This window comes from Musa acuminata, chromosome BXJ1-1 (genome assembly GCF_036884655.1).
Source record: "Musa acuminata AAA Group cultivar baxijiao chromosome BXJ1-1, Cavendish_Baxijiao_AAA, whole genome shotgun sequence".
In the NCBI taxonomy this organism is placed as follows: Eukaryota; Viridiplantae; Streptophyta; class Magnoliopsida; order Zingiberales; family Musaceae; genus Musa; species Musa acuminata.
The window spans coordinates 23066985-23139073 of record NC_088327.1 but is presented as its reverse complement, the minus strand read 5'-3'; the positions used below and the strand labels follow the sequence as shown (position 1 = coordinate 23139073).

The window sequence follows — 72089 nt, the reverse complement described above, 5'->3', positions numbered from 1 at the left end:
TTATCAGTTTAAAATATTTCTTTAAAATGATAATATTTTTTAGAGACAAATAAGAAATCCAAAGGAAATTATAACATAACAGAAATTTGACGGTGATTAGGTGTATATAACGATGTGATTTCAATGCCATTATATATTGGTAAGACAACGATATAATTTCAATGCTATTATACATTCATATTAGAGGAGATGAAGGGGACATTGGGGATTACTAGAGTTTAATGGTTTGGAAGAGATAAGACATGTTAAAATGTTATTTGTTTTAGGGTTTAGGCTGCCATTGGAGAGGAAAAACCCCAAGCAAAAATCCAAAAACTCAAACTAAAACACTATAGGTGGAGCCACTCCAGATAGGAGAAATGCTTGTCGGGTTTTCTCAATCGAGAGTAAACGAGACTGGAGCGGGTTCAATAGAAGTATTGAATCTCGGATTTTGATGATGAAATCAATTGATAATGTTTATAATTTGATCTACGTTTTGAGTGACGCAGGATGCTTCGATCAGGGAGAGACAAGTAAAGTAGGAAGATTCATATTGGGCCGGAGAAAAATATGTCAGAAGATTGGACATCGAGCTGAAGGATCGATCGACATATCGGCAGAAGGCTTCGGGCCATGAGTTCGGGCATCGAACTAAGAAGAGCGGAAATTGTGCCAAGTAAATCAGAGTTGCCGAGGTCAACTGGCCGATTGGGCAATATGCCGCAAGAGAGGATGATGCGCCGAAGATTTGAACGAAGTGCCGATAAACCAATGATATGCCGGACAACATTTGATTTGCTTTGTAATAATTTTCTAGATCGAAGTATGTTTTATGTGTATAGGATTAACTACGATAGCAAGGCATAAAGCCAAATGAAGTCCTAGAGTCGAGAATGCGATTTCGTTAGGAGTTCGAGAGTTTGTCGGAAGTTCCACCGGAATTGACCGAGAAGTCTAGGAGCTTGCCAAAGAAGCTCGTCAGAACTCACCAAGAAGATCATCGTGAAGTCCAGGAGCTTGCCGGGAGTCCATTGGAACATTGCCAAGAGATCGTCGGAAGTTCGCCGGAAGAAACCTAGACTTACAGACTTGTTTAGCTTAGTAAATATCTTAAATTTTGTAGTTAGCACATAATTAGGATTGAAATTGGGCCAAACCAATTAGGGGTGTTAGGATCGAGAGCACTAAGAGGGGGGGGGGGGTGAATTAGTGCAACGGAAATCTTTTAGCGATAAAAAACAAAAGCTGCGTTCGTTCGATAAAAATCAGTTTTGAAGCAAAAGCCGATTCTAAGATAACTTAAGATTAAGTGCAGTTTATGTCTAAACGTAGTTTACGTCTAAACACAATTTACGTTTAAATGCAGTTTGCGTCTAAACGCAGTTTTACGTCTAAACGCAGATTTATGTTTAAACGCAGATTTACGTCTAAACGCAGATTTACGTCCAAACTCAGTTTACGTCTAAAACGTAGTTTTACGTCTAAACGCAGATTTACGTCTAAGCGCAGATTTACGTCTAAACGCAGATTTACGTCTAAACTCAGATTACGTCTAAAACGTCTAAACACAGTTTGGACAGTTTTACGTCTAAACGCAATTTTACGTCTAGACGCAGTTTCAAAGGGATCTGAACTTAGAAACTCGTTCGTAAAAGCGCAGAAAACAGTTTTGCAGAATCAAGGCGTAAACGTAAACTGCAATGTAAATATCGCACGAAAACACTGGTTTACGTCTGAAACCAGATTTGGAAAGATCAGCACTTAGAAACTTGTTCGAGAAGACGCAGAAGACAGTTTTGCAGAATCAAAACGTAAACGTAAACTGTAATGTACGAAAACACCGATTTACGTCTGAATGCAGATTCTGAAAGAACAGCACTTAGAACTTGTTCGTAGAAGCGCAGAAAGCAGTAGTTATGAAGGAGGTTTGCAGTAATGATAAAGTGCTCAAAATAAACGCAAACCAGAGATTTAGAGTGGTTCGGTCAGTCTTGACCTACTCCACTTTTGGCTTCCTCCACCGACGAGGTCACCGACGTCAACTAGAGGCCTTCCTTCAATAGGCGAAGGCCAACTGCCCTTTTATAGTTTCTCTCCTTTTGACAGGCTCAGGAGACAACCTTTACAGACCTTTCTCTCCTCACTTTACAGCTCAAGAACTTGAAGAACAGAAGGAGGAGACATAAAGGCTTTACAACACTTTTGAGCTCTTAGAATCACAGAAAAGATCAAGATTTCGGTGTAGGTCTGTATCTTTTCAATGCTAAATGGGTGGGGTATTTATAGGCCTCAACCCAATTCAAATTTCGAGCTCAAAACGATCAAATCCCGGAATTCCGGGATCAGGCGGTTGCACCTCTTGACTGGAGAGGTTGCACCGCCTGGCAGAGCTCGAAGACCGAGCTCAGGCGGTGCCACCTCTTTGCCAGGGAGGTTGCACCGCCCAGTCTTGCTCGAAGACTGAGCTCAGGCGGTGCCACCTCTCTGTCTGGGAGGTTGCACCGCCCAGTCTAGCTCGAAGACTGAGCTCAGGCGGTGCCACCTCCCGGCTGGGGAGGTTGCACCGCCCAGTCTCGCTGGGAGGCTTAGCCCAGGCGGTGCCACCTCCTGGCCTAGGCGGTTGCACCTCCTGGTGCAATCAGGGTCCGAATGGTTAGCTCCATTCGGCCCAATTTCAGTCTTTCAGGGGTCCAATTGCCCCATGATTAAGCCAATGGGATCACCTCCCATTTTCCAACTTAATCAACGTGCTAACTACGATTAAATCTAAGACAATTTCTGCAGCTTTGCTTCGGTGCGTCAATCGCTTCTTCCGGCGAGTTTCCGGCGAACTTCCGTCGATCATCCGATGAACCCTCGGTGATGCTCCTGCGGACTTCCGGCAAACTCCTGGACTTTGCGACGATCCACTTGGCAAGTTCTGACGAGCTTCGGTTGGCAAGTCTTCTGGACTTCTCGGATCTGTTCTCGCAGAACCTCCGACGACCGTCCGAACTTCCGTCGAACTCTCGAACTTTCAATGTGATCATGAACTTGACTCCGGCGCAACTCCTGCTGCTTGTCTAACTTTCATCGTAGATAATCCTGCACACTTATCTCAACACATAGATTAGACAACAAATGACAATTGACTTCATCATCAAAATCCGAGATTCAACAATCTCCCCCTTTTTGATGATGACAATCAATTGATAATTGAGTTATCCTTAACTCCCCCTGTCTATATGCCATAGTTGAGATAAGTCAAACTTGAATTCAAGACCTAAGAATTCAAGTGACGTATTGATAAGTTAGATCAGTTAAACTTATCAATACTCCCATCATGATACTCATCATGATGTATCTCTTCAAAGATGATGTCAAGGCTTGACATACATCAACAAGTTTGTATGATTGTGTTTATAACTATTCATCATGTAGTTTAAACATTATCATATAAAGCTGTGAAACACTATTACATGATGCACACATTTGAAGTATTCTAGCAAGTTTTGCATTTTCTTCACATGATCAATTTAGGGCATAATGCAAACTTCAGCACATGTTCATATGTTCATATATTTTTTGATGATGCAAGGATGGCATAATCATAGCAGTGTTTATCAATTCATATATTTCTCCCCCTTTGTCATCAACAAAAAGCATAGTAATTATGATACCAGGAAATAAATATTAGCAAGCTTATAGAGGAGTTTTTCGTAGATTGTTTTAAAAACTTCTTCCCCCTTTATAAAGATTGCTTTAAAAGCTTATAGAGGAATTTTGGAGTACATACATATCACTTCATCAAATTTATTCATGAAAGTGTACGAGAAAATCTGTTTTATAGCATTCGAATAAATAAGATGCATTCGGACAAGATTTTGTTGCAGATTTTCACATAGAAACATGGCAATCAAGTGATGCAATATAGTCCGAAAAATAATGTTAGCAAGTTTATCTATTCGGACATATCAACATTCCTAATTCTCTTCTTATGAAATCAAATTGTTCTTCACGTAGAGGTTTTGTAAAAATGTCAGCTAGTTGATGTTTAGTGTCAATGAATTCTATGGTTACGTCATGATTAGTGACATGATCTCGTATAAAGTGATGTCTAATATCAATATGTTTTGTTCTTGAATGTTGTATTGGATTCTTGGTTAAGCAAATTGCACTCGTGTTATCACATTTAATGGGAATATCTTTAAGATTAACTTTGTAATCTTCTAAAGTGTTTTTCATCCATACAACTTGTGCACAGCATGCACTTGCTGCAATATATTCAGCTTCGGTTGTTGATAGTGCAACCGAGTTTTGTTTCTTTGATGACCATGAAACAAGGGCATGTCCTAAGAATTGACATGATCCTGATGTGCTTTTTCTATCTAATCTACAACCAGCAAAGTCTGCATCAGCATAAGCAATTAACTCAAAATTCTCTGATTTTGGGTACCATAATCCTAGATTTGTGGTACCATTAAGATATCTAAATATTCTTTTAACTTCTTTGAGATGAGATATCTTAGGGTTTGATTGAAATCTAACACAAAGTCCTACACTGAACATGATGTCTGGTCTAGTTGCAGTGAGGTAAAGTAAACTTCCTATCATACCCCTATAAGTTTTTTGATCAAAGCTTTCTCCACTTTCATCAATTTCTAACTTAGTGGAGGTGCTCATAGGAGTGTTACTAGCCTTTGAGTTGTTCATATTGAACCTTTTTAATACACTCATGGCATATTTAGTTTGACTAATAAAGATGTCATTGCTTAGTTGTTTGATTTGTAAACCTAAGAAGAATGTTAATTCTCCCATTAAGCTCATTTCGAATTCAAGACTCATAGTTTTGGCAAAAGATTCACAAAGAGATTCATTTGTAGAGCCAAAGATAATATCATCAACATAAATCTGAACAATAAGAAAATTATTTTCAAAATTCTTAATAAATAATGTAGTATCAACCTTGCCTTTTGTGAAGTTATTTTTGATAAGAAAAGAACTAAGTCTCTCATACCAAGCCCTTGGCGCTTGTTTTAAACCACAGAGAGCTTTAGTTAATTTGAACACATGATTAGGGAGGCTATTATTTTCAAATCCAGGAGGTTGTTCAACATAAACTTCTTCGGAAATAAAGCCATTTAAAAAAGCACTTTTAACATCCATTTGAAATAACTTAAAATTATTACTACTAGCGTAGGCAAGGAGCATCCTTATGGCTTCCAATCGAGCCACAGGTGCGAAGGTTTCTTCGTAATCGATACCTTCTTCTTGGTTGAAACCTTTGGCCACTAATCTAGCCTTGTTTCTAACCACGATACCATTTTCATCTTGCTTGTTTCTAAAAACCCATTTAGTACCAATTACTAAATGGTCATTTGGCTTTGGAACAAGCGTCCACACCTCATTTCTCTCAAACTGATTCAATTCATCTTGCATTGCGATAATCCATGAATCATCTTTCATGGCTTCATCAACGCATTTGGGTTCAATTTGGGAGAGAAAGGCGGCGTTGGCACAAAAATTTTTAAAAGAAGATCGTGTTTGAACCCCCTTTGATGTGTCTCCTAATATTAGCTCCTTAGGATGAGCATCTACATACTTCCAATCCTTGGGTACGGATGTTTCGGAAGTGGATGCATTCAAGTTGCTAGTTGGAGAAGGGGTTTCATTTAAGTTTAAGGAATCAAAATTAACATCATCATCAAGATCATTTTTCTTAATTTCGGAAATCTCATTAAAAACAACATGAATGGATTCTTCAATAATTAAGGTTCTTTTATTGAAGATACGAAAAGCTTTAGAAACCGAAGAATAACCAAGAAAGATTCCTTCATCGGATTTAGCATCAAATTTTCCTAAGTTATCCTTTTCATTTAAGATAAAACACTTACACCCAAAGACTTTAAAATATGAAACATTGGGTTTTTTGTTATTCCATAACTCATAAGGAGTTTTGGTGAGTAAGGGTCTTACTAGTACTCTATTCAAAATATAGCATGCAGTGTTTATGGCTTCGGCCCAAAAGTATTTGGGTAGGCTGTGTTCATTCAACATGGTTCTTGCCATTTCTTGTAGATTTCGATTTTTTCTTTCTACTACCCTATTTTGTTGAGGATTTCTTGGAGTAGAGAAATTATGGTTATATCCATTGAGTTCACAGAATTCTTGGAAATCGTGGTTTTGAAATTCTCCACCATGATCGCTTCTTATTGACGAAATCATAGAACCTTTCTCATTTTGAACAAGTTTACAGAACTTGGTAAAATATCTAAGGCATTCATTTTTTTGTTTTAAGAAGTAGGTCCATGTATATCTGCTATAGTCATCAACAATGACAAAGGCATATTTGCTACCTCCTAGACTTGATGAAGAGATTGGTCCAAACAAGTCCATATGGATCAATTGTAAGGGCCTAGAGGTGCTTATTTGATTTTTAGTCTTGAAACTACCCTTAATCTGTTTACCTAATTGGCAAGCATCACATACATTATCTTTGATGAACTTGATATGAGGAATTCCTCTTACAAGTTCTTTAGATGATATTTGAGTGATTAGTTTCATGCTAGCATGACCTAATCTTCTATGCCATAGCCAAGCATCTTCATTTAAAATTGAAAAACACATTTCATTACACAAGTCATTGATGTCAATAGTGTATACGTTATTTTGTTTTAATGCAATTATAGACATGTTTTTATGGGATTTTTCAATAATACAAGCATTGGATTCGAATTTGACAATGTATCATTTATCACATAATTGACTAATGCTCAAGAGGTTATGTTTTAAACCATCAACTAACAAGACATCTTCAATAAAAAAGTTGGATTTGTTACCTATGGTTCCTTTGTCAATGATTTTACCCTTGTTGTTGTCTCCGAAGGTAACATAGCCTTCATCTATGCTAGAGAGCTTAGAGAATTGAGATGGATCTCCGGTCATATGCCTTGAGCATCCACTATCAAGATACCATCTCTTGCTCCTAGCTTGGGATGGTGTGGGTTTCTACAAGAAAGGATAATTTTTAGGTACCCATTTGCTTTTGGGTGCCTCACAAATAGATCTATATTTTCTATCATGTTGCATAGAGTTTATCATGGTTCCTTTAGGAACCCAAATCAATTTGTTTGGACTTATTTTCTTGAATGGACAACAATGTGTCTTGTGTCCAAATTTGCAACAAAAGTTGCATTTGTTTTGATGTTGAACATGTAAGATGGAGCCTTTTATGAAGGTGGTTGGATTTTGGTGAGAACTTCTCACAAATCCAATTCCACTTCTTTTAGGAAAGTGACCCTTATTTGTAAGGATCATGTTCAATGACTTGCTACCAACCTCGAATTTCTTCAAGGTATCCTTGAGTAGCAGGTTTTCTTTTTGGAAAGTTTCTAAATCATGACATTTGGTACATGAATTTAAACTATCATGACTTTCAACTTTTAACTTGTCAAACTCACAAGTAAGACTATCATGCACCTTTTTCAGCAATTTATATTTTCTACTGATACTCTTGCATTCGTCAAATAAGTCATTGAAAGCATTTAATAATTCATCAAAAGATAAATCAGCATTTAATGAATTCGTTACCTCCTCTCCAATAGCCATTAAGGCGTAATGAGCAACTTGCTCGGTGTTGGACTCCTCTTCCTCAGATGCGCTCGAATCATCCCATGTTGCTTTGAGTGCTTTCTTCTTTGTTGTTCTCTTTTTGGCTTGGGGACAATCACTCTTGTAGTGTCCCGGCTTTTTGCACTCATAGCAAATAACTTGATCCTTCTTGGGTTCAAGTTTATTTTTAGTATCATTCTTAAACTTGTTTCTTTTAATGAATTTTTTAAATTTTCTAGTTAGAAGTGCCAAGTCGTCGTCACAGTCCTCATCACTTGAGTTTTCTCTCAAGTGATCTTCAGAAGTTTTGAGTGCCATATCCTTCCTGTTCTTTGGAAGGATGTCTTCTTGCTCTTCATGAGCTTTACAAGTCATTTCGTAGGTCATTAATGACCCGATTAATTCTTCAAGAGGGAAATTTTGCAGATCTTTTGCCTCTTGAATAGCCGTGACTTTAGGATCCCAACTCTTAGGAAGGGATCTTAGTATCTTATTAACAAGCTCAAAATCCGAAAAGCTCTTTCCGAGTCCTTTTAGACCGTTAACGACATCCGTGAAACGGGTAAACATGTCGCCAATGGTTTCACTCGGTTTCATCCGAAAAAGTTCGAAAGAATGTAACAGCAAATTGATTTTTGACTCCTTTACTCTACTTGTGCCCTCATGGGTCACTTCGAGTGTGTGCCAAATATCAAATGCAGTTTCACAAGTTGAAACACGGTTGAACTCGTTTTTGTCAAGTGCACAAAATAAGGCATTCATAGCCTTTGCATTAAGAGCGAAAGCCTTCTTCTCCAATTCATTCCAATCGATCATTGGAAGAGAAGACTTTGAAAAACCGTTTTCGACAAGGTTCCATAGTTCAAAATCCATAGAAATAAGAAAGATCCTCATTCGGGTCTTCCAGTAGGTGTAGTCCGTCCCACTGAACATGGGTGGACGAGTAATAGAATGCCCCTCTTGGTTTCCGGCATATGCCATTTCTCTTTGGGTTTTAATCCGTTAGAGAGTTAACCTCGCTCTGATACCAATTGTTAGGATCGAGAGCACTAAGAGGGGGGGGGGGTGAATTAGTGCAACGGAAATCTTTTAGTGATAAAAAACAAAAGCTGCGTTCGTTCGATAAAAATCAGTTTTGAAGCAAAGCCGATTCTAAGATAACTTAAGATTAAGTGCAGTTTACGTCTAAACGTAGTTTACGTCTAAACGTAGTTTACGTCTAAACACAATTTATGTTTAAATGCAGTTTGCGTCTAAACGCAGTTTTACGTCTAAACGCAGATTTACGTTTTAACGCAGATTTACGTCTAAACGCAGATTTACGTCCAAACTCAGTTTACGTCTAAAACGTAGTTTTACGTCTAAACGCGATTTACGTCTAAGCGCAGATTTATGTCTAAACGCATATTTACGTCTAAACTCATATTTACGTCTAAACTCAGATTACGTCTAAAACGTCTAAACACAGTTTGGACAGTTTTACGTCTAAACGCAATTTTACGTCTAGACGCAGTTTCAAAGGGATCTGAACTTAGAAACTCGTTCGTAAAAGCGCAGAAGACAGTTTTGCAGAATCAAGGCGTAAACGTAAACTGCAATGTAAATATCGTACGAAAACACTGGTTTACGTCTGAAACCAGATTTGGAAAGATCAGCACTTAGAAACTTGTTCGAGAAGACGCAGAAGACAGTTTTGCAGAATCAAAACGTAAACGTAAACTGTAATGTACGAAAACACCGATTTACGTCTGAATGCAGATTTTGAAAGAACAGCACTTAGAACTTGTTCGTAGAAGCGCAGAAAGCAGTAGTTATGAAGGAGGTTTGCAGTAATGATAAAGTGCTCAAAATAAACGCAAACCAGAGATTTAGAGTGGTTCGGTCAGTCTTGACCTACTCCACTTTTGGCTTCCTCCACCGACGAGGTCACCGACGTCAACTAGAGGCCTTCCTTCAATAGGCGAAGGCCAACTGCCCTTTTACAATTTCTCTCCTTTTGACAGGCTCAGGAGACAACCTTTACAGACCTTTCTCTCCTCACTTTACAACTCAAGAACTTGAAGAACAGAAGGAGGAGACTTAAAGGCTTTACAACACTTTTGAGCTCTTAGAAGCACAGAAAATATCAAGATTTCGGTGTAGGTCTGTATCTTTTCAGTGCTGAATGGGTGGGGTATTTATAGGCCTCAACCCAATTCAAATTTCGAGCTCAAAACGATCAAATCCCGGAATTCCGGGATCAGGCGGTTGCACCTCTTGACTGGAGAGGTTGCACCGCCTGGCAGAGCTCGAAGACCGAGCTCAGGCGGTGCCACCTCTCTGCCAGGGAGGTTGCACCGCCCAGTCTTGCTCGAAGACTGAGCTCAGGCGGTGCCACCTCTCTGTCAGGGAGGTTGCACCGCCCAGTCTAGCTCGAAGACTGAGCTCAAGCGGTGCCACCTCCCGGCTGGGGAGGTTGCACCGCCCAGTCTCGCTGGGAGGCTTAGCCCAGGCGGTGCCACCTCCTGGCCTAGGCGGTTGCATCTCCTGGTGCAATCAGGGTCCGAATGGTTAGTTCCATTCGGCCCAATTTCAGTCTTTCAGGGGCCCAATTGCCCCATGATTAAGCCAATGGGATCACCTCCCATTTTCCAACTTAATCAACGTGCTAACTACGATTAAATCTAAGACAATTTCTGCAGCTTTGCTTCGGTGCGTCAATCGCTTCTTCCGGCGAACTTCTGTCGATCATCCGATGAACCCTCGGTGATGCTCCTGCGGACTTCCGGCAAACTCCTGGACTTTGCGACGATCCACTTGGCAAGTTCCGACGAGCTTCGCTTGGCAAGTCTTCTGGACTTCTCGGATCTGTTCTCGCAGAACCTCCGACGACCGTCCGAACTTCCGTCGAACTCTCGAACTTCCAATGTGATCATGAACTTGACTCCGGCGCAACTCCTGCTGCTTGTCTAACTTTCATCGTAGATAATCCTGCACACTTATCTCAACACATAGATTAGACAACAAATGACAATTGACTTCATCATCAAAATTCGAGATTCAACAAGGGGCTAGTGGGCCCCATGTATGGACCGTTTGGGCCCAATGAAAGGCCCAAACAGTGACCCAATAAGTGGCACTATCGTAGCACAATCTCCGAGACTATGTCAAGCGGTGGTACCGCCTAGTGGCAGTGTCAAGCGGTGGTACTACCCAGACACAGTCTTTCAGGTGGTGGTACTGTTAGACTGGGCGATGGTACCGCCCAGTGTTAGTGCTGCAAGCAGTGCTACCGCCCAGCACAAGTAGTGGTACCGCTAGGACCCGAAAAACTGGGGATGAGACATTTTTAGGCTCCAAGTTTGAATCAAATTGAGGCCTATAAATATCCCTCTCTTGGTTAACCTACACAAGAATTGAGAGTTAAAAAAAAAGAAATGTTGCTGTAATCTTGTGTGAACTCTAAAAAATCTAAGTGTTAGAATAGTTTGAGAGAGGAGTAAGTGGGGGTGGAAGGGTTATCTCCAAAACCCGGTAAAAGGAGATAGAGCTGTAAAAGGTAGTTGGTTTTCGCCTATTGAAGGAAGACCGATAGTGGATGCTGGTGGCCTTAACGGAAGAGGAATCGGTGGAATGGATGTAGGTCATGACGACCGAACCGCTATAAACTTGATTTGCATTTCTATTTGTACTATTTACCTTTACTACAAACTTACTTGCTTTACATCCACTACGCTCTTCGTACGCTTTCAATTTTAAGTATCTTTTCGAAATCAACTTTAATTGAATGAGAGATTTCGAACCGACGTAATTTTTACCGCTGTAGTAATTTACCCCCCCTCTTAGTGTCGACTCATTTCTAACAAGAAGTTGTAGCATTGGAATAAGGGTTACGATAACACTTGTCCTAGAGGATGTTGGAGAGCAAATAGTGGAGTTCTAATACAAAGCAAAATAGCAGAGGAAGTAGAAAAGTTAACAAAGGGGTTTAATTTATGGCTGAGGTGAGTATTGGAGAACTAAGAGACCGAAAGAGCATGAGAGAAAGAAGAGTCAATTGGATTCAATTTCAATGAAGAGAAGTCTATTTGATAGCTATTCTAATAGTAATCAATGGGGTGTCTTCGACCGATCCAACATAATAGCGAGAGAGAGAGGGGTGATAATATTTTAAGAGATTGTTTTGTATACCACCTTTTAAAGTGGGGTGACTAATCAGAAAAAACCTATAACGTAGTTATTTTGCCAAGCAATCACCCTTCTTAATATACTATCCAATTGTTGTAAATAATTTTGTTAATATAAGTTATTACCATTCTTGTTATTTTTTAGCATAATATATTTTCAATATTATCATTACCTTTTAATACTAATTTTAATTATATTTAAAAATAAAAATATGAGGAATTTCCATAAATGCCATCTAACCTATCAAAAAGAAAAATATAGTGTATTTTCACATCTCATTAAGTTGTAGCACTCCTTGTATTTCATTACATATTAATAGATCAGATATTTTGCATTGGTTGGCAGTAAAATCATTTTCAAATTAAATATGAAAATATATATTTTAACTTCAGAATGCTTATGCCAAAATTTTAAAGTCAATCATTTTAACTTCAGAATACTTAGAATACTTATTGATTGGACCTCAAACTTTCACCAAAAATGGACAAACAACTCAATAATAAATACATAGGATTTAATATTGTTTAAGATTTATCAATTTTTAAATCCAATTTGACATGTTTTTGGATTAATTTAATGAACAAATTTAACCACATACATTAATCAATTTAACCATTGGAATATATTCATTTTATCTCAGACTTTCACCAAAAATGGGTGATAGTATCTTAATAATGAATCAATATATTTTTTTCTAATTTTTGGTAATATTAGAGATTTTTGTAGTATAATTCAAGATATTTTGATATTGTTAACGAAAATAAATGCAACCAGCTTTATTTATTAACGTATCAACAAAAATGAAGTCCATTATACTCTAGACATTTACCAAATATGAGATACAACATTTCAAAGGTGAGTCAATATTTTTTTCGAAGTTTGCTAATTTTAAGATTTTTTAAGTTTAATCTAGCATATTTTTTAGGTGAAGCGACATGGGTGAGTATGGAAGGCATAGAGGGCGATGAGGGGTAGTACTGAAAGAAAGGGAGAGATCTGAGTATGGCTAAAGACGGAGAGAATAATAAAATAGTATATAAAAAAAAGCGAATATATCTAAAAATTAAGAAGATATTAACAACGAGGAAAAAGAGATAAGAGCGTGATGGGAGGTGAAAAGACTAGTGATATCAATATAGGAGAGAAAGTAGCGGAGGAAAGAGGAGATTACATGTGAGGCATATTTGGTTCGGATAAACTAGTTTGGTTCATTTCACAATTAAATCATCTAAACTATGTAATAAAAGTCAAGGACAAGAGGATACTTATTCTATTACCATATCGATCACACAATATTTGATGGTATTTATCTTTTTTTACAATAATTATTTTTGAAACATATCAACGGAAGTTATTTTTATCGGAGCAAGGTAAATGATATTGTCTTACCATGATATTGAGTTTTGATCTCGTCTATTGATGATAACAAAAATTTGTATAGTATCTTAAGATGGCACGAACTCATGATACCGTCAGATGTATAATGTGTTGGAATCAAAATTATTTTTATGTCGAAAAAAATTACTAAGTTTAACATTATTGTTAGAATCTTATTTGTCATATATGAATTATCATATTGTGAGTTGATGATCATAACATATAATACTAATGATAATTTTATTGGTTTATAAGTATTACTTAAAAATGATAATATCAACAACTACAAAATTAGGATTTTCTTTACATAGACAAGTAAATCTTATTTCTCATATATGATCTGATCTGCTTTCATCTCTACTTCCGTCTGAGTCTGTTCTCTAACGTATTTTATCGTTGAAGTGAAACGGTCAATTACAAGCAATTGTTGCTACCTCTTCGACGGCAGAATTCCAGAGGAAATTGTAACGCAACAGAAATTTGACGGTGATTAGGTGTATATAACGGTGCGATTTCAATGCCGTTACCTTATTAGTTAAACATAGCGGGACGTTTCAACGTCAGTACACATTGGTCGGTTGAATATAACGGCACGATTTCACGATATAACACAAGGCTGGGTCGGTGGCGTCTATATAAGCCGAGACCACCCTGTTTCGCACCTCATAACCTCTGTCTTCTCTCTCGCGCGCTCTCCTCTCGGCTCTCCTTTTGCTCTCTTGGCGATCTCGTCTTTCTGCGAAGGTCGGAGCTGCTCTCCGACGAAAGGACAAAGCTTCGAGCGATCGTCGGCTGGGAGTGAGCGTCCTCTCCTCTGATTTAGGGGAGAATTTAGATTCTTGTCGTGGTGATCTCATTCCTTTACCTTTGCTTGAGGTTTCGTTTCGCTTCGCTCTCGAAATTTTTTAGGGTTCAAGATATTGTTGAATTTTGATGATTTGGCTTCGTTTTGATTGATATAATTGACAATTTCGGTGACCAAAAATCAGAAAATTTGTTGTTCTCGGGGTTCTCTTTGATCAATTCTTCGTTAGGGGAGTGAGCGTCCTCTCCTCCGATTTAGGGGAGAATTTAGATTCTTGTCGTGGTGATCTCATTCCTTTACCTTTGCTTGAGGTTTCGTTTCGCTTCGCTCTCGAAATTTTTTAGGGTTCAAGATATTGTTGAATTTTGATGATTTGGCTTCGTTTTGATTTATATAATTGACAATTTCGGTGACCAAAAATCAGAAAATTTGTTGTTCTCGGGGTTCTCTTTGATCAATTCTTCGTTATCGATCGTCTGGGTTTTCAAGTTTCTTTTGGGAAGTTCGATCTTTCTGGTTTTCTTGTTCGTCTCTCGTCACCTCGGCGTTTCTCGTTCTGGTTTCGATTCGCAAGATGGCTTCTTGTCGTTCCAGGCGTGTGGAGTACGACCGCTTCATCCCGTTCCGATCGGCGATGGACATGGACTTCGCGCGCTGTGCTCTAACCATGCCTTCCAGACCTCAGCGTGATGGTTCGATAGAATCCCCATCGAGTGTGGCGTACCAAAAACTTCTTGTTCAATGTATTTTGAAGAACAGATCTCGCATCTTCGCATTCAAGAGTGCACCCGAATCACCGGCCCACAAGGTGTCCCAATTTGACGAGGACAATCGACCGCACAAGAAGCAACAGAGGCGAATCCCAAAAGATGCAGATAGGGTTTTGGCTGCTTATGATATCTTAGATGATGATAGGTTGAATCTACTCGACTGGGGAAGCAATAACATGTTGGCGATTGGCCTCAATGACAAAGTGTGCCTATGGAATGCTGCGAATAAGTCTAGTACGGAGTTTTCACGAGCCCTAGAAGACAACAGCCCTGTCACTAGCATCAGCTGGTCCCCAGACGGCAAAGTTCTAGCTGTGGCATTAGGCAATTCAGATTTAGATCTGGTTGATGCAGCAACAAGACGTGTGTTGGTTGGGATCCAAGGTGACAGCCACTCCTTTGTTTGTTCACTTGCGTGGAGAAGTAATGCAATCTTGACGGTTGGGAGATCCGATGGTAGTATTGTTGATTATGACATTAGAAAAGATGACCGGGCCATCTGTGACTATAGAGGGCATCGACTAGAAGTTTGTAGTCTTAAATGGACCGAGTTGTTTGGGCGGTATCTGGCAAGCGGAGGGAAGGACAAACTTGTGCACATATGGGACACCCGCATGGCTGTTGCAAATCACCATCCGCGCCAACATCAATTGCTTCACAAGATCAGCAACCACACTTCCACTGTGAGGGCCCTTGATTGGTGCCCTACCAGGAGCAATCTGCTGGCTTCTGGTGGAGGACGCAATGATCATTGCATTAAGTTTTGGAATGCTGTTAATGGTGTTTGCTTGAACTCGATTGATACCGGTTCTGAAGTTTGTGCGTTGTTGTGGGACAAGAACAAATCTGAATTGCTGACCTCCCATGGGTTTCCAAACAATCAACTCACCCTGTGGAATTACATATCCATGACGAGAAAAGCTGAGCTTTTTGGTCATTCATCACGTGTTCTTTACTTGGCTGGGAGCCCATTGGGAGGTGTAGTAGCTTCTGCAGCAGAAGATGAGACACTCAAGTTCTGGAATGTCTTTGAGACTCCCAAACCACCAAAACCTGAAGCAAACACTGTGCCCTTTGCCCAATTTAGTGTCATAAGATGAAAATGCTGATGGTTGGAAAAGACTATGAGAGTAATACGGAAAACTTCTTTAGTGCTTGACAAGAAGATCCATTGTTGATAGCGTTGCATAGAGTAGTTTATGGCATCAAAGAGGCAACATATTTTCATACAAGCATCATACATTTAAGATCTTCGGATACGAGTGCAAGCGCATAAGTTAAGTAAGAAATTTACAACCATGTTTTAATTTTTACAGCATTTTAATAGGTTTATTATACAACAAACCAATGTGGTTGCAGCTGCAAGTTTGATTTTTGTATCCAATTTTTCTTTCAGCTTTGCATATATCTTGGGTATAACCTTTACCATATTGCTGACACATGCAATCTATAAGCATTACATTATTGTTGCTATATTTTATGTGTTCTAGTTTTAATATTTTTATCCATGTTGCATTCTTGTTGTATGTTTTTAGGTGATTTGTTAATTCTTCCTTCTTTAAATTTGAGAATCTTCATGTTGACTTCTCAAGTACTAGATGAAAATGCTGATGGTTGGAAAAGATTATGAGAATAATACAGAAGACTTCTCTAGTGCTTGAGAAGAAAATCCATTGTTGGTAGCATTGCATAGAGAAGTTTGTGGCATCAAAGAGGCAACATATTTTCATACACGCATTATATATTTGTGATCTTTAGATATGAGTGCAAGTGCCTAAGATGGAAAATTTAGAACCATGCTTTAATTTTTACAGCATTTTAGGTCTATTTACAACGAGTCTATGTAGATGCAGCTACAAGTCTGATTTTTGTATCCAATTTTTCTTTCAGCTTTGCACATATATTTGCTATAACCTTTGCCATATCGACATGCAATCTATAACCACTACATCATTGTTGCTATATTTTATGTGTCCTAGTTTTAATATTTTTAACCATGTTACATTCTACTATTATAGTTCTGTCTTTTTATGTAAATTATTTTTTTTCCTTCTTTAAATTTGAGAATCTTCATGTTGATATTATTCTTTGTTTGTTTATGCTAATTATGCATAATTAGACCAACGAGGTAGCTGTTTATATATATTTTTTTGTTTCTGCTGAGTTGAGGTTTCTTATGATTTTAATGTAGCCTCCAGAATTTCAGACTTTTCTTGCTGTTGAAAAAACTGGTTATAAAGTGTATAATTTTGAATCTTAAATGGTTTCAATATATTACTATATAGTGAATAACCTCCAAGTAAGATATAAGTTCAAGAGTGAAATCCAAGCTTAAAATATTTTAATTTTAATAGGTTGTGTCATAATTTCTGTAGAATGCAGTCATCAGACCTATAAGAACTGCAAACCAAATTGAATATTTAATAGTAAAGAGATATCAAACAAATAATTTTATGAGTTTGTTAAAGATGAGGCATTATGATTCTGTTTGTTACGTTTTTTTTCTGTGATATAAACAGAGGCTCATGACTTCCATTAATAGACTGTCTTCTGCTGGTCTCAAGATTAAGCTTGACAAATGAAGTCAAATAGGATATTACGCAAGTTCTAAATTGTGGAAATTAGCTTATTATACTAACAGTTAACAAATGCTTGATTATAGTGATAGTGTCGTTCTGGTCCTTCTGGATTATAGTAATAAAATGATCTTTGTTGAGTCTGAAGGTTCTAATTTGTGATTATTTCGGTCTGCAGGATTTTTCTTGCTGATTAGCTGTTGCATTGTAGCAGACTAGTAGCAATCTTCATGAGATTGTTAGAGAAGCTTGCTAAGTTTCATACAAATGCTCACCAACTAATGACATGGCTACTGTTTCAGTATTTTGAATTATGTTGTTGCAGTCATCTTTCACGAGTTTCAGCATCCACGTGCTGTAGTTTGAATCTGCTACTTGTGAGTATAAAACTGACATCTGAATTGGTATTTCTTCATGCCACCTTCCCTGTTTATTTAAGGAGAATAAGCTTTCAGCAGCTGTTGTGATTATTGATTTTAATTCCTAATATCATATATGTAAAAGGTTTAAATTGACATGATAATTCCAGTTGAAACATTTAAGTGATTGTTTTTTTGAGTCATTTAATTAACATGCTTATTTTGGCCCAATTGTGTGGCTTTTACCATTCTAGTTAGTTTGGCTTGGAAGATTTTCAACCTAACAAAGCTAATCTCAGATCTGAAATCAAAAGTGGCATCAGGTCAGGTATTTCCTGTTTGATTGAGCTCAAATTGGAGCATTAGTAAACTCCATAGTTCTTCCTATCTGTCATGTCCATCCTTGTCTAGCTTTATTGATTAGGAATTTTGCTACATAGTTTACTTAATGCTAACCAGATTCAGTTTTTCTTTCATATCAAATTTTGTGTTGTTCATGAGTTGATATGCAACATGATGTGTACTTCTTTTTGTCAACTTGGTAATCATATCAGTGCAGACCCCATTTGTTTTCAGTTTTGTACGATAGATTTGCCTAACATCTTTTGATTACAATCACCGTGATGATTAAGTATCACAAATCAAGCATTTGTTAACTGTTTTAGATTTGTGATGCTTTAGATTTTCTTAACATCGCAGATAATTTCACCTGCAACAACTTTCTTATAGACTGCCATTTGTGATGCTTTAGTCATATGTTGAGGCTTATCTTTCTTTTATTTTATGATCAAGGCACATTCTTTATTTGTTCATTCAGGGACAAAGAGACCCGGAGCATTGATGCTTCACTTATTAGAATTTGAGAATCAGGTTTGAGTATCATTTTTTGTTGAAGCTATTATATTAGCCCTTTACTAGAGAATATCTCTACTGGTTTCTCAAATTTGATTATTGAAAAGTCTAGTTTATTACTTTCTCTTCTGGCTTGCCTCTTAACATTCTGTAACCTTGCTTGTGAATTATTGACAATTACTATACATTTCAATATATAATTCATTTTCTGTTGATGAATCACTTAAAGAATTTGCACAATTAGCTCATGCTGTTACACTTATCGAGAGTATGTTTCTATTTCCCCCATTGAACATGATGCAGCGAATAGTTCTATGGTTGCTCTAAGTGTGCATTTCTAGAGGTCTAGAATCTAGGGGTCTAGAATATATTATTGCTTTGGCTGTCATTGAATGATGAAATTCAGAAAATATATCTTTCTATCATTAGTAAACTCTATAGTTCTTCCTATTTATCATGTCCATCCTTGTCTAGCTTTATTGAATAGGAATTTTGCTACATAGTTTTATTTGATGCTAACCAGATTTAGTTTTTCTTTCATATCAAATTTGTGTTGTTCATGAGTTGATATGCAATGTGATGTACATCTTTATGTCAACTTAGTAATCATATCAGTGCAGGCCTCATTTGTTTTCAGTTTTGTACAATAGATTTGCCTAACATCTTTTGATTATAATCACCATGATGATTAAGTTAGCAAATTGCTTCATGGTTCATGCTACACAGAGAATTTCACCTGCAGCAACTTTCTTATAAACTGCCATTTGTGATGCTTTACTCATATGTTGAGGTTTATCTTTCTTTTATTTTATGATCAAGGCACATTCTTTATTTGTTCATTCAGGGACAAAAATACCCAGAGCAAAGATGCTTCACTTATAGAATTTGAGAATCAGGTTTGAGTATCTTTTTTGTTGAAGCTATTATATTACCTTGACTAGAGAATATCTCTAGTGGTTTCTCAAATTTGATTATTGAAAAGTCATTAGTATTTTACTTGCTCTTCTGGCTTGCCTCTTAACATTATGTAATCTTTCTTGCGAATTATTGACAATTACTATACAGGAATTGTGACTTTTGTTAGTCTTTTTGTTAAGAAAGAAAAAAGAGACATTATCTCACTCTTGAATTGCATCCTAGATATTCTTTTGTCATAGATCATTCATGAATAATATTTTTAGACAAATTTCAATTCCTTTAGCCTTTGTTTTTTCTCTTTTATTTGCGTCTTTTTCAATTTGCACTTTTCTGGCAAAATATATTACAAACTGATATATAGCTCATTTATTCATCATTTTAAAAATAAAGAATTATCATATTAAGAATATAGGTTTGTCAAGAGGAAGCCTACCTTGTTGGAGTTGAATGTAAAGGCACTGAATTATCAACATCATCGTTTGCTGTTGATGAATCACTTGAAGAATTTGCACAATTAGCTCATGCTGTTACACTTGCCAAAAGTATGTTTCTATTTCCCCATTGATCATGATGAAGCAAATAGTTCTATGGTTGCTTTAAGTGTGCATTTCTAAAGGTCTAGAATCTAGGAGTATATTATTGCTTTGGCTGTGTCATTGAATGATGAAATTCAGAAAATATATCTTTCTGAGGCATCTTTCTGACTTGAACTCCATTCTTTAATCTTACATAGGAAATATTTGATTGATGTCGCTTATCTAGTCCTATATGACATGTCATATTTAGTAATTTGTGCATCTCTTTATATATGTCTCCTTCAAGATTCATAAAAGTCATCCAGTGTTGTCAACAATACTAACGGGTGAAGACATCATGGATAGCTATTGTCATCCATTGAGATGTTGTATGATAGGTTATATTTATTGGGGTTGTATAATCTTGAGGTTTTCAATGGTTGTGATTTAAATTCAAATAGTCACAATCGTAGTTGCTTTCTATCTGGCTGAATAAGCTTTGGTGTTGGCGGGTTCTTTGGTTACGTTAATGTCTCTTGAAGCTAGGGAATTGGGTTAGAGAAATTAAAAAAAAAAATCAGAGAATCTCAAAAAGTCTGAAATTATGAAAGCAAATGTAATTTTCAAATTTTTTTGTGGCCTTAAATAGAAATATTAAATGCAAAGCTACCTTTTTTGTGATCTTGGAGTTCTCTATTGGTGGTTGTTATTCGTCATATTCTTGAGAAGGATTAGTGACCATATGACACTCCTATAATATGGGCTATTTGCTTTCTCCTTTTCAAAATTTCTATGGAATAGTACAACCAAAATTTAATGATATATAAATTCTTCTCAATCTTAGATTTTTTCTAATTGAGTGTGTTTGTTCTGGCGAAATTAGGGAGTAACTTATTGACCAGATGACACTCTTATAATTTGGGTCGTTCCATTCTCCTTTCCAAAATTGCTGTGGAATAGTATAACCAAAATTTAATGATCTATAAACTCTCCTTGACCTTGGGTTTTTCCCAATTGAGTGTGTTGTTCTGATGAAATTAGAGAGTAACTTATTAATGGTTTTTTTCTCTTCATTTCTTGGGTAACCACAATTGCGATATGTAGAATGAATTTTTTTCGTTGTCAGGTCTTATGCTGTCTAGTTTGAACTTACAGTAGCTTTCTAGAGTGCTTGTAATCAAGATTCTAGTTATGCTAACTGATCCAAAGTTTTGTTTAGGCTTGCTTATTGAAATCAAAGGCTTCATATTGGCTCTAGAAAGGGTGATGAAGCCAAGTGTGGAATCCAAGCCCTTGATATTGAATGTGTAATTTTATCAGGAAGAAGTTCTTATGCATTTATGATATAATTATTATGTAGTCATTAAAGCTCTCTAATGTTGTATTTTATATTGCTTACTATGCTTTAACTAAGATGACTTTACTCGCAACAATATGAACTAAAATGACATTATTAGGGGTGAGGAAGGGAGAAGGAGGAAAGAGGAAGAAAAATAGAGGTAGAAGGAGGCTATGGTGGAAGAGGAGGAAAAGAAGATGAGAATACTTGGCGGTGGTTGCAAAAAGAGCAAAACAGGCTTGTGAGGAGACACGAACCTTAGAAGGAGAACCAGTTCAAGTAATTTTAAAAGAAAAAATGGTTTGATTCGGGTCTTCGAAAAGGGAAAACGGGCCTAGCATTTTTTTTACAAAAAAGGTAAAAAACCATACCATACAGCCTAAAATGAGGTAGTCCACATCTTAAATCGTGCCCGGACAATCATTATCAATCAAACTGACTAAAATTGAAATCAATGAAAATTGTGTTGTGTCTCAGTTTCTGATGTAATTCATTGCTTTCTGAGTTATTTTCTGCCATTTGGTAAAAAGTGGGAAAGATAAGTTAATTTCTGCCATTTAAATGTATTTTATAAATGTAATGAAATCTTCTAGCTCACCATTTTAGAGAAAGAGTAATGCATAGTTGGTAGAAATTTTCTGTCAAGATTTCTTTCAAGTCGAGTATATCTCAATTAAGACATATTTTTATGATGTTTGATGATATCTATCATTTGTTGTCTATATCTAATTATCTTACACTTTCATTCAGATTTGTTGATGATATTTCTTTAATGTCGAAAACGATAGAAAACTTCACAAGCATGGATAGTTTTAGTATCTGAATAGTGTAAGTTATAAAAACTCCAATGCATTATATTCAAATAGTATCCTTGTCTTTTAATTGTCTTTTGCATGGATTTAAATAGTGTGCTTCTGCTGCAGTACCTTCGACTATGGATTGGTTTCAGACCAAACGGTCTGACGCTAGTTTGTTTTGTTTTTTCTATTATCTTTTCAGGTGATATCAGGTATGACCCAATATATTAGTATCATGCTGGTCTCATAGAATATTGAAACTGATATTAGAGAGAGATTGTAGACCTTGTTGTGTATATTTATTTTATTTCAGGAGTAATTCTGATGCATCTTTGATTTGAATTAACCTTATTTTTGGTAACGTATTGACACGGACTTAGCTGGTTTTGCCTAAGTCGTGCGGCACCCTCGCGCGTCCGTCCGCAAAGGTCAGCCTCCCCGAAGCCTCCCATTGTCCCTTAGGACTAACAAAAGAGAGAACGGGTAAAAGAGAACGCCTCAATCGGGATCCACAAGCAAACATGTCCGAAAAACACTTCATAGACAAAGCAAATTACAAACAGACTTTACAAGCTCTGAACAGTGGCACAACAAAGGGTAAAATGGTCCATTACAGACCGAAAAGCTCTCGAACGTGTTCACATGACACAACCTTTATTTACAAGCCTAAAGAGGCCACCAACCCAACTAACATGGGACTATTAAGCCTTAGGCCGCCCCTCTACCTGCTGTACAAGGCATGAGCATGCCAAAAGACACGGACAGATATAAGCATTACATCAAACACCTTGTTTAGAAGTTTGTCCGTGACATTCTCCCCCACTTATCCCTTCGACGTCCTCGTCGAAGCCTTTGTGAACACTGCAACTCTTCGCCTTTGCTGAGTCTTCAATCTTCTGCTCCAGCTGCAATGCGCCTCCTGGCTCCCAGCTTCTCTCCGCTGCTGTTTCTGAGTAGTTGAACCTTTGATCCGCCTTGCTGCTGCAACTCACCAATGACTCTGACTCTGGTGTGGGGTTGGCTGAGTTGTGTTGATCCTCGTTGATTCCTGCGGATCCACCAAATGAAGGAAATGACCATTCTTACTGCGCCAGTTTCTCAAAATTTCCACATGCTGCTTGAACTGGGTGGATGCTTGTTGGAGCTTTAACGAGCATCGCCTCGCAAACTTCTGAAGTTTTGGGTCCTTCCTCCACAAAATCTGTTCATTGACTCTTCTTTCAGTTAGTTGTCACATCCAAGTAGGTTCGCATCACTTCCGCTTTCGATTGGCATTTCGTTGGGAAATGAAGCGGACAATCTACTCTCAGTAGTACTGATCACCGTTGGTGAGGATTTGACAACTATTGTCTTCCATTGTCCTCGAAGGGTCTTTGAACTTGTGCAGAGCTCCTCTGCTGGATAAATAAGAGAACTGGGGTACTCGGTTTCGCCCATTCTCTTAAGAGTTGAGAAGGCAAAGGTTACTTGACTTCGCCCGCCTCCTCGAGATTGTACTTCATGCGTCGAGCTGGTTACTGGCCTTCGCCTGCTCTTTGCTCACACTTCTGAAGTACTTGAAGTGTTTGCACTCCTTGCGTTGAGTTAGCTACTGTGATTCACCTTCTCAATGCCATTGAACTTCTGGAATGCAGGAATTTTTCACCCCAACTTGGAGTAATTCTCTGATAGATGAGGTCGCCTCTGGGATTGTACCGTCTTCTCCATCAACCCTGCCGCCTACTCCACTGAGTAGCAAAGGTACAGCACCGCGTACTGCTTGCTTCGTTCCTTGGTCGTGTACTCTTGCATGACCCGAAGTCCTTCACTTACGGCTATTTTGATGAGAAACTTGTTGACACCGGTCTTACGAAGTTCCTCGGCCTCTGCCCTTCAGCCTTGTCTCGGTACTTGGAGATTGCCTCTGCATGCTCCACCTCCTCGGCCCCTTTCACGACCAAGCGCTCTCCCCTCCATGAGAGCAAGGGATCAATGACTTTCACGGAAGTCCCGCCTCTGCGGTACCATGGCGCTGCCATACCCATGACCCTACTATCCGTTGCCTCGCATCTGCATCCCTTTTCTTCACGATCAGTAGATATGTCTCCGTGGCACTCCTCTGAGTCCACCTCCATTCTAACTGATGCTTGATTTTGGGTAGCTAAGTCCCTCTGGACTCGTCGTCGCTTCCTCGCCCCTTTCGACCCCCTGCTTCAACACCTCTGTGTTCTCTAAGCAGTCTGTTTGATCGATGGAGAGACAGACTGCAACTCCCATGCATGGCCTCTGCCATCACGTTGTAGGGTTTGCACCAATTCTGTTCTCCTTAGCTTCCTTGGTAGCAACGTTCGCTTACTCGGCCTTGTCCTCTGACTTGCCGGGCTCCCTTAAGCGAATATGAGCTCTGGAGCAGTCCAACTCTCCAGCTGCTTCGATCATACCTCTGCATGATCAAGTCCCTCCCATGGAACTCACTGGTACTTGCATTCGAACTTTTCCCTTGGTGGAACCCAACCCCCATATGCTGATGACCAAGGTTTTCATCCGATGCAAAATTCGATGCACGCACGGAAGACCCGCCTCTGCGGTACCATGGCCTTCACTCCTTGAATCCATAGCCCTTCTTGCCGTCGTGTTGTTCACCGAAGTGGAGCTCCCAGTAGCTCCCGATCATACCTCCATATGATCCAGTCCCTCCCGGGACTATGTCGTGTGTGTCGCATTGCCACGAACTGTTCCACCACGATCCGCTGCACCATGTCGCCTCCTGGTGACATCTCCATTGCATTCTGATCCTTGTGGAATAAACTCGAATTGTGAACCCTCCATGTGTGGCCTCTGCCAATACATCGCAGGGTCTCCTCCACCTTCGATTTTGTTCGCTCCTTTGGCAATCGACCTTCATCCACCCACTCTTGGGTCACACCTAGATGAAGCACCGCTCTAGGACAGTCCGTCGCCTAGTAGCTCCCGAAGTCCACCGACTTCGCTGTAATTTGTGCACCATTGTCTGGATCCTGGGCCTTTGCCCCTACCAGCACAATCTTCGCTGCGCACTGCTTCCTTCATGGCAACTTGAATGGCAACACTGTGGCATATTCTTCAAGAGTACCCGCCTCTGCGTCCTCTTGCCCCGTGCTAAGGCCTTCTGAACCCAACTTCTCCTCCGCAAATTGAGTCGCCTTAGTTCCTCCATCAAATGCTCCTCCGAGATAAGGTGCATGTGCCCAGAAGCTCCCTTCGTCTTTGGCACCATGCAAGATGAGTCCACTCCGTCTGAATGAAGGACCCATGGAACAACATGATCCTGCTCTTGCCTCTACAAGAGTTCATGTCCTTGACCTCTGTCTAAGGAAAGCACTGTGCCTCTGCTCCATGTTCCAACTTCTCTGCTGGCTCCCTTCATGCGACTTGGGTACTTCGCCAAGTTACACCCAAGTTGCTCCGCTCCTCGTTTTTGCATTGAGTCGATGGTGGCCCTCGTGCCCACCATTCCACGGGTCAGCCCTCCCTTAAGTCCGATCTCCACATCGACTCCAAGTGTGCCTTCATTTAAGTTGCTTTGGGTCGCTCCCCCACTTGATCTCGCAATGCATCCACCAATGCATTCTCTCAAGCGAGATCATGCGACGACTCCTCGCCGCTTGCTCAGTCCATCGAGCTTCGTGGAGTTGTTGTTTTGTTGAGGTACTCCTCTTCAACATGTGCAGTCCGTCGCACATGATTCTCCCTCTGGAGAGCCGGGACTTATCCCTCCTGGATAACTATCCCATTTAAGCAACATCTCTCTTCGTTTCGGAGACCACCATCCCCTTGGACTACTCCGATTTGCTGAACAAACTGTGCATTGTTCTGCCTCTTGCAAACGCACTTGCTAGATTGCGCCTCCACGTCAATACAGCCACCGCTGCACCCCTCAAGGCCTAGCAACATGCTGAACTCGTTGCACACTTCAGCCTCCTCCGGACGTATCCTTCGCATGCCGAAGAGAAAGTTTCAATGCTCCATGGCGCCGAGTCTCGACCGCCTTGGGATGGCCACGAACAATCCATCGTCCGCATACAAGCCCATGCATGAGTACCGAATTCTTCGAGTTAGCAATTCCCCTCACCTCTGTGAGCTTTGCACAACTCTTTCGGTCGCTGAGCAACTCATTCCACTTTGCATGGTCTCGTCCTTTGCCAAGCGCCTCGCTTGCCTTGAGCACCATCAAGTAAAGTTGTCAACGTTGAGCCGTAGCTCAAACTCAGCCATCCCAACCTTTGTGCGCTCCACATTCTTCCAAGCTTGCCTGTTCTCGTGGTGCCTCTTGCGCGAAGGGTTGGCCATTCCTCTGAATGCCAATGTCAGATGCCCGCTCCTCTGAGCGACTCTTTTCCCTACATCTCCATGCCCGTTTTCCCTCAAACGGTCGCGCGTGTGCTGACTGCCCTCAACGCAGCCCCGCTAGGTCCCCCACGTTTGCATGTCAAGTGTTTCTATGAGTGCTTGTCCCGCTCTGATACCATATGACACGGACTTAGCTGGTTTTGCCTAAGTCGTGCGGCACCCTCGCGCGTCCGTCCGCAAAGGTCAGCCTCCCCGAAGCCTCCCATTGTCCCTTAGGACTAACAAAAGAGAGAACGGGTAAAAGAGAACGCCTCAATCGGGATCCACAAGCAAACATGTCCGAAAAACACTTCATAGACAAAGCAAATTACAAACAGACTTTACAAGCTCTGAACAGTGGCACAACAAAGGGTAAAATGGTCCATTACAGACCGAAAAGCTCTCGAACGTGTCCACATGACACAACCTTTATTTACAAGCCTAAAGAGGCCACCAACCCAACTAACATGGGACTATTAAGCCTTCGGCCGCCCCTCTACCTGCTGTACAAGGCATGAACATGCCAAAAGACACGGACAGATATAAGCATTACATCAAACACCTTGTTTAGAAGTTTGTCCGTGACAGTATGGAATGTTACTTCTAGATGATTGTGTAACTTAGAGAAGGCACTTGGTGGGGATGTTAGGATGTATGATGGAACTACTCTCATTGTCAGTATCTTCAACCAAAAGGGTGCAAAATTCATGAAGCAGCCTTACAAGCAAGTGCCCACTAGGCTTTTTTCAATTTTAGCTATTTTAGATTTCATGGGAGCCAATGTCATGTCACTAAACATGCATTTGTTATTCATTTTTAGTTTTTGACTTCCCTGCATTAGATGTTATTGTTGCTTGTTTCATTATACCTTAGCAACCTAAAAGTTAGGGATGCAATCCTAGAGACACATTATATGTAATCCAAGTTACAAATATTGTATATATTATTGCAGAACTCTTAGGGTCTGCTGAAATAGAAGTTGCATTTGACCACAACAGCAAACATGATGACAGATAACTCAATTTCTGATAGTTTGAGAAATTTTGAACATTTGTTTTTTGATATTACAGTATGGCTCTTTAAGTCAAGTCGTTGATGGTTTGAGCAATTTAATTATTTCCTTTCATATAAATTTTTATCTAAAAGATTCTCTTCTAATCTCTTGGTAATTTCTTACTTTCCATTTATTTTCTTTTAATACGCTTGTTAATGAAGTTATCTCTTGATCTTCGAAGGCCTTTCCTTATGAAGAATGCCATCAAATCATTTTCTATTATGATCATCTGTGTTAACTAGTTCATATATGGATTAGAAAATTGAACAAAAGGTGCACAAAAAATGGTATTGTCATACAAGATCTGATTTGTGTGATTTAACAGGAAGTAAAGCCATGTACTTGGACATACTTATTTCCATTTCTACAATTGTCATTTTCAAATTCCTACTAGGTTTTTCAGGTTCTATCTTATTTAAAAGAAAGATTTAGTTTTTATTCTCTCTCTTGTAAGGAGAATATCCGTACAAATGTTTTTAACACCGCCGATGTCGGTCCCAAGCCCGAATGAAAAAGGTGGAGGGTTGTGGAAGGCCGCTAAGAAGCAGCTTGAAAAACATTTGAGAACTCATATGCATGATCTTAACTTTTTCGTAATAAACCTAGGTCATTATTGAGATTAGATGTGAGACAAGATTGTCTGGAAGAAAACTATGATATTATCAGCTGGGACTAATCATTTGCTCACGAGACATGAGACATCTGGTCTAATGGTAAACCCTATGTATCTGAGAGGAAAATTAGAAATCTTGTCGTTCAGTATATTGGCAGATTTGCGATAATTTGAATTTTCAAGACCCAACATCACTATCTATTTTTCGACCAGATACTCTAAAATCATACAGTACTTTCAGATTTACCAATTATTGTTCTTTGATCTCACAAAACACATAGAATCATCCTCTTATTTCAGGTTGATCATGTTACTAGAGGATCTGCACGGCCCAAACTTATCTGACCTTGCCTGATCTTAGTATTGTGCAAAACATGTCAAGCTCAAGAAGAAACAGCAGAAAGATCAGTTCTTCATGGCAAACCATTAATCCTTATTTTGTTAGATGAGTAGCTTCTCTTTTGAATGTAGATAACTTTCTTGAACTCCTTGAATTACTGGTCAAATTCCTGCTACAGGCATTAATTAGATATTTGGACTTCTTCTAACACTATAGATCATTACAGTGTTTGTAACTGTAAATAAATTTTCTCTCAATATGTCACTCAAACTTCTTAGCTATTTTGTTTCTTTTTTTGGCTGTAATCTTTATATGTTTCCATAGTATCTTTTTATGTATTTCAATGTCATTTGTGCAAATATGTTTTTTGTTTATAAATTAATTAATGTGACAAAAAATTGTAGCTTAAGGAGATGGGTGGAAATGGTAGCCTAACCAGAGGCGAAGAAGCTGCTGATGCTAGCAAGGTATCTGATCAATCAGCTGAAAGGAAAAAAAGTTTGGTGGACTGGATGAACTTGATTAAACCTGCTAATGGGGAGAAAGATCACTGGGTAAGTTTAGATGCTTTTTCTTTGGTTATTAAAGAATTTTTTCAACTTGATATTTGTCGGTGTGAAAAAATGATTATTCTAGAGATACTTTCATTTGTTTTTGTGACTTAAAACCTTATTTGTTTCTGGAGCTGGTGCTGGCTCTATTGCCCTTTGTTGAATTTATATTGTTTGCTACATATGAGAGGCTGAAGTGTCCCTTTTTTTTGTGATGTATTTTGTTTATGTATTCATATATGCTGGTTGTTTTGGTCAAAGAAGCTATTAGTAAATCTGGCTTGCAATGTATCCTGAATGAGACTATCCATATTATTGACCGGCCAGCTGGGCATCTTAATTTTTGAGTTATTGTTGTATTTCCCTTGATTCAGAATTGCTATTACGATTCTTATGATCTGCAGTAGTTGAAGCATACCTGTATTGCCATACATTTAGGTTCCGGATGAAGCTGTTAGCAAATGCACATCATGTGGATCAGATTTTGGAGCTTTCAATCGCAGGGTGATGATTTTCATCTAATCAGTTTTCTTTTCAACATTGTTTGATATCACAATTTTCCTTGTGATATAGCATGACAATTCCATTCTTTACTTTCAGCATCATTGCAGGAATTGTGGCGATATTTTCTGCGACAAGTGCACAAAGGGTAGAATTGCTCTCACTGCAGAAGAAAATGCTCAGCAAGTCCGAGTTTGTGATAGATGCATGGTATATTGACTGGTTTATCCTTTGCTTTTAACATCATTGCACAAATTGGTTTTTGTACTTTTGATGATGTCATTTCTTACTCCTGAACTATGTCAGGTTGGTCTTCACTGATAATGTATATTAAATAGTGGTTCTAATTTAGGTGTCTGCATAACCTTTTGGGTTCAGGAGAAAGTTTCGGTTGTTGATATTTTGGAAGTCGAGATGATGATGGTAAACATTATTTAAGTCTTTTAAGATATTATATTTATAATGGGTCTTCTTCTAGCAGTAGTTATTTGTTGTTCCAATCTCATATAAAATCTGATGTATTGTTGCTAAAAGGAGATCTTTTTCTTTTCTGGAAGCTAGGTTTGCTAAAAACATTTTACCCCTCCACTGACCATTGACTGTCTTTTAAAGAGATTTGTGTTTTTATAAGGATCCTCCTTGAAACAATCTGCAGTGATAGACTCATATATTTTAGTATTATCATTAATCATAAGGGTGAAGAAAGTGTTTTTTTAAAGAAAAAACACTTTTCATTTTACATCTTTATTGAGTGAATTACTTTTTATTTTAAATTTAAAGAAAGTGTTTAGCCAATTGAGTGAATTACTTTTCATTTTACATCTTTATTGAATTTTCATCCAGAGGATTTGCTGCAAGTCCATTAGCTAGATTTTGTACCTTAGGTTGATAAAACACTGTTATCAGCCTGCGGTAGTCCCGCTTACATTATGGCGTAAATTGTCTTAGTTGATCAATATTCTATTCTTTGTTCATGGATGTTCTACAAAAGATCTGAACTAGTTCTTACATTATGGCTATTATTAGCCAGTGGTGGTACACTTACATTATAGCTTGAATTGTCTTACTTGAACATTCTTTTCTTTGTTCATGGATGTTCTACAAAAAATTTGAACTAGTTTGTGCTTGAGAAATTCACTGTCTTGTCTTGTGTTCAGGCCCTCTGAGTTCATATTACATGTAAACATTAGAGTTGGCAAGTTGCTTTGCATGTGTGAACTTAGTGTTGACTTGTCACCAAATGCTGACATGTGGTCACCAATTTTGATTAACTTTCACTAGAGAAAGGTGTTGTCAATGGGGCCAGATTATGTACTTTGTGGTTGCTGAACTAATTTCCTGGGATAGTGAAAATTACTGAAGTAACTTTTGTGAACTATGTAAATCTCACAGTCATGTGAAATTTAATTTTGTATAAAGCTGGAAAATTTCGTTTTTCTTCACATATAGTGTAGAAACTGTGGAAATAAAACAGCCCAAACATGCTTGATCTGCTAATTTAAGTACTGAAACTTAAAATTGCATGGTTGTTAGTATGAATGTTAGATATTCTGAGCATTAACTGAAAAACACGACTTGAGAAGTGATTTGCTTGATGTTACATGGGAGTCTCTCACGTTGAATAGGCAGAAGTTTCTCAAAGGTTAAGCAATGCAAAAGAAACTGTCAGCAAACCTGTCGGTCTGCAAAGTCATGAAGATCTTGTGCGAAGGCTTCAGGTGCAGTCTTTTTTATTGCTATAGACCATCATGTTTCGACAGATGTCTCGCTGTGGTACTTTATATGGAGGGCATATTTTTCTCATTGTTGGAAAATGATCCAGTTAGCCAGCTTTATTAGTTCTTGCATCTAACTTCTTTAACCCAGATATTATGATGACTAATTAAGGTTTTGGTCTTGATTTTTGCAACAGGAGGAATTGAACAAGAATCGTAAGTCGGGTACTTTACTGCTATATTGTAGAACATTATACTATGTTTTCTGATATAACATGTACTACTATTGACTAATTTATGGTAGTACCTATTTCATAGGTTCAAATTCTGATGAGTCTTGGAAGCCAATGAGGGAAGTAGCATGTCCCATCTGCACAGTCCACCTTCAGGTCTATAATATCAGATTTTTTTTTTTTCTGCAACATGATAAGCTTTCTCCTTATCTCTTCATCTATTTTCCAAACTGGAATTTTGCTGATGTGTTGTTAGGACTGAATTCTACGATATTTACCTTGAGTTTCAGGTGCAAGTTCCTGCCTCAGGCTCCCAAACAATCGAATGTGGTGTCTGTCAACACCCTTTCTTGGTCAGTGCTGATTGATATCTGATTTCGCCTTGCCATGCCATTGCAATTTCTATCCTCCTATAATTCTCTTTGACAAGCAGTAGCATCGCACATGCTCTCTGTGGTCACCTTGGTTGTATACCCAAGTTGCCTGCATTTTTGTAAGTGAACTTACGTAAGCATTCACCTCATAAAAGGTCAAGTGTGGAAGCTATGTTTTCCGAGAGTAGTGTGAAGATGAAAACCAGGAACTGGATGAGCGAATAAATAGTAATGCTTGTAATGACTGTTGGTGTGCAAAACTTGTTCGGTGACCACATAGATTTGTTGGTAGGAATTGCTTTTGGGCACAGTTCGTGGCTACTATGGCGGTGAAGTAAACATAGTGACGAGTGCTTTTGTATGCTTTCATATAGAAATGATAACTGTCATCGACTTTTACTACCAACTTTTTTTTTTTCCTATCAGAAAAGTGATTCTATGATATTCTATATCTTTCTTTCTTGACTTAAGAGAATATTTCATAGATGAGATTATTTGACAGGTTGATGCAGGTCGAGTCAGCCACAGCCCCACATCGAGTCAATAAACCGTGGCCGGTTTCAGGTTTCATTTACTGCATTCTTCTTTTTCCCTTGTTTGAGTTCTGCAGCCTTCCATCTATTAAAATGGTTTGTAGTTAAACTAAGCAATTTGATAGATGCAGACAACTTCATGTTTTGGTTGTCTCATTCTATTTGTTCCTATCTACTGCTAATATCCTATGCCAATTTAATGTATTCATGCAAAGCTAAAAAAAAAACTTATAGATATGCCGACATTGTTAGTCTTCATCAATTGATTGTTATAATGAACTCAAATTGATATTAATATTAGAAACATAACTTGTCAAACAATCATCGTTAGTAAAATGTGACAGTATAAAAATATGAATAAATGTCTTCATTACGATTGTTGTTGTTGCTAATTAAAACAACTAGGACATGATAATTCCAACCATTACAGTCGAAATTTAAATTGTTTGCAATTTAAATTATTTGCAGTAACAGTCGAAATTTCAACCATTACAATCGAAGCTGTTGTGATTATTGTTTGCAATTCCTAATATCACATATGGTAAAAAGTTTAAATTGACATGATAATTCTAGTAGAAACATTTAAGTCATGAAATGCTTATTATAACATCACGACAATCATCATGATGATTAGCTTGTTAGCAAATTGCTTCATGGTTCATGCTACATGGATATTTCACCTGCAAAAACTTTCTTATAAATTGTTATTTGTGATGCTTTAGTCATATGTTGAGGCTTATCTTTCTTTTATTTTATGATCAAGGCACATTTTTTCTTTTGTTCATTAGGGACAAAGAGGCTCAGAGGATTCATGCTTCACTTATTGGAATTTGAGAATCATGTTCATTCATCTTTTCTTTAAAACTATTATATTAGTCCTTTACTAGAAAATATATTTAGGGGTTTCTCAAATTTTATTATTGAATAGTCTATTTGTTTACTTACTTCTCATTCTTCTTTAACTTCTGGCTTGCCCCTCAACATTCTATAATATTTCTTGCGAACTATTGGCAATTACTCTATAGGAATTGTGACTTCTATTACTCTCTGTTATATTTATGTAAGAAGGAAAAAAGAGACATTAACTAATTCTTGAATTGCATTCTAGATATTCATTTGTCACCAGAGCATTCATCAATAATAATTTTACACATCTCAATTCCTTTAGCTTTTGCTTTTTCTTGTTTATTTGTGTGCTTTCAGTTTGCACTTTTCTGTAAAAATATATTGCAAACTAATATTTAGCTCATTTTTCCATCATTTTAAAACTAAAGAATTATCATACTAAGAATGTAGGTTTGTCCAAAGAAAGCCTACCTCGTTGGAGTTGAATATAAAGGCACTAAAGATAATACTTTTTCTGTTGATTAATCACTTGAATAATTTGCACAATTAGCTTATACTGCTCCACTTATCAAAAACATGGTTTTTAATTTCGATGTGTACTGCCCGGTATAGGCAGTACGTATTGGTCCAAGAGCCTCTCGACGCGCGGACTGCCTGCTATCAGTCGGTGCCAAATTTTTGGCCCCGTATCGCCTGATACAGGGTTGTATTGGGCAGTAACAATCGAAATTTCAACCATTACAGTAAAATTTCAAAGAAAGCCTACCAACTTTTAGTACCAACTTTTACTATCAAGATTCACGATTAAAACTGCGTTCGTATGTTGAAATCTGATTTCGACGTAATGGTCGTTTCGTGCAGATAATAACTTTGAAAGCTTATGGAAACGTATTTGAAGTAAAGTAAGGAAGACAATTTGCAGTTAAGATAAATAGCACAAAGGAAATGCAAACCAGATTTTAGAGTGGTTCGGTCAAACGTAACCTACATCCACTTTCGGCTTCCTCCTCCGACGAGGTCACCGGTGTCTACTAGAGGCCTTCCTTCAATAAGCGAAGGCCAACCACATTTTACACCTTTTCTCCTTTTGACGGGCTTAGGAGACAACCCTTACAGATTTTCACTCCTATCTTGAATGATCAAAACTTAGAATAAGAGAGGGAGAAGAACTTCTAGCATTTTACAATACTTTTAAGCTCTCAAATTCTCAGAATAAATGTAAGCTTTCGGTTACCCTTTCATGCAGAAAGGGTGGGGTTTATATAGGCCCCAATCAGTTTGAATTTGGAGCAAAGTGTCATCTCTCGGTTTTTCGGGGTCCTGGCAGTACTACCGCTATAACTGGGCGGTACTACTGCTTGTCATCTGTCACTATCCTTTTGATGTCATATCAATTCAATAAGAAGCTAACCATAACTCTCGATTTCCTAAGCATCACCTGTGTTCATATCAGTTCCTAAAAAAACTCAAAATGACATTACAGTTTATTAGTAAAAAAAAAAAAAAAAAAACACAGATTGTACGTACATTAATAAGAAAAATTGTTAATACTTAAGACACTTCAAATTGTTCATGTATTCAAAAATAAGATCTATCATGGGCCTTGTATATTTATGTTCTTTTGGTATCCTTTTTTGTGCATAAATTCATCATTTTGCTCGATTTGAATTGGACAGGCATTAGTCCAAGCTAGGTATAACCGAATTTAGTTTGCTTGAAGTTTTCTGTATTATATAAATGACAGTGCTCATGGTCATTAAAATGTTATCTAAAAGCTATGTCTTTATTTATTACTCAGTCATGGATTTGTTTTAATAGCATAGGATGTACCGATGTAGCAGTTGGTGTATATCACCATATTGATGGGCCAGTCATTTTTTCAAAGGGAAGTATAAGTTCACATTTACAGGAAAACATGGGAATTAATTGTAATGGATTGAAGAGTACATAACTATGATAGACTATTTGCCTTCGAAAAAGTCAAGACATTTGACTTAAAACAAGTACACTCTTTGGGATTAATCTTCAATTGAGGCCCTCCTAAGATCAGTTAGAATCTGGTCATTAGCCTTTCTTGAATGTTGACTTTCACAAAATGATTAAACATGGCAACTGCCTAGCGATCCCTAAGTACAGATGATTACATACGATTACATACTTAAACTAGTTGAAAGAAAATATGGCTTCATGACATGATTAGTTTAATGCAAATATGGCTTTACATATTTAGAATGATTGCCATTAGACGAAGCATGGAAAAGGACTCTAACAAAAAGTAGAGGTCTCTTCGATTCAGTTAAAATTGGATTTTAGTCTATAAGCTTGAAAAAAGATTGGGGTGCTAGGACATAGGGTTCTATATTCGTGAAGGATATTGACTGCTTGTCTTTCCTTTTCTACAGCGGATTTTATGCCACGTCCAAATTTTTGCACTCTGTAAATGGTTGGTAGTTACCATTCCTGTTGAGTATTATGAATTTTCTAGGGGCATAGAATGGAGTATTCCATACATTCATCTCCCATGGGAATCGAGCTCCAGCAATTCATTTATTGAAAATTCAACGTTTACACTTGGGGCTTATTTTGAAATATGGGAAAGAAGCAAGTTGAGAACTTTTAAATCCCCATTGACTACAAACCAAATCCTGGGAGTGGACCCTTCTGTACATGGAAAGCCACTTATGCCAGGGGAATACATGTCATTTCTTGAGGTCAGATTTTCCTGTCTTCACAAATTTTCGCTAATGTCTGTAGTAACTTGTATTCCAATTGAATCATTTTTTGATTGTATGCTTGCAGAATCAGAACTTTAATCCTGAAGCTGAATTCATTATGATTTCACAAAATTCAGATAGGTAGGTCAAACAGAGGCAAGGCATATTTTGTGTTTTTTTCCTTATGTCCTGCTTAAATCAAGATTGTCCTGCTAACTGTTGAGAAAAATAATTAAGTTCCACCATGTGATTTTTTTAAAAAAATTAGACAAATGAGTTTACCGGTATATTTTTACTGAATATGTAATCATACCAAATTTAGTATGTAAAGAACTCAAGCAGATTTTATCGCAACAGGTGGAAGCATTTTGGTAGAAACATGTTCTGGTTAGCTATATTTGGTGGTGGGCTGACCTTGCTCCATGTGGCAATTCTTTGCCTTTTGAAATTGAGGAGGGATTCAGAAAAGCAAGAAGAGTATGGAGCTCTGGTGTTCCCAAGGTTCGAATTAATTTTGGTTATGCTTGCATTACCATGTATATGCCAGGCATCTGCTGCTTTAATTAAAGGTAACTGCAGCTAAACATAAATTCCTTTTTCATCTTAATCAAGCGTAGCAAAGATATTGGTAGAGATGTGCTTATTTTCGGTAGAGAAATTGATTATAATTTACTGGAGATTGATCAATTTTCCTGTCATATTTTAACTTAATCCACATAACAACTATGCCTCAGCTAACATCACTTTTAATTTGTATAACATTCTTCAAAAGTCGAGATCGTTCTGATATTTGAATCACTTCTAATTGACTTTCTTCTTCTCTTGTCGAAACAAGGGAAAACATCTACAGCTATTGTTGTTGGAGTTGTACTCCTGGGTATCTCCACATCCTTCCTTATCTCCTTGCTGCTGTTCCTCTCAATTGGCATCACAATGGCTAAGCTTCTGCAGTACAAAGAAGTTCATCAAGAGGGGCAAGAGTTCCATTGGTATCAAGAGTTTATCCGTGTAACTCTTGGTCCCGGGAAAAGAGGCCAATGGACTTGGACAGATCAACATAAATCAATTAATCAAACAAAACTAGGTCCATTATTCGAAGACCTCAGAGGGCCACCATAGTACATGTTGACACAAATTTCTAGTGAGGGGAATCAAGCAAAACATGAAGACCAAGACCGAATCATTGCTTCTGAAGATGAGACTGAAGATGCAGAAGCCCCGTTTTCTCCAGAAACTCTTTGGCATCCTCCGAATTTACTATACACTTCTGGAATCAATTAAACGTGTCTCTCTTGGAATTTTGGCTGGTGCTTATTCATCAAATAGGCCTTATAGGATTCCAACCCTCATTATTTTGTCCATCACCTCTTTCCAACTTTTTTTCCTTGTCTTGAAAAAGCCCTTTATTAAAAAGAAGGTGCAGTTTGTTGAGATTATCTCAGTAGCTGGTGAAGTGGGTTTATATGGGGCTTGCCTTGCTCTATTGGAGAAGGATTTCTCTAGTGCTAATGAGAGGAGAATATGGTTTTTCATGCTGGCAATGTTCATCATCATGTTTACTGCACAACTGGTCAACGAATGGTATGTCTTATATCGCCAAGTTATTCGACTGAGCGCAACTAGGAACTCATTCTCTTCAGGATTAAAAAGAGCTCTTGGTGGACTTTTACTAATCGTGCTACCCACAAGGCTGTCAACAAATCTGAACAACCAGTTATCCTCCAGAAATGGAGAAGGAGACAGTGGAATTACAGTTACTCCCATCGGTCAAGTCCAAAGAACTTCAGGTACAAGTGAAGGGTCATGGCTGAGACAACTAAGAGAGGATGCAAAGACTAGCTTCAGTAGAGAAGATGCAGGAGCTCCTAATGACCCTTCAAGCAGCATGTACCAGAGAAGTGTTTTTTGGAGTGGAAAGAGAAGCAGAAGCTCTTCTGTAACATCATCATCTGACTCCAAGTCAAGGGGGGACGGCAAGCTGAAGTTAAGAGGGTTGTATAAGGATTTGGAGAACATTTTCTCATCAAAGTGATCTAGTAATTGATCAACTCATTCAATTTATGTGAGTTCAAAGCTCATACGAGCGTCGATGGAGAAGTGGATCCTGATCTTATTCAAAGAATAAAAATAGGTATTTGCACAGATATATGGTGTTTGGGGTCTAGGATCATGTCAATGGTCACTAATTGAAGGGAATAAAGCCTATAAACGAAATCCCGATTTCTGTCAGTGCTTCATACTTCATAGCTTATTGCTATTATCGATTTTCAACTTTTGTTATGCTACATCTGGTCTGAGCCTTCTTCTCATTTGATAGTTTGTCTAATCTGACATGTTTTCTATAGGAAATGTTGTTTCATTAAAAGCATCAGAAGATAATCTTGTACTGTCTATCTGAATCCGGTACAATGTATAGTTGAAGGGAATGAAAACTACAAACCAAATGCATATTCATTTTGTATTAAGAGTGTAATTTTTTATGTATATGCTTGTGATCTTGGTTTAAATAGTTTAATTTTTTATGAACCCAAGAATGATGGGGTTATAATAATAGAATTTAATTTGGCTAGATGATATCTGATTGGTGGTTGAGGATTGGTTCTTTAGCAAGGTACAGAATGTATCAAATTTTAGAAATAGCCAAAAGAAATGATTTGATTATCTTATTTGTTGAATTGAGAGATCCATGAATTAGTATTATGATTTATATAAATACAAATAATTTCATTAAAGGACCTGAGAAATTGATATTGTAATATTTGTGGAATCATCAAATACTTGCTGTTCCCCAACTGGATCACATCTGAAACTAGCTGAAAGGAATTTAGCCTATGAACCAAATGTAGTGTTTTGTTAGTGCTTTATATAGATTATTGTGTTGGAATATTTACAGGAAAACATAAAATTTCTCATATCCGTAATTAATTTTCTCTTTGATTTTATTTTATTTACCAATTGTTGTGTAATGAGGAGGCATACGAGCTTCATGCAAGATTTTTCATTTTTTACAAATGATAAATCAAGACAGAATTTGGACTCAAAACATTGCATGATTTATTCTTACGATCGGGATCAAAGCTAAGATTATTAGAGATATACCAATTTATTATTTTTTAGAAAATAATTTTTTGGAAAAGAAAATCATGTCAGTATTTAATAACCTTGCAGAAATAACAATTAACTATGCTATAAATTCGAATAAAATTTTTATTGTATATTCACTTGATTTCAACTTTTTATTTATATCAGATTATAAGTCAACATACTTGAACTTAAAAACTTTGCTTGCCTCAAACATTTATCTAATATTTCTTGGTAGTTTAAAAAATATATTTTTTTTTATATTTGGAAAAGATAATTAATGGAGTGAGGATATGAGAGTATAAAATTTTATAGTGGTCAAAAGGTAGTCAAAAACTTTGGTGGCCTTATAATAGCCAACCCAAAATAAGAGGTAGGAATTATTTTTTTCCTTTTATCCTTTCCTAAAATTAATAAAATTGTGTGATTCACAGAGTTATTTTTTTTATATGTGATTTTTCATTAAAAATAAGCCACAGTATGCAGCTTTGAATTCCTTTATCCTCTCAAAATAAAAGAAAAATCGAACAGCCGTGAAGTGACCACGTGGCACATTTAGGACCGATCGCATGCTTTACTCCGCCGCGTACAAATACCCCCCACCGCCCACCCTCGTCTCTCTACAATTGAGATTGGCATCGAGATTAGAGGGGAAGCTTCCAGACTACGTTTAGTTCATCGCTTCTATCGTCGGAAGAGAGAGAGAGAGGGAGAGGGAGAGAGAGAGAGAGAGAGGAGAGCATTTCGTCGAGCATGTCGGACAGCGGCGCCGTGATGGTCTACGGCAACGGCGCAGCCTTGACGGAGCCGAAGAAGTCGTCCACCTTCTCCATGAAGGTGGGGCTGGCGCAGATGCTGCGTGGCGGGGTCATCATGGACGTGGTCACGCCCGGCCCGCGTTGCCGAGGAGGCGGGCGCCTGTGCCGTCATGGCGCTCGAGCGTGTCCCTGCGGACATCCGCGCCCAAGGCGGCGTCGTCCCCTGGGCGGTGCCACCGTCGGCCAGGAATTCTGGGTCCGAATAGGCTGATCCATTCGGCCCAATTTGGGTCTGTCAAGGGCCTAATTGCTCTCAGATTAAGTTAATGGGATCACCTTCCATTTCTAACTTAATCTACATGCTAACTATGATATTTCTTAAGACATTTACGGCAACTTGCTCCGGTGTGTCAATCGCTTCTTCCGGTGAAGCTTCCGACGAACTTCCGGCGAACATCCGATGAACCTTCGGCGATGCTCCTGCGTACTTCCGACAAACTCCTAGACTTGCGACGATCCGCTTGGCGAGTTCCGACGAGCTTCTTTAGCAAGCTCTTGGACTTCTTGGATTTGTTCCCATAGAACCTCCGACGATCGTCCGGACTTCCATCGAACTCTCGAACCCCCAATGTGATCATGGTCTTAACTCCGGCATAACTCCTACTGCATGTCTTACTTCCATCGTAGTTAATCCTGCACATGTAAATCAAACTTCGATCTAGACAATTAATACTAAGCATTAATCAAGTTGTTCAGCATGTCATTGGTCCCTCGACGCTTCGTCCGATTCTTCGGCGCATCGTCCTCTCCTGCGGTCTATTGCCCAATCGGCCAGTTGACTCCGCAACTCCGATATCCTTAGCGCAATACCCGCTCTTCTTGGCTCGATGCCCGAATCCATGGCCCGAAGCCTTCTATCGATACGTCGACCGATCCACCGGCCCGACTTCCAATCTTCCGAAATGTTCCTCCGGCCCAACATGATTTTTCCTACTTTAATTGTCTCATCCTGATTGAAGCATCCTACGTCACTCAAAATGTAGATTAAAACATCAACACAATTATCAATTTGTTTCATCATTAAAATATGAGATTCAACAATCTCCCCCTTTTTTATGATGACAACCAATTGATGACGGAGTTAAACTTCACTCCCGGAGTTTAAACAAACTCCCCCTATCAATATGCCATATTGATAGAACCTTGAATTCAAACTGAATTCAAGTCATTGCAATATTCATCATGAATACTTGCAACACGTCATCATGAATTTATGCATAAACTTATGCATAACATCATACTTCTCCCCTTTTGTCATCAACAAAAAGGAGAAGTTCAACTATTCTTGTGTTTGGAATATAAGTTTAACTTATTGCATGAAAAAAATAATATCAAGTCTTATCATCATGTAGTTTTGAAGCTAGAAAATTTAGCAAGTGTTACATCATGCTTAGACCATTCAAGCTATCAATTTTTAGATATGCAAGTTTTACAACATACAAGATAGCACTTTTGCCTCTTTTGAGATAGCAACTTCTATATCATGCACGCTAGCAAATTAGAGATGTTCAAGAAGGCAACTCTTGCTTCTTGAAATATATAAATTTTGTCAACTTTGCTAGATTCGTAAGTTATCATGTTTTGCTTCTTGAGATAGGCAAGATAGCACTTTTGTAATTTTTGTTTCTTAAGATGTTCAAGATAGCAAGCTCTACATCTTGCAAGCTTGCAATGTTACAACATTTTAGAACATGCAAGCTAGCAATTTGGAGATGTTCAAGAAAGCAACTCTTGCTTCTTGAAATATGTAAGTTTGTTAGATGTGCACGTTAGCATGTTTTGCTTTTTCTTGAGATTTCAAGCTAGCAACTCTTGGTGATGTTTCAAGATAGCAATTTCTTCTCAACATGTGTAATTTAGCACACATTGCTTCTCTTGAGATTTACAAGCTAGCTAACTGTAACATCCCATTAGTCCCACATCGGAAGTGGGCAATGTGTATGATTAGCTTATAAGGGCCTGATGAGTGTACTACATTAACTCCCGCTTAAGTATTTTGGTCCGTGGTTGAAGGACCAAAATGAAGTTATCAAAGTTGACCTAGCATTTGGGCAGGATGAGAGGGCTCGAGTAGGAAAGGGCTACCCGTGGATGGAGTCAGAGAACTCATCGCGGCGTATGAGTGTACTACGTTAACTCCGCTAGGAATAACATTACAATAGTGTAATTCATTTCCCTTTACTATAATCTTCAAATCACGATAAGGGTTAAGTATCAATCTTATTTGTGCATCCTTATATTTTCAAATTAAAACATGCACATTTTCAAAACCTTACATTTCATTTTTTTTCATGTATGATATTAAAAATAAATCAATTATCACTGCAACTCATCATGCATATTACTAAAATGTAAAATCATCAAACATGAAACAAATATTTATTTTTATTTTTGCAAGGATCAAATCCATTTTTGCAAGCATCAAGCTTCATTTTTGCAAGGATCAAGATATGTATGTGAATCAAATCCTTGCAAATGTTAAAAAAGATCTTCCTTTTTTAAAAAGGAATTTATAAGAAGGAATCATTTTATCAAATCCATTTCTCGAAAAAAATATTTTTCACACGATAAGTCTATGAGAGATGCATTTGTTAATTGATTCCATATGTCAAAAATTAATGATATGAAACAAACTCGATATGACATATGCTTATGAAAGCTACATTAAGTCCGGAAGAGAAATACTAAATCATGTTAGGATTAAGAAAATCCTAAAATGAAATTTAACACTTTCATGTATTCGGTCATGGTTTTGCTATAGATTTTCAAACACAATCAGAAGATAAAACATGCTCATCATCATGAAAATTTTTGTATCCAAAACACATAATTTCCAACATGTTCTTAAGGCATGTAATAGTATAAAATTCTCATTATAGCAATTATATCCTACCATGCATGATCAGAATTTCTCCCCATTTTATCATTGTAAACGAGAAAGAAGAAAGAAAGAACAAAATAGTGTAAAATATTTTAATCATTTCAAGGCATACAAGCCATAAATATAATCACATCATGTCATGAAAGATAAAATCACTTGAATACCAAAAGACATGATTAATTTTGACATATCTCCTCTTTAAATAAAAAATGAAAGGAATTCTTAGGAGATTATGACATAGATAAAATTCATTCAATCTTGTATGAGAACAAGATATTAATTTAAGCATATAAAATTTCTCAATTCATTATGAATCATAAAAAAAATGTGGTTCCGAAAAATCATGATTCATTTAGAAAAAATTTCTCTTTAGTACACGACAAGAAGAAATATAGCAATGATACCAATCATGATTCATTTGGATGGTAGATGGCAAAAAGAAACATTGAAGATAAAAGATCTCGATTTTTATAGAGTAAATCTCAAGTTTTAAATCTAAAAAAATCAAGATAAAGCCCATTCAAATTCAAATCATCAAATCAAAATCATTTTCAAGAGATTCATAAAAAGATAAAATAGATTCATCAAAGTCAATAAGATAGAGAAAAAGAATTTAAAAAAAAATGCTTTTCTCTATTTAGTTGTTTCATACAAGCATACCTTTGTCCTTTTTGTGCCAAAAAGAATATATATCATCAATCGTTTAGGATTGAAAAATAAATTCCATCATAAAAACCATCAATATCAATAAACCACAAAAATAATCATATAGAACTTTAAAATTTCATGCATAAAATAAAATCATCAATCATGGTATTAAAATATCATTATGTATTATTAAATCATCAAGCATGATTTCATATTTTCAATCAAAAATCATTTTGTTTGTTTATCATAAGATATGCATTTTTCATGATTATTTTTAAAATCATCGGAAAGGTAAGCATAATCCTAATTCATTAGCATTTTCATTATATTATTTAAACTTACAATTTTCAAGAAAATTAATTTTATACTAAAAAAGAAAATACATTATAGAAAGCATCATGTAATTTCAAAATAAATTAAGGGGGTTTTGATTACCTCATCGTTGAATGTCGTTAAGGCGTAGTTTGTCACCTCGCCTTTCTTGATTTTCTCCTCGTCTTTTGGAGGAGCTCGATTCATCCCACTTTGTGTTCTTCTTCTTGCATTCAAAGCAAGTAGTTCCGTTCTTTTTGTTCTTAAATTTTTGTTTCTTTAATTTTTTAAATTTCTTAGTGAGTAGTTCTTGTTCACCATCACTGGAGCTTATGCTCGAGTGGTCTTCAAATGTTCTATGTCCCAAATCATTCTTGTTCTTTGGAAGGTGATTTTGTTCATCATGTGCATTGTGCACCATTTCATATGTCATCAATGAACCGATAAGTTCTTCAAGTGGAAAAATATTTAAATCTTTTGTTTCTTGTATTAGCGTTACTTTTGATTCCCAAGCTTTAGAAAGTGATCATAAAACTTTACTAACAAGTTCAAAATTCGAGAAACATTTGCCAAGAGTTTTTAAACCATTAGCGATATCCATAAAACAAGTGTACATGTCAACAATAGTTTCGCTCGGCTTCATTCGAAAAAGCTCAAAATCATGCATTAAAAAGTTGATTTTCGAATCTTTAACTCTAGAAGTGCCTTCGTGTGTGATTTCAAGAGTGTGTCATATGTCGAAAGTCGTTTCGCACAAAGAAACCCGATTTAATTCATTTTTATCTAAGGCGCAAAACAAGGCATTCATAGCATTTGCATTTAGAGAAAACGTCTTCTTCTCCAAATCATTCCAATGGTTCATTGAAAGGGCAAACATTTCAAATCCGTTTTCAACTATATGCCATAAACCATGATTCAATGAAAGCAAGAAAACTCTCATTCGAGTTTTCCAATAAGTGTAGTCCGTCCCATTGAAGAAAGGAGGACGAATGAGAGAGTGACCCTCTTGATTGTCGAAAAGAGTCATTTTTCTTGGGTGTTAATCCAAGTGAGAAATAACGAGGCTCTGATACCAATTGTTAGGATCAAGAGCACTAAGAGGGGGGGGTGAATTAGTGCAACGAAAATTTTTCGACGATTAAAACTGCATTCGTATGTTGAAATCCGATTTCGACGTAAAAGTCGTTTCGTGCAGATAATAACTTTGAAAGCTTACGGAAACATATTTAAAGTAAAGTAAGGAAGGTAGTTTGCAATTAAGATAAATAGCACAAAGGAAATGCAAACTAGATTTTAGAGTAGTTTGGTCAAACGTGACCTACATCCACTTTCGGCTTCCTCCTCCGGCGTCACCGGCGTCTACTAGAAGCCTTCCTTTAATAGGTGAAGGCCAACCACCTTTTACACCTTTTCTCCTTTTAACGGGCTTAGGAGACAACCCTTACAGATTTTCACTCCTCTTTTGAATGATCAAAACTTAGAAGAAGAGAGGGAGAAGAACTTCTAGCCTTTTACAACACTTTTAAGCTCTCAAATTCTTAGAATAAATGTAAGCTTTCGGTTACCCTTTTATGCAGAAAGGTTGGGGTTTATATAGGCCCCAATCAGTTTGAATTTGGAGTTGAAAAGTGTCATCTCCCGATTTTTCGGGGTCCTGGTGGTACTACCGCCTGTCATCTATCACTTAGTGGTACTACTACTCAGTCTGGGCGGTACTACCGCCTGACATTACTCGGAGACCGAGCTCAGGCGGTACCATCGCCTGACAAGGGCGGTACTACCGCCAAGAATTCCTGGGAGACCAAGTCTCTTGGGTGGTGTCACCGTCGGCCAGGAATTCTGGGTCCAAATGGCTTGATCCATTCGACCCAATTTGGGTCTGTCAAGGGCCCAATTACCCCCAGATTAAGTTAATGGGATCACCTCCCATTCATGACTTGATCTACATGCTAACTATGATATTTCTTAAGACATTTACGACAACTTGCTCGGGTGTGTCAATTATGGTAAAAAAGGTTAAAATGTTGCCGGCTATAGATGTCAGATTTTAAGTTGGGGGGAAGTAGTCCTATTGTACCGTTTAAAAAATAAGCTCATGGTGACATCTATATGAGTGGAATATTGAACAATACATATATGAAATTTCACATTGTCTCTAAGAGCAGGGTTTGATGTCTCCTCTAATGTTGTGTTACGTTTGCCTGAAATTGGTGTTCCAAAATCATTGTCAAAAGGTTTTGTGTCCTTTTCCAATATTTGTGATATTTCTTTATTGTATTATCAGTTTTGTGTATTTTTGGAATAAGATAAAGATACTTATATAGGTCATTAGAATCCAAAAACAAAGCCAAAAAATCTTGGATCCTTTTCTTATATACGTGTTCTGTTGCATCTTTCTGGTGTGTCCTTGCATGTGATAACATATGGTTCTATAGTTTATTATACTCTAAAACAATTAAGTGCTACTTATGGTTATGGATATATATGATTATATTTTAGGATTATTTAGATACTGCAGAATTCAGATCATATCTTCAACCTCCTAAAGGACAAATGGAAGTTATCTTGATGAATTACATTTTCAGTATTCTGGAATGTACATTTCTACATACATAGACATTAAGATATCGACTTAATCTAGCTTGTTACACTATAATATTTTTTCATGATTGTATTATGCTTCAATCTGCTGATCACAATAACTTAAATAACATTCTTTTGGTCGATGTACTTCAGGATCTAGATTGTTTGGAACATGCCAAATACAACACTAGCAATGATGTGGAGTATCTGAAAACATAAAAACATTTGTGAAGCAGTTGCTCTACAATCCTAGACTTCTATCTGCATGTCCCGCAGCTTTTGTTGAAGCAAAGCTCTGTCAAGTTGAACAAGAACGTGAGCTGAATTAGCAGATTCAAAAACAGCCTTGAAACTTTATGTTCACATTATGAACTTGATTGTTTTGTTTAATTGTGTGGATGTGCCTGTTAAATTTATGAAATTTGTTTGCATGTTGTAGTGTCGTGATGGCCTATGTAGGATGTGAGAAATGTCGACTGTGGGAAAATCTTCAAACTCAAGGTTTAGTTCTTGTTTCCATTTACAGTCTAAAACCATTTATACTAGCCTTTGTCAAGGTTTCACATGTTCATTTGCTAGGTTTCTCCCGAAAAGTCATAAATCAGAAAACAATTTGTGGTTCATTCTATGATTGACATTTCATATCTTGTTGAATACTGGTGGTGAATTCTTGGGTAGATTTTTGTTTTTCTTTTGACCTTTTTAATTAATATATCTCATATATAAAATATAGATATTATTGTTGCTAGTGTTCACAACATGGCAGGTTAGCCTTATAGTTGCACTCTCTGGAAAGTTATTTTCACAGTGGAAACTTAATATTGCTCTTAAGGTAAATTTGGTAAATTTTTTTTTTTTTCACGAAAAGCTTTTTTTGTTTATTTTTTATGAAACATCCCTTCATAATTTTTTCTTTTTACCTTTTTATCTCTGTATAAACCTGTGGATTTTAGACCACCTATTCAAGTGTGTAGTTTGGTTTAGTAAATGTCTTTTGTACTATCAGTTTTGTGTATTTTTTGCATGAGATAAATATACTTATGTAGGTCATTAGAATCCGAAAACAAAGCCAAAAAATCTTGGATCCTTTTCTTATATACGTGTTCTGTTGCATCTTTCTGGTGTGTCCTTGCATGTGATAACATATGGTTCTATAGTTTATTATACTCTAAAACAATTAAGTGCTACTTATGGTTATGGATATATATGATTATATTTTAGGATTATTTAGATACTGCAGAATTCAGATCATATCTTCAACCTCCTAAATGACAAATGGAAGTTATCTTGATGAATTACATTTTCAGTATTCTAGAATGTACATTTCTACATACATAGACATTAAGATATCGACTTAATCTAGCTTGTTACACTATAATATTTTTTCATGATTGTATTATGCTTCAATCTGCTGATCACAATAACTTAAATAACATTCTTTTGGTTGATGTACTTCAGGATGCAGAGATTGTTTGGAACATGCCAAATACAACACTAGCAATGATGTGGAGTATCCGAAAACATAAAAATATTTGTTAGGTAGTTGCTCTACAATCCTAGACTTCTATCTGCATGTCCCGCAGCTTTTGTTGAAGCAAATATCTGTCAAATTGAACAATAGCGTGAGCTGAATTAGCATATTCAAAAACAGCTTTGAAACTTTATGTTCACATTGTGAACTTGATTGTTTTGTTTAATTGTGTGGATGTGCCTGTTAAATTTATGAAATTTGTTTGCATGTTGTAGTGTAGTGATGGACTATGGGAAAATCTTCAAACTCAAGATTTAGTTCTCGCCTCCATTTACCGTCTAAAACCATTTATATTAGTGTTAGAACCCTTGCAGATTCTAAACTTGGGGTTGATCTCTTTAGGGGATCGGCCTCCTTGGAACTCTATAGGGGTTCCTCCCTCCAAGTTGTTGCTCAAAGGCTGCAGAAAAGATTCATCTATTGCTTATGAAAAGAGGAGGAATACTTGACTATTTATAGGGCTTCTAAACCCTAACTCCTAATAGGACTCCTACTCAAGACTCCTACTTCTAACCAACTCCTAATAGGACTCCTACTTAAGACTCCTATTCATTTACAACTCCTAATTCTTAAGACTCCTATTCCTTTACAACTCCTAATTCTTCTTTAAGAAACAACCTCCTAACCCTAGCCGGCCTCTTTACCTCTTTAATAGGTGTCGGCTTAGGTAGGTTTTACATGAATGTCCCTCTCAATTAGGACTCTCCTAGCTAGAGTCCTAACAGACCCGCCCTCTTCAAATCAGCCTTGTCCTCGAGGCTGACGATTCATGAATTCCGGGAATTTGATCTTCAAGTCGTCATAGTTCTCCCAAGTGGCATCTTTTGATAATAGGTTCGCCCACTATATTAGCACTTCAGTAGTGGGTTGTCATCGTTGAGTCACAATCCGTCGATCAATAATAGCACTTGGTTGGGTCTGGAGTTCTCCTTGCGTAGTCATATTTGGTGGGTGGCTTTGGGCTATCTCCAAGCACCTATTTACAATTTTTGTCTGGCCATCGGTTTGTGGGTGATATGTCGTACTCCTTTTCAATTTAATACCCTGCATATGGAATAACTTTGTCCAAAATCTACTTGTGAAGATGCAAGTAGAATTTGTCACAAGCATAATGCATCCCTTATAGTGCAATTCTTTTGAGTCCCAATTGTAATGAGCCACAGAGCTTGGTGCTTCGTCCAATTTTTTTTTTTATAATCTTACTAGTCTCTAAATCTTCCTGCCATTCTATCTTAATATCCTCAAGGAAGTCGCTGGTCGGAAGTGAAACGACCGAAACTTCAGCTTGCTCGGGTAGCTGCAAAAGCGCATCTACAAGAACATTCTCTTTCTCCTTTTTGTAAGTTGTTTCATAATCAAATCTAAGAAGTTTTGTTACCCATTTGTGCTGCTCAGGGGATGATATCTTTCGCTCCAAAAAGTACTTAAGGCTTTTTTGGTCGGTTTTAATTTGAAATCGTCGACTAATCAAGTAGGGTCTCCACTGCGTTGCTGCACGCACAATGGCGAGCATCTCCTTATCATATGTTGACTTATTTTGATAGGAGGGAGATAATGCATTGCTAGTGTATGCGAGTGGTCGACCATCTTGCATGAGAATGACTCCAATTCTGACTCCAGATGTGACGACCTCAATAATGAAGGGTCGGTTGAAATCTGGTAGTGTTAGCACTAGCGTCGTCGTCATGGCTGCCTTAAGTTTGTCGAAGGCAGCGGAGGCTCTGTCCGACCATTGGAAGACATCTTTTTTCAGTAAGGAAGTAACTGGTGCACTAATCTCTTCATAGTTTTTCACGAACTTGCAGTAGTAGCCTATTAAACCCAGAAAGCCATGTAGCAATTTTATGTTCCTCGGGGTTAGCCAGTTTTACATTACTCCAATTTTGAAGGGGTCTACTGCCACACCTTCCTCTGATATGATATGCCCAAGATATTCCACCTTCTTTTGAAGAAAGCAAAAATTCATAGTGGTTGTTGTGTATTCAAAAGGTGGTTTTCGGTATGTCTTCTTCGCATACTCGTATTTGATGATACCCGGATCGAAGGTCCAGCTTTGTGAAGATTTGTGCTCCCTTAGCAACTCATCTACTACTAGAATAGGGTATTTATCCTTGATGGTTATGCCATTGAGAGCTCGGTAATCAACACATAATCGCCATATTCCATCCTTCTTTCGTATGAGGAGCACCGGTGAAGAGTAGGGGCTGCAACATGACCGAATAACTCCTGTTTTGAGCATCTCTTTTACAATCCTTTCTATTTCATCCTTCTGGAGATATGGATACTGATATGGCTGAGCATTTGCTGTAGATATGCCTGGAAGAATCATTATACAATGATCATGCCGACGGGTAAGAGGTAGGTTGCACGGTTCGTCAAATATATCTGAAAATTCAGCAAGCAAAGGAAGTAGATTTGGATCTTCAAATTTTGTTGGCTCTCCCTTAGTTTGCTGCTCAAGTTGTACCAAAAAGCCGCTGCATACTTTATGCAAAACCTTCTCCATTTGTTGTGTGCAAATCGTTGTTATGTCGCCCCCACGTTTCCCGTGTAATGTCACCTATTTCTCCTTACTGTAAAATTTCATAATTAGTTTCATAAAATTCCAGGAAACATCGCCTAATATCATCAACCATTTAATTCTGAGCATGGCCTCATGATTGTTAAGAGGGAGAAGGAAGAAATATGCAATTATTTCTTGGTCTTGCAGCAATAGTTTCTCCTGCGGGCGCCTACGATCACAATTCAAAATCTGTCCATCGGTGACCTTAACATCAAACCTGCAGTGATTCTCGATAGGTAATGCTATCCGAACAGCAAGCTTACTATTTAGGAAGTTAGTAATACTGCCCATGTCGATGAGAACAGTGATCAGTTGTTGTTTGAGAAGGCCTCCAACTTTCATCGTTTGCGGGTTTGAGTAGCCAGCTAGTGTATGTACCGTAACTTCGGTCGATTGTGGCTCTTCTTCTGCATCTTCTTCTTCATGTTCAAGGCTCTCTTTTAGATGTTCAATGACCTCTTCTTCTATCGGTTCAATCATAAGAAGTTCCCCTTTACTACAGCGATGCTCACGGCTCCACGGCTCGTCACAATGCCAACATAACCCCTTCGCATATCGCTCCCGAAGCTCTTCTCTTGTTAACCTCTTTGGTGTAGGGACTTGGTCGATAGTAGGGGGGGCTAAGGGCTTCAATATTACTGGTTGAGGAGTGACCCTAGTCCTCCGAGCTTCATGGTTCAATTGCTCCTCTTGATGTCGTGCGAAAGAGATGGCTGGCATAAGCGTATACGGTTGTCGTGCTTTAACTTCTCCTCGGATCTCCGGCTTCAAGCCCTCAATGAAGGTCCTCAATAGCTGTTTTTGAGACCAATCATGAGTTTGATTAGATAACCTTTCAAACCTGGTTTGGTACTCCTGAATGGTAGAGGTTTATCGGATCTATGCTAGTTGTCCGTCAATATTTTCGTAATCGGTTGGTCTGAAGCGGATCAGCAGTCCTTCTTTGAATTGTCGCCATGAAAGGACTCCATAAGTATGTTCAAACTAGTCAAACCACTGTATAGCATCCCCTTCAAGATATATAGCTGCAATTTTCACCATAGATGCATCCGCGATTTTATGGTACCGAAAATATCGCTCCGCGCGCGAGATCCAACCAATTGGGTCTCCTTCTTCCCATCTAGGGAAGTCCACTCTCACGCATGGATAGTTGGGGTTGGTCATAGAGCTTCCCCTCTCTTGGAAGTCATATCTTTGGGCTTGGTGTGATTGGGCAAAGCTCTCTCCTTGATATGATTTCTTCGGGCTTAGTGGTCGGCCCAATCTGAGTTCGGTAAAGAGCGTCTGAATCTTATCCTTCATTCGCGCCTCTAAGGCTTCGAATTTAGCATTGATTGCCTCCTTAGATACCATAGTATATGCCTCCAAATCTATGATGTTAAGATCTCTCTTTTGTTGTTAGGTTAAAGGCATGTATAGGTTGAGAGAAGTGATGGTCGAAAGGGTTGGTGGATCGGTGGATGTAGGCTACGATTTAGGCTTGTTTTGTGGCTATTTTGGGTGCAGTTTGAGGGTGTGGTTTGGCAGAGTTTTAGGGTTGTGGATGAAAGTCTTGGATCTGTGGAAGATGGTAGCAAAGGTTTGACAGAAATCCGTGGAAGTTGCAGCAAGTATGTGCTGTCTTGTAAGAGTAGAATTATCGTCGAAGAAACAATAGTTTCTCGACGTAATTTCCACCAAAAACTTGAGAGAATTGAGGAGGGAATTGATAGCAAAATCACAGTTTATATGACAGCAAGGATATCTAATTTAATCAAGAAAATTTCAGTAGTATAACAGCAAGGAAATTGGTGCAAGTTGTAATTGGAGAATTGTCGTTGAAAAATTTCAGCGGGATACGATGAAAATTTGTAGCAACATAAAATCATTTTTAGAGATGAATTTTCTTAATAGATCAATCTTAGATGGAAGCCAAGATGATCTATGAAGTGTATAAGAAATTTCATTCAAAAAAGATTGCAAATAGATGGGTTAAGGCAACAATATGCGGCTGAAATTTTCTACAGCACAGATTTTTAGATATAGCAGATTGGACGTAAAAGATCAGTGGTTTATATTGAGAATTTTTTGATGAAACCAAAGGGAAATCCACTGTTAGGAAGTGTCAAAGCTATCATAAAAATTTCGTAGAGATTTGGATAGAAACAATATAGTATCAAGATCAAACAAACAGTGTTATGCGGTTGAAATTTTACAGTGCAGATTTTTAAGTATAGCAGATTAGACGTAAAAGATCAATGGTTTATATTAAGAATTTTTTGAAAAAAACAAAGGGAAATCTGCTGATAGGAAGTGTCAAAGATGTCATAAAAATTTCATAGAAATTTGGATAGAAAAAGCACAGTAGCAAGATCAAACAGATGGTGCTATGTGGTTGGAATTCTGCAATGTATTTTTCGTTGTAGAGATGAAAACTTTGTGACGAAAGGTTTATGCAGCAAAATAGGAACAGTTTTTTTTTTTTTGGATTTTCGAATAAGTATAACTAAATTGCAGCAGCAGTAAGGTAGGAAACCAGAACCTGTTGCAATTCACGGGGAGATCAAAGGATGATATGCAGTGGTGGAGATGACGGTAGAATTTGGCGACGATCTTTGAAGCAATTGTGGGAATTGCTTTGGGCGGTTGTGGAGGGTTGATGGATGGCAGTGGAAGGGCAGCGAGATGCCAAGAATGTTGCTCTGATACCAGGTGTTAGAACCCTTGCAGATTCTAAACTTGGGGTTGATCTCTTTAGGGGATCGGCCTCCTTGGAACTCTATAGGGGTTCCTCCCTCCAAGTTGCTACTCAAAGGCTGCAGAAAAGATTCATCTATTGCTTATGAAAAGAGGAGGAATACATGACTATTTATAGGACTTCTAAACCCTAACTCCTAATAGGACTCCTACTCAAGACTCCTACTTCTAACCAACTCCTAATAGGACTCCTACTTAAGACTCCTATTCATTTACAACTCCTAATTCTTAAGACTCCTATTCCTTTATAACTCCTAATTCTTCTTTAAGAAACAACCTCCTAACCCTAGCCGGCCTCTTTACCTCTTTAATAGGTGTCGGCTTAGGTAGGTTTTATATGAATGTCCCTCTCAATTAGGACTCTCCTAGCTAGAGTCCTAACAATTAGCCTTTGTCAAGGTTTCATATGTTTATTTGCTAGGTATCTCCCAAAAAGTCATAAATCAGAAAACAATTTATGGTTCATTCTATGATTGACATTGCATATCTTGTTGAATACTGGTGGCGAATTCTTGGGTAGGTTTTTGTTTTTCTTTTGACCTTTTTAATTAATATATCTCATATACAAAATATAGATCTTATTGTTGCTAGTGTTCACAACTTGGCAGGTTAGCCTTATAGTTGCACTCTCTGGAAAGTTATTTTTACAATGGAAACTTAATATTGCTTTGAAGATAAATTTGGTAAAAAAATATATATTTTTTTTCACGAAAAGCTTTCGTTTGTTTATTTTTTACAAAACATCCCTTCATAATTTTTTTCTTTTTAACTTTTTATCTCTTTATAAACCTGTGGATCTTAGACCACCTATTCAAGTGTGTAGTTTGGTTTAGTAAATGTCTTTTTACTAAACTTCAAAATAGGTTCAAAGTCAATTTAGGATATATATATATATATATATATATACACACAAAGTTTGTGCTACAAATAAGAGTTCATGGGCTTCGAAACAATCCAAGTACATAGGAGCGTAAAAACTTATAAAGATTGATATAATTATGTGCTAAACAATTAGAGTTTATATCAAAATGATTGAAGCGAATGACATATAATCATGAAGTTAAGGCTTTGATATCTAAAATAACATTCTTTAGAGTCCAAGGAGGATTGTAGTCGAAATTAATAATATTAATGAGTTGAAGTGAATCAATAAAAGCTTTAAAGTGATATAGATGGAGGAGCAAGGCTTACTTTAATCCCTCCAAAATTATTATTCCCTCGGCCATGATTGGATTGGAAACACAAGGAAAGCCACTAGCCATCAACAGGTTGCCTTCAGGATCTTTGAGGGCAAATCCACCACTTGTACCCATAGAAATAGGGCTATGAGAATGGTCACATTTCAAACTAAAAGGCGATATAAGAAGTGTTTTTCATTATTGCTAGTCCCCTCAGATCTTCTATAGCTAATAAAATTTTTAAAATGAACCATAGCCTTATAGAATAGGGATAGAAGAGTAGATTGATGATTGTAATTATTACGATATAACCAAGAAAGCTAAAGATAACTAGTAATAAAACTCCTAATCTAAAGTTCACCATGAACCTCTAAGTTTGTTCCTTCCTCTAACCAGGACTCTTCATCCTAGCTATTGAAGGATAGGAGGGAGTATGGAAGGCTTTTCATAACTAAGGACCAAATAGAGGTAGCAAATTATACTAAATAAGAAAATATTTGGAGAAGTCGATAAAGAGGTGACAAATCAAGTATAGTTAAGATAGGAAGTGCAAGATTTGGACAAATCGATCGGTTGTAGGTAGGCCCTTCTAAAAGTTTCCCAATGAAAGGTTTGATTTTGGGCAACTACAAGTTACCATAATGCCTTTCAACTTGTCTAATAATTTTTCTTATTCTAGTCATCCTCTTTAATAAATCTATATGCATCATTGGTGTTGATTAGACCTTTAGGGGTAAGGGTCCAGATCCATGCATCAGCATAGGGGACTTGGGGAATATGAATATGAAAAATACTTCAAATCAGAAGAGGGTGGAAAAGATCTTACAAAATAACTAAATTTCAGTTTCCTCTAATAATAAGATCGGATACGAGATCAATGTTCATAGCAACATTAATATTAAAGTAAGTGGGCCATCTACTCGAAGGAATATTACAAAGCCAAGGGTCATCTCAAACCTTTATGGTTCTACCAATATTGATGATTCTCTTAAGCCCGCTCTTAACAAGGGAAATCAAATGGCGAAGACCACACCTAGTCTTCAAGATTCTAACGTGTTTATAATAAATCTTTGAATATCATCATTTTTAGTTTGTTGTATAGTGGCCTAAAGTTTATCTTCATGGTTTAACATAGGAAGGATCCATTAGGCACCAATAGATTTCTTAACTACTAGAAGGTACCAATAAATGTTCTTAATGGGAGAACGTCTATATAAACGAGGGTTTTGGTCGCTGGACTCTATCTATCTCTCAAGTCTAAAGGATTTTCAACAACATCTAATGTGAGAGTTTTGAGCCTAGAAGTGCCAAAATACAAAGAGAAACCATTGTTGAAATTCTCAACAACAATGGCTAGAGGTACGCAATTTTCGTTCCCGTATTAGTTTTCTTGTGTTTCTATTATGATGGTTTAGAAACATATTTTTATATTAAATTTTCTAATAGTTGGTATCAGAGCGATTAACCTTTACCTTGATATGAAAGAGTTTTTATTTTTATGCCATGAATATGGATGGCTTGATTTCGGTTTTGTTTTTAAAACTTTTGATATATTTCATGTTGAAAATCATGAAAATATAACATTTTCAGTATTTTTAGTCGATAACTGCTCATATATTATATATGAATATTTGATTATATTAATTTATAATTTACCCACACGGATTATGAATTTGAATATAATTTGATAGTTTTATCATAAAGACCATTTGAAACTATTTGAATTAAAATATTAACCCATAGGCAATTTTTATGTCATGAGATTTATCTTTTGGAATGTTTAACATTGGTAAAACATGCAATTTAAACTATTAAGCCTCAAATTTTGACGTAACATATTTGATTTTATGTCGTTTCTCAAACTGTTAATTTCTTTAATATTTGATGTGACATTCCTAGGGTGATAACTATAAGATATGGAAGGAGTGGATTCTCCATTTAGAGCGGATGGATATTGATTATGCCATTAGGAAGGACGAACCACCTATAATCACTAATACCAATACTCTAGTTGAGGTCGCATTATATGAGCGATGGGAGCGATTCAATCAACCCAACGTGATGTTTATCAAGATAAAATAACTGCTGGCATACATGGTTCTGTTGACCAGCATAAGAAGGTCCGAGACTTGCTATAAGCTATCGATGAGCAATTAATCACTTCGGAAAAGGCACTAGCAAGTACCCTAATAATGAAATTCTCATCCCTCGGACTCACCAATATAAATGGTGTACATGAGCATATAATGCAAATGCTAGATATTGCAGCTCAACTTAAGAAACCTGAGTTTATTATGTCAAAATCTTTCTTGGTACACTATATTATTAATATCCTTCCACATTAATACGAGCCTTTTAAGATTTCATATAATACACATAAGGACAAATGGTCAATCAATAAATTAATTGACAAGTGTGTTCAAGATGAAGAGAGGCTAGTGATGGAACTGGGTGAGAGTGCATTGGTGGTAACTACTTATGGGAAGAATAAAACTGACAAAATCAAGTCAATAAAAAATCTAATCAATAGGGAAAAGGTAAAATACCATCCTAAGCTTGTTAGGATCAATATGTCACTAAGAGGGGGGAGGAGATTAGTGCAATGATAAAAATTACGTTGATTGGAAAGTTTCATTTGACAAAATTGTTTCGTCAAAGCTCGTATCGGAAAGTAATGAAAGTAATAACTTAGGGTAAATGTAAAGTGTAGAGTGTAGATAAGTAATGAAAGAAAGCAGTAAGGAAAGAACACATCGGATTTATTGTGGTTCGGTCATTGTGACTGACGTTCACTTCCGATCCTCCTCTATCGAGGTCACCAGCATCCACTAATGGTCTTCCTTTAATGGGTGAAGACTAATCACCCTCTTACAATACTCTCTCCTTTTTGAGGGTTTAGGAGAGAACCCTTACAAGTCTCGCACCTCACTTCAATGATCATAAAACATAGAGAGGGAGTAGGAGGACACTTTACACTTTTACAATTCTTTCACACCCCAACACTTTAAGATTTTATTCATAGTTTGATATACTTTCATGCAGCAAGGAATGAGATATTTATTGGCCATAATTGCTTCAAAATTGAAGTCCAAAAGTGTCTCATCCCAGGTTTCCGGGTTATTGGCGGTACCACCGCCTGACACTCTGACACTAGGCGGTACCACTTCCTAGTCTGACGGTACTATCACCTAACAGAGCCTCGAAGACTGGGCTCTGGTGGTACCACCACCTGACATGATGGTACCACCACCTGACATGATGGTACCATCGCCTGACAAGGTGGTACCACCACCTAGCAGCAATAATTGCCGACGATTCCATCGCTCAGGCTTCTTGGTGACTGAGCCCTAGGCGGTTCCACCGCCCTAGTCTGGTGGTGCTAGCATCAGACAAGGTTTAACAACCTGTTTGGACCTTGAATCCAACCCAAACCAGTCCAATTACGGGACCAGTTGGATCTTAATAGGTTTAATGGGATTACCTCTCAAAGCTAACCTTAATTATGTGCTAATTTCATTTAAGGCATATACTAAATAAAACAAGTCCGGTAAGTCTAGGTTTCTTCTAGTGAGCTTCCGACGATCTTTCGGTAATCTTCCAACGGACTCCCGGGAAGCTCTTGGATTTTACAATGATCTTCTTATCGAGTTCCGATAAGCTTCTTCTCGGCAAATTCTGACGGTACTTCCAACGAACCTCCGGACTCCTGACGAACTCTCGAACTCCTAAAGAATTCTTGATCTGGACTTCGGTACTTCGTTTTGCTTTATGCCTTGATCACTATAGTAGTTAATCCTATATACTTTTCTCAATATATAGATTAGATCAAATAATTTATCAATTGATTTTATCATCAAAATCTGAAATTCAATAATATCTCCATTTTTGATGATGACAATCAATTGATGACGGAGTTAACCTTAACTACCCCTATCTATATGCCATACTTGAGAAAAGTCATTCTTGAATTTAAGGTCTTTGAATTTAAGCATCAAACCGATAGGTTATATGCATTTAAACTTATGAACATGTACATTATGATACTAATTTGTTTTACCGTCTCAAAATACGATACCATGTATTTATCAAAATGATGTTAAGACATGACATCCATTTTCAAGTCCAATATTGAATGATCATTTTCAAGTATGATACAAATTTCAAATATAAAATTTAGTAAAGTTCAAATTTCAAGTTTGTTAAAATATGATAATTCATCAATCCGAGGCATGATACAAATTGGAAGTAGGAAATTAAGCATGATAAATTCGATACCTTATCATAATGAAAGACATTTATAATTTTGATATGAAATCAAGCATGATTTTAAGAATGAAACATTTTCAAGTATCCATGCCATACGATGTGTTTTAAGCATTCATGATACATACGATGCATATGTGATACATTTTGATACTTTTCATGTATTTACGATATATTAGATGATACCAATCATATTTCAACAAGTATTCGCAATACATTCAAGCATTTATAATACAATATATTTTACACATTATTTCAAACATTTATAATGTCAAGTTGTCATCAATTTGCCACATTTATCATTATGATACGAAATCAAGCATGATTTTAAGAATAAAATATTTTCAAGTATCCATGCCATATTATGATGCGTTTTAAGCATTCATGATACATATGATGCATATGCGATACATTTTGATAGTTTTTAGGTATTTATGATATATTAGACGATACCAATCATATTTCAAGTATTCACAATACATTCAAGCATTTATGATATGATACATTTTACATATTATTTCAAACATTCATAATGTCAAGTTGTCATCAATTTGATACATTTCTCCCATTTTGTCATCAACAAAAAGGAGAACCATTCAACAATGCAAGTGTTTTTTTTTTAAATATTCAAGTAGGTTCTACACCAATTTATCCATGCTAGTAAACATGAGAAGTTCAGCAAAAAACTATGCATGAAAAGTGAGAAGCTAGCATTTTCGCTTAGAAGCTTTTTGGTTCTTCTTAAGATATGCAAGTTTCTTTCTTCCTTTATCATAAAAATAAAAAGAGGAAGAAGAGTAAGGGAGGAATTTATTCTCCATAAGAAATCAAGAACCAAATTGATGAAAGGATTTGAACCAAGTCAAATCCATAATAAATGAGCTTCATTGAATCAAGCTTCTATTTTAGCAAAGAGAAAGGATTCATTAAAAGAATCAAGATGTCCATACAAAATCAAATCCCTATTCTTGCAAATGATCATCACATACTAAAAGTCCCTGAATAAAAATTCTTCTTTCGTGAGAAGAATGAGGAAGAATTCATGGGAAAGGATCATCAAATGAAAGATCAAAAATCCATGAATCAAACTTCATAACTCAAATCTCTTTTCTTGAAAATAGAATGATAAATAATTCATAGGAAACGATCTCAATTTAAAAAGAAAATTTAAGTTACAAAAAATCAAGAAATCCGAGAAGTATAAAAAAGAAACTCATGCATCAGAAAGATTTAATATGCCTAATTCTTAGAGTTTTGCATGCATTATACCATCATCAAGAAGCATATCATAATATTGAAAAGCATTATACTTAGTGCATAGTTATACTTGTTGCGCATTATTCTACATTCATCGAACATATCATAAAAGGCACTTTAAAGCTCATTGAAAGATAAATTTGTATTTAAAGAACCACTTACCTCATCTTTGATAGCCATTAGTGAATAGTTGGTGATTTTCTTGTTGCTTTGTTCTTCATCTACAAAATAGCTCAAATCATCCCACGTTGCTTTGAGCACCTTCTTCTTCTTTGGTTATTTTTTCTTCACTTGGGAATAGTCGCTTTTGAAATGTCTCGGCTTCTTGTATTCGTAGAATATAACTTGTTCTTTCTTGGGTTCAATTTTATTTTTAGTATTATTTTAAAATTTATTTATTTTTATAAATTTTTTGAGCTTTTTGTCAAGAGTCCTAAGTCATCATCATAGTCCTTATAATTTGAACTTCCTTTCAAGTGGTCTTCATGAGTTCTTAGTATCATATCCTTCCTATTCTTTGGAAGGTTGTTCTCAAGCTCTTCATGAGTATTGCAAGTCATCTCATAGGTCATTAATGACCCGATAAGTTCTTCGGGAGGAAAATTATTCAAATCCTTGGCCTCTTGAATGACCGTAACTTTAGGGTCCCAACTCTTTGGAAGAAATGTCAATATTTTATTAACGAGTTCAAAGTTAGAAAAACTTTTACCAAGCGCTTTTAGACCATTGATGACATCTGTAAATCAGGTGTATATGTCTCCAATGGTCTCACTTGGATTCATCCAAAACAATTCATAAGTATGGACTAAAAGATTTATTTTAGACTCCTTTATTCTACTAATGCCTTCGTGAGTGATTTCGAGTATATTCCAAATATCGAATATCATTTAACAAATAGATACTCGATTAAACTTATTTTTATCTAAATCGTAAAACAAGGCATTCATAGCCTTGGCATTTAAAAAGAAAGTCTTCTTCTCCAACTCATTCCAATCATTCATTGTAAGAGAAGACATTTGAAAGCCGTTTTCCACAATATTCCATAACTCAAAATTCATAAAAATTAGAAAAATCCTTATTCTATTTTTCCAATAGGTGTAATTCGTCCTATTGAACATGGGTGAACGTGTGATTGAGTGACCCTCTTGGTTGCCATCAAACGCCATCTCTTTTGGGTTTCAAACCAAAAGGAGAGTGACTTGCTTGATATCAATTATTAGGATCAATACATCACAAAGAGGGGGGGTGAAATAGTGCGGCGATAAAAATTACGTTGACTTGAAAAGTTTCATTCGACAAAATCATTTCGTCAAAGCCCATATCAGAAAGCAATGAAAGTAATAACTTAGGTTAAACATAAAGCGTAGAGTGCAGATAAGTAATGAAAGAAAGTAGTAAGGAAAGAACACACTGGATTTATAATGGTTCAATCGTTGTGACCTACGTCCTATCACGGACAAAACTGTAAACAAGATGTTTAATATAATGCTCATGTATGTCCATGTCTTTTGGTCTGTTCATGCTTTACACAGCATATAGAGGGACAATTGAAGGCTTAATGGCCCCAATTTAGTTAGGTTTGGTGGTCATTTTAGGCTTGTAAATAAAGGTTGTGTCATGTGGACACTCGTGAGAGATTTTGATCTATAGTAGACCATTTTGGATCCTTTGTTGTGTGACCGTTCAGAGTTTGTGAAGTCTGTTTGTAATTTGCATTGGTTATGAAGTGTTTCCTGAAATGATTTCTTGTGGATCCCGAGTGAGGCACTTTCTCTAACTCGTTTTCTCTTTTGTAGGTCCTAAGGGACCATAGGAGGTTTCGGGGAGGTTGACCTTTTTGGATGGATACGTACAAGTGCCGCATGACTTAGACAAAACAAGCTAAGTCCATAATAGTCCACTTCTGATTCCTCCTCCGTCGAGGTCACCAATATCTACTAATGGTCTTCCTTCAATGGACGAAGACCAACCACCCTCTTACAATACTTTCTCATTTTCACGGGTTTATGAGAGAACCCATATAAGCCTCGCACCTCACTTGAATGATCACAAAACTTAGAGAGAGAGGAGGACACTTAGCACTTTTATAATTTTTTCATACTTCAAAACTTTAAGATTTTGTTCATAGTTTTATATATTTTCATGTAGAAAGGAATGGGGTATTTGTAGGCCCCAATGGCTTCAAAATTGAAGCCTAAAAGTATCTTATCCCGGGTTTTTGGGGTACTAACGGTACTACTACCTGACACTCTGATACTAGGTGATACCATTGCTCAGTCTAGCGGTACTACCACTTGACAAAGCCTCAGAGACTGGGCTCTAGCGGTACCATCGCTTGACAAGGCGGTACCACTGCCTAACAGGGCGGTACCACTGCTTGACAACAATAATTGTCGATGGTACCATCGCCCCAGGCAATTCTATCGCCCTAGTCGGGCGGTGCCATTGCCAGACAGGATTCAGCAACCTATTTGGCCTTAAATCCGGCCTAAACCATTCCAATTATGGGCCCAGTAGGCCCTTAACAGGTTTAATGGGATTACCTCCCAAACCTTACCCTAATTATGTACTAACTTCGATTTTTGAGGCATACACTAAATAAAACAAGTTTGGTAAGTCTAGGTTTCTTTCAACGGGCTTCTAGTGATCTTCTGGTGGACTTCCGATGATCTCTTGACAATCTTCCGTCAGACTCCCGGCAAGCTCCTGAACTTTACGATGATCTTCTTGGCGAGTTCTGGCAAGCTTCTTCTCCGTTAATTCTGGCGGCACTTCCAACGAACCTCCGGACTCCCGACAAACTCTCGAACTTCCAAAGAATTCTCGATTTTGACTATGGCACTTCGTTTTTCTTTATGCCTTGATCGCCATCGTAGTTAATCATGCACACTTTACGTAATATATAGTTTGGATCAAATAATTTACCAATTGATTTCATCATTAAAATCCGAGATTCAACAACGTCAAGATAGAAGTCCAAATCTTGATTACTTATTTTTTATAAAATCTACATGTTATTTATTTATGCTGTTGAATCTCGGATTTTGATGATGAAATCAATTGATGGGTTAATTGATCTAATCCATATTATTGAGTTAAGTATGCAGGATTAACTACGATAACCAGAAAACACAAAGCAAGAATACCGGAGTCAAGATCGATGGACATTTAAGAGTCCGAAGAATCGTCGGAGATGCTGCCGGAACCAATTGAGAAGAAATCAGGAACCTATCGGAAGTTCGCCGAAGAGATCGTCGGAGGTTCACGGAGATCACCGAGAAGGCTCGGCTACTCGTTAAAGTCATCACAAGATCGGGAGCTTGATGGGAGTCCGTCGGAAGAAGTTCGTCGGAAAGCTCGCCGAAACAAGACTCGACGTTCGCGGTTGAAAGCTTGCTTAGGATGTGTTTTTGTTATGTAGTTCACTTGTAATTAGGATTAGGATTAAGAGATAATCCTATATCTTGGTTAGGGGCCAACTGGGCCCAAAGTCAGATATGGTTTGGGCTAAAATTAAGCCAAACCAGTGAAATCGGAGAGCCAGGCGGTGGCACCGCCTGGCTGGGCGGTGGAACCGCCCAGCACCCGAGAGCTGGGCGGTGACACCTCCTTGGCTGGGCGGTTGCACCGTCCAGCACCCGAGCGCTGGGCGGTGGCACCTCTAGCATCGGAAACCCTAAGAGAATTCAAATTTTGGAGCCCAAATTTGAATCCTCTTAAGACCTATAAATACCCCTCAAATCTCAGCTGAGATTACAACTTTTGAGAAGCATTTTGATTGAGAGAAAAGTCTTAGAAAGTCTTAGCAAGTCTTGTTTTCAATTTGCTAGAGATTTCTCCTCCTTCTTTCTTATTGAAAATTTGTAAGAGGTTGAACTGCTTGTAAAAGGTTGTAAGAGGGGTGTTTACCCTTCCATTTCAAGAGATTTGCTAGTGGAAGGTGGGAGCCTCATCGAAGAGGGGCATCGCAAGTGGAGTAGGTCATTTGACCGAACCACTCTAAAAATCAGCGTAATCTCTGGTTTGCATTTTATTATTGTCATTTACATTACTGCAAATCTTCTTACTGCTTTAGTTCCTTATTACCCTTGTTGCGTAACTTTAAGAATACGCTTTCAAGTTAAACTTTTCAAGTTCCGTTCTTATCGTATGAAAGATTTTGTTAAAATCGAAGTTTTAATCCGCTGCACTAATTCACCCCCCCCCTCTTAGTGCCGCTCCGATCCTAACAAGTGGTATCAGAGCGAGGTTATCTCTCATATTTGGTTTAATACCCAAGAGAGATGGCTTACTCTGGCATGCAAGAGGGCCACTCTATTGCACGACCACCTTTGTTTAATGGGTCAGATTACACATATTGGAAGACTCGCATGAGAATCTTCCTCATTTCTATGGACTTTGAGCTTTGGTCTATTGTTGAGAATGGATTTCAAAAATCTTCTCTTCCGATGAGCGAATGGAATGAATCGGAGAAGAAGGTTTTTGCTTTAAATGCAAAGGCTATGAATGCCTTGTTTTGTGCATTAGACAAAAACGAATTTAATCGTGTTTTAATGTGTGATTCGGCTTTTGATATTTGGAGAACTCTTGAGGTCACTCATGAAGGCACTAGCCGAGTGAAAGAGTCCAAAATCAACATCCTTGTGCACTCTTACGAACTTTTTCGAATGAAACCAAGTGAGTCCATCGGAGACATGTACACCCGGTTTACGGATGTCATCAATGGACTCAAAGCTCTTGGTAAAGATTTTACTAACTTTGAACTAGTAACTAAAATCTTAAGATCCCTCCCTAAAAGTTGGGATCCAAAAGTTACGGCCATTCAAGAGGCCAAAGACCTTAAAGCATTCCCTCTTGAAGAACTCATTGGGTCTCTAATGACCTACGAAATGACATGTCAAGCTCATGACGAGCTCGAGAACCCCCTTCCAAAGAACAGGAAGGATATGGCACTCAAATCACAAGAAGACCACTTGAAAGGAACATCAAGTGATGAGGACAGTGACAATGACATTGCACTTTTGACTCAAAAATTTAAAAAATATTTAAGAAAGAACAAACTTAAAAATAATATAAAAAATAAATTTGAACAAAAGAAGGACCAAGTGATTTGCTATAAATGCAAAAAATCGGGACACTACAAGAACGATTGTCCTCAAGCTAAAAAGAGGACATCAAAGAAGAAGGCGCTCAAGGCAACATGGGATGATTCAAGCGCGTCCGAAGAAGAGGAGTCCAACACCGAGCAAGTTGCTCATTACGCGCTAATGGCTTTAGAAGAAGAGGTATGTGATTTATTTAATGAAGATTTATCTTTTGAAGAACTCTCTATCGCTTTTCATGAATTATTTGATGAATGCAAAACTGTTAGCAAGAAGTTAAGTATCTTAAAGAAAGAGCATGCTTTGCTACAAGATAAGTTTGATAGTCTTCAAACTCCTCCATGCTCTAAGTGTGAGCATTTAGAAGCAATAAAAAATGAAAATTTGCTTCTTAAGGAAACCTTAAACAAGTTTAAGGTTGGTAGCAAAGGATTAGATATGATCCTTGCACACAAGGGTCACATCGTAAATAGAAATGGAATTGGATTTGTAAAAGGATTACATCAAAATCCTACCACTTTCATAAAAGGACCTACATTACATGTTTCCTCTTATATGAAATGCAACTTCTGTTGCAAATCCGGACATATTGCCTACAAATGTCCATTTAGGAAAATTAGTTCACAAAAATTAATATGGGTTCCTAAAGGAACTATAAAGGATTCAAAAATAAATAACAAGGTTAGTGGGTCAATTTTTGAGGCACCCAAAATCAAATGGGTACCTAAAAATCATCCTCTTTTATAGACAAACCCACAAGCTAGGAGCAAGAGATGATATCTCGATAGTGGATGCTCAAGACATATGACTGGAGATCCATCTCATTTCTCTATGCTCACTAGCAAAGAAGAAGGGTATGTCACCTTCGGAGACAACAACAAAGGCAAAATCATTGGCAAAGGAACTATTGGTAACAAATTTAGTTTTTCCATTGATGATGTTTTACTAGTTGATGGATTGAAACACAATCTCTTAAGTATTAGTCAACTATGCGATAAAGGTTATATCGTTAGATTTGAATCAAATATGTGCATTATTGAAAAACCAAATCATAACATGACTATGATTGCTTTAAAACAAAATAATGTCTATACCATCAATCTTGATGAACTAGGTAATGAAATGTGTTTCTCCATCGTAAATGATGATGCTTGGCTTTGGCATAGGAGATTAGGTCATGCAAGCATGAAAACAATATCTAAAATCTCATCTCAAGAATTAGTACGAGGGATTCCGAATATGAAGTTTATTAAGGATAAGGTATGCGATGCATGTCAACTAGGCAAACAAATTAAAACAAGCTTCAAACCAAAAAATCAAATTAGCACCACTAGACCATTACAATTGATCCATTTGGACTTATTTGGACCAATTGATACAACAAGTCTAGGTGGAAGCAAATATGCTTTTGTGATTGTGGATGACTACTCTAGATACACTTGGACCTATTTCTTAGCTCACAAAAGTGATTGCTTCAAGTGTTTCTCTAAGTTTTGTAAACTCACTCAAAACGAAAAAGGCTTCATGATTTCATCAATTCGGAGTGATCACGGTGGTGAATTCCAAAACCGTGACTTTCAAAATTTTTGCGAAGTTAATGGGTACAATCATAACTTCTCAACTCCAAGAAATCCTCAACAAAATGGAGTAGTTGAAAGAAAAAATAGAAGCCTACAAGAAATGGCAAGAACTATGTTAAATGAACATAGTTTACCCAAATATTTTTGGGCCGAAGCCGTAAATACGGCTTGTTACATCATGAATAGGGTCCTAATAAGACCATCTCTATCAAAAACTCCCTATGAATTATGGAATAACAAAAAACCAAATATTTCTTATTTTAAAGTTTTTGGTTGTAAATGCTTCATTTTAAATGAAAAGGATGCCCTAGGTAAATTTGATGCTAAATCCGATGAAGGCATTTTTTTTGGTTACTCCTCCGTTTCTAAGGCCTTTCGTGTCTTTAACAAAAGGACTTTAGTAATAGAAGAGTCTATTCATGTAGTTTTTAATGAAATTTCTGATTTAAAGAAAAATGATTTTGATGATGATCTTGATTTTGATAATTTGAATTTAAACGAACCCCCTCCTCAAAATAGCCATTTGAATGCATCTTCTTCCGAAATTTCTTTACCCAAAGAATGGAAGTATGTAGATGCTCATCCAAAGGAGCTAATTATAGGAGATATAACAAAAGGGGTTCAAACTCGTTCTTCTTTCAAGAATTTTTGTGCTAACGCCGCTTTCCTTTCTCAAATTGAACCTAAATGCATTGACGAAGCCTTAAAAGATGATTTTTGGGTCATTGCAATGCAAGAAGAATTGAACCAATTTGAGAGGAATGAGGTATGGAAGCTTGTTCCTAGACCAAGTGACCACTTAGTCATAGGTACCAAGTGACCACTTAGTCATAAGTACTAAGTGGGTCTTTAGAAACAAGCAAGACGAAAATGGTATCATGGTTAGAAACAAGGCTAGATTAGTGGCCAAAGGTTTCAACCAAGAAGAAGGTATCGATTACGAAGAAACCTTCGCTCCCGTGGCTCGATTAGAACCCATAAGGATGCTCCTTGCCTATGCTAGTAGTAATAATTTTAAACTATTTCAAATGGATGTCAAAAGTGCTTTCTTGAATGGTTTTATTTCCGAAGAAGTATATGTCGAACAACCTCTCGGATTTGAAAATTCTCTTCTTCCTAATCATGTATTCAAATTAACTAAAGCTCTCTATGGCTTAAAACAAGCTCCTAGAGCTTGGTATGAAAGGCTTAGTTCCTTTCTTATTTTAAATAATTTTACCAAAGGCAAGGTTGATACTACATTGTTTATTAAACATTTTGAAAATAATTTTCTTATTGTGCAAATTTATGTTGACGATATTATTTTTGGCTCTTCGGATGAATCACTATGTGAATCATTTGCCAAATGTATGAGTCATGAATTTGAAATGAGTTTAATGGGTGAATTAACTTTCTTTTTAGGATTACAAATCAAACAACTTAGTGATGGTATATTTCTTAACCAATCCAAATATACATTAGAATTGTTAAAACGATTTAACATGGATAATTCAAAAGCAATAAACATATAGGGGAATGATAGGTAGTCTACTCTACCTCACCGCGACTAGACCATATATTATGTTTAGTGTAGGACTTTGCGCTAGGTTTCAATCTAATCCTAAATTATCTCATCTAAAGAGTGTTAAAAGAATATTTAGGTATCTTAAAGGAACTCCAAATTTAGGATTGTGGTATCCAAAATCTGAAAAATTCGATCTAATAGCTTATGTAGATGCCGATTTTGGCGGATGCAGGATAGATAGAAAAAGTACATCCGGAACATGCCAATTTTTAGGACATGCACTTGTTTCTTGGACTTCCAAGAAACAAAATTCAGTTGCACTATCTACGGCGGAAGCCGAATACATTGCTGCAAGTGCATGTTGTGCACAAGTCATTTGGATGAAAAATACATTAGAAGACTATGAAATTCACTTTAAAAACATTCCCATAAAATGTGATAATACTAGTGCCATATGTCTTACTAAAAATCCAATTCAGCACTCTAGAACTAAGCACATCGACGTTAGGCATCATTTCATACACGATCATGTCCTTAACAATGATGTTGTTCTAGAATTCATTGACACAAAGCATCAATTAGCAGATATATTTACAAAAGCTTTGAATGAAGACCAATTTGAATTCATTAGAAGGGAATTAGGTATGTTAAATTGTCCCTAAGAATAAACTTGTTTGAATGGATTTTCCATAAAGTTTTTCATTCTCTCTCCGTTCCTCGGTGACTTGTTAAATTATCTTATCCTATCTTGAGTCAAACACCGCTTCCATCTGATCAAGATTAATGATTTTATGATATTTTGAATCTCGAAATTGATTTTGATGGCTTGATTATGAGTTTCAAGTTGACGAATTGAATTTGAATGGATATGTATTCGAATTATGATCTTGACTTATTGGAGTTACTACTTAAAATTTTTTTTCTTATCCCAATCTCTTCTTTGTACATCTACAATTTTTGTTATTTATAAAAAGAAGAGATTTGATAATATGAATGAATGCTGAATTTTCCTTTAAGATGAACTCTACGTAAATATTTTAGCATACTTAATTTTGAATGATAAAATCTATGTATGATCAATGATAAAATCTTTGTATGATAAATTATGTGCTTCAAGTCTCATTCTCTTTTTGTTGATGACAAAGGGGGAGAAAAGTGATGACTTGTATCATTTTAATAGCATGACTTATATGAATTGCAAAAGCTTGTGTGATATGAATGTCTTATATGCCTTGCAAAATCCTTGAGAATATCACAAGATTGATTGATCATATTGAAAGCATGCCTTACATCGATATCATGAAATTCATGTTGAAAATCTTTATCTCCTATCGTAGTAAAAATTGTCCCATATCATTTGACTTATGATTTTCATCGAAGTTTCGCATTTACTATTGCTTAATGAGAATAACGATAAGTTCTACGGTTAGAACTTATCGGTTTATGCTTGAATTCAATGGATGAAATTCAAGTGTTTTCATCTTCTCATAATATGGCATATAGATAGGGGGAGTTATGTTTAACTCCGTCATCAATTGATTGTCATCATAAAAAAGGGGGAGATTGTTGAATCTCGGATTTTGATGATGAAATCAATTGATGGGTTAATTGATCTAATCCATATTATTGAGTTAAGTGTGGAGGATTAACTACGATAACCAGAAGACACAAAGCAAGAATACCGGAGTCAAGATCGATGGACGTTTAAGAGTCCGAAGAATCGTCGGAGATGCTGCCGGAACCAACCGAGAAGAAATCGGGAACCTATCGGAAGTTCACCGAAGAGATCGTCGGAGGTTCACGGAGATCACCGAGAAGGCTCGGCTACTCGTTAAAGTCATCACAAGATCAGGAGCTTGATGGGAGTCCGTCGGAAGAAGTTCGTCGGAAAGCTCGCCGAAACAAGACTCGACGTTCGCGGTTGAAAGCTTGCTTAGGATGTGTTTTTGTTATGTAGTTCACTTGTAATTAGGATTAGGAGTAAGAGATAATCCTATATCCTGGTTAGGGGCCAACTGGGCCCAAAGTCAGATATGGTTTGGGCTAAAATTAAGCCAAACCAGTGAAATTGGAGAGCTAGGCGGTGGCACCGCCTGGCTGGGCGGTGGAACCGCCCAGCACCCGAGAGCTGGGCGGTGACACCTCCTTGGCTAGGCGGTTGCACCGTCCAGCACCCGAGCGCTGGGCGGTGGCACCGCTTGGCTGGGCGGTGGCACCTCCAGCATCGGAATCCCTAAGAGAATTCAAATTTTGGAGCCCAAATTTGAATCCTCTTGAGGCCTATAAATACACCTCAAATCTTAGCTGAGATTACAACTTTTGAGAAGCATTTTGATTGAGAGAAAAGTCTTAGAAAGTCTTAGCAAGTCTTGTTTTCAATTTGCTAGAGAGTTCTCCTCCTTCTTTCTTATTGAAAATTTGTAAGAGGTTGAACTGCTTGTAAAAGGTTGTAAGAGGGGTGTTTACCCTTCCATTTCAAGAGATTTGCTAGTGGAAGGTGGGAGCCTCATCGAAGAGGGGCATCGCAAGTGGAGTAGGTCATTTGACCGAACCACTCTAAAAATCGGCGTAATCTCTGGTTTGCATTTTATTATTGTCATTTACATTACTGCAAATCTTCTTACTACTTTAGTTCCTTATTACCCTTGTTGCGCAACTTTAAGAATACGCTTTCAAGTTAAACTTTTCAAGTTCCGTTCTTATCGTACGAAAGATTTTGTTAAAATCGAAGTTTTAATCCGCTGCACTAATTCACCCCCCCCCCTCTTAGTGCCGCTCCGATCCTAACATATGCTACATCTTTTGTTTGTTAGAAACATGTCGCTTTCAAGTCTCTTAGTGGCATACTTAATGTAAATCGCCTCACTGGTCCAAATTACATGGATTGGCTCTGAAATTTAAGAATTATTCATATGGTAGAGAAAATCACGTACGTCCTTGATATAGATCAGCCTACGCTCGAGGAAGGGGCAAGCAAGGATTAGATCACTCGCTACGTAAAGTACATAGATGACTCCACTTATGCTTAGTGTTAATGTTGAGCTCTATAACTTCTGAGTTATAGAGATAACATGAAAAGATAGATGTCAGATTTATTCTCTTGTATATCCATAAATTATTTGAAGAATAGGAAATGACTCAACGATGTGAGATATCCAAAAGTCTCTTCCATGCTAGGATGACTGAGGGGACACCGGTTCAGAACCATGTCCTTAAGATGATTGAGTGGATAGAGAAACTCACGAGACTAGGAATGGTCCTACAGGATAACTTGTGTGTGGATTTTAAGCTTCAGTCCCAACCAAATTCCTTTTCTCAATTCATCATGAATTTTAATATAAACAAGCTTAAAGTGACTCTCCCTAAGCTCCTTAATATGTTGAGGGAGGCTGAGAGCACTATCAAGAAAGAGAAGCCAGTTTTCTATGCTGGTGAGACTAGAAAGAAAATGAAGACATAAAAGTCTCTTAAGAAGTACAAGGGCAAGGGCAGACTTCGTAAAGCAAAGGTTACTAAAAATGACCTGGCAAAGGACAAAGGCCAGTACTTCCACTACAGCAAAGATGGTGTTGAATCTCGGATTTTGATGATGAAACTTATTGATTATGTTTATATGTTTAACTACGTTTTGAGTAATGCAGGTCTACTCGATCAGGATTAGACAGTTAACGGAAGAGGAATTGGCGTTGCGCCGGAAGAGATCACGTTAGGATATTGGATGGCAGAAAGCTTCGGACGTCAGGCATCGGGCCAACCAATGACATGCCGGGCAACAAAATGTCAATTCGCGTTGTAATAATTGTCTAGATCGGAGTAGAGTTTTGGCTTGTGTTTGCAGGTTTAACTACGATAACGATGAATACATAAAGCGAAACAAAGTATCGGAGTCAAGCACGAATGATTTGTTGCAAGTTCGAGAGTTCGACGGAAGTCCGAAGGTTCATCAGGAATGCTGTCGGAACTAGCCGAGAATGAGTAGGGAGCTTGCCGAAGGGTTTTTCGGAAGCTCGCCGAAAGGTTCGTTGGAAGTTCACGGAGCTCGCTGAGAGAGATCAAAGCTTGCCGAAGATGCTCGTTAGAACTCGCCAAGATCAAATCATGAAGTCTAGGAGATTGCCGGGAGTCCGCAGAATGGTTTCCGAGAGTTCGTCGGAAGACCATCGGAAGTTCGCCGAAAGCTCGTC

The 72089-nt window shown here is 37.4% G+C and overlaps 3 protein-coding genes and 1 pseudogene across 5 annotated transcripts; all 4 read left to right on the top strand.

Annotated features, from left to right (window-relative positions):
* The first annotated feature begins 13633 nt into the window (after nt 1-13633).
* Nucleotides 13634-19375, top strand: LOC135677351 (cell division cycle 20.2, cofactor of APC complex-like). Of its 3 annotated transcripts, none has more exons than XM_065189592.1 (5): nt 13634-13914; nt 14516-15972; nt 17446-17644; nt 18444-18496; nt 19323-19375. In XM_065189592.1, the coding sequence occupies exon 2, from the start codon at nt 14556-14558 to the stop codon at nt 15789-15791; it is 1236 nt and encodes a 411-aa protein (XP_065045664.1). In that variant the 5' UTR covers nt 13634-13914; nt 14516-14555; the 3' UTR covers nt 15792-15972; nt 17446-17644; nt 18444-18496; nt 19323-19375. The 3 variants fall into 3 exon arrangements, with proteins under 3 accessions (XP_065045664.1, XP_065045658.1, XP_065045652.1); XM_065189586.1 differs by having other exon boundaries at nt 13634-13960; XM_065189580.1 differs by having other exon boundaries at nt 13634-15972.
* Nucleotides 19261-32271, top strand: LOC135679465 (protein FREE1-like). Its single transcript, XM_065193254.1, has 9 exons — nt 19261-19268; nt 19323-19374; nt 28806-28955; nt 29391-29456; nt 29553-29663; nt 31079-31171; nt 31366-31393; nt 31487-31557; nt 31692-32271. Exons 1-9 carry the CDS (start codon nt 19261-19263, stop codon nt 31767-31769), a joined length of 657 nt encoding a protein of 218 aa, XP_065049326.1. The 3' UTR covers nt 31770-32271.
* A 48-nt stretch (nt 32272-32319) lies between these two features.
* LOC135677348 (uncharacterized) lies at nt 32320-38335 on the top strand (annotated as a pseudogene).
* A 1242-nt stretch (nt 38336-39577) lies between these two features.
* Nucleotides 39578-40103, top strand: LOC104000030 (pyridoxal 5'-phosphate synthase PDX1-like 4). The gene is given in 2 exon segments (XM_018827313.2): nt 39578-39833; nt 39835-40103. Coding segments are annotated over 2 exon segments (270 nt in total). The 5' UTR covers nt 39578-39702; the 3' UTR covers nt 39974-40103.
* The last annotated feature ends 31986 nt before the right edge of the window (nt 40104-72089 follow it).

Coding starts and splice junctions, on each gene's coding strand:
- LOC135677351 (XM_065189580.1), top strand. CDS start 14,496: ATGGCTTCTTGTCGTTCCAGGCGTGTGGAGTACGACCGCTTCATCCCG.
- LOC135679465 (XM_065193254.1), top strand. Junction 31,172..31,365: donor ATCTTGTGCGAAGGCTTCAG/GTGCAGTCTTTT, acceptor TTTTTGCAACAG/GAGGAATTGAACAAGAATCG. Junction 31,394..31,486: donor GAACAAGAATCGTAAGTCGG/GTACTTTACTGC, acceptor CCTATTTCATAG/GTTCAAATTCTGATGAGTCT.